Source organism: Oncorhynchus mykiss, chromosome 5 (assembly GCF_057628025.1).
Source record: "Oncorhynchus mykiss isolate SJ-2025 chromosome 5, ASM5762802v1, whole genome shotgun sequence".
NCBI classification, from domain to species: Eukaryota; Metazoa; Chordata; class Actinopteri; order Salmoniformes; family Salmonidae; genus Oncorhynchus; species Oncorhynchus mykiss.
The window spans coordinates 98,094,400-98,166,488 of NC_143026.1; the positions used below are offsets into that span (position 1 = coordinate 98,094,400).

The following is a 72,089-nucleotide window of genomic DNA, read 5'->3' on the forward strand; positions in this document are numbered from 1 at the left end:
CATGAATTTTAAATTACAAATAATTTGAAATAATAAAAAGAATAGTGACTAAAAAGAGACATACGGTGAATTTCATTTGAAGGTTTAGAAGATGGTTAGAGACAAAATGTTTGACAATCCAGCAGAGGGAATGTGTGTCATTCTAGTAGAAAAGTTTAACATAATGAGTAGTTCTCTGTTGCCACTATGGCTCAGGGCTGAGGGATGGCCAGGATAACTGAGGGAGGGAGGGGTTTGGTCATGGGGCAGATTGTGGGTATTAGATGAGGCCATCAGAGTCCAGTGGATTACTGTAAGCCTATCCAGCAGCCTACAGCAGCCTATCCACTAGCCTCTGTGTCCTGCTCAGTCACATCATATCACTCTACTCACACCAGTCCAGTCCGGGAGGAAGATGGGGGTCAATACTCGTTGTGTTGCTCTGCTGGTTCTGCTGCTGTTAGCTCAAGGTAAGATTAGTCTCCCTAACCCAGGTACCCTGTCAGCACTGTCGCTAACCTAACTCACCCTAACCCCCCTAACCCTAACTCACCCTAACCCCCCTAACCCTAACTCACCCTAACCCTAACTCACCCTAACCCCCCTAACTCAACCTAACTCACCCTAACCCCCCTTACCCTAACTCACCCTTACCTGAACTCACCCTAACCCTAACTCACCCTAACCCCCCTAACCCTAACTCACCCTAACCCTAACTCACCCTAACCCATATGTCCAGTTACCCAAATCAGCATGATTTCCCTGTGTTTTATATATATTTCCATACTGACGTTGGAATGATACTTAGACATTTAGAAAATTATTATAATGCCATTTTAGTGTAAGAGCTGTTTGAAAATGCAGCCTGCAATTGTCTGTTTTGGTGGGATGGAGTTTTAGCTTGCCTGGTGACATCACCTGGCGGTAAATTAGAAAGTTTCCCAAACCGCTCTGCCGATAACAGCTAGGTTTCAGTTTCTCTCCCCATTCAGACCCCTCCCAGAAAGTCCTAGCAAAAGTCTTGCTTGAGAAATTGCTGTTTGCTCAGAAGCAATTGTTGTTTATTTTTTACCATTTTAATTGAAAAAAAAATCACAGTAAGGTACATAATTGTTAGCCCGAAATTATTTGATATTGAGATCAAAACTGCTGCATTGGACCTTAACAATGACCCATGCCCAGTTTACTGAACCAGTGGTTTACTAACCATGACCCATGCCCAGTTTACTGAACCAGTGGTTTACTAACCATGACCAGTTCACTGAATCAGCAGTTTACTAACCATGACCCAGTTTACTGAACCAGCAGTTTACTAACCATGACCCAGTTCACTGAATCAGCAGTTTACTAACCATGACCCAGTTTACTGAACCAGTGGTTTACTAACCATGACCCAGTTTACTGAACCAGCGGTTTACTAACCATGACCCAGTTTACTGAATCAGCAGTTTACTAACCATGACCCATGACCCAGTTTACTGAACCAGTGGTTTACTAACCATGTCTGGAATAGACATCGCTAAACTCTGTTGGTATCTGCTTGTCTTCCTGCTGTCTGGTTGTTAGACTGGGTTAGACTGGGTGATGTCTCAGACTGGGTTAGACTGGGTGATGTCTCAGACTGGGTTAGACCGGGTAATGTCGGACTGGGTTAGACTGGGTAATGTCAGACTGGGTTAGACTGGGTAATGTCTCAGACTGGGTTAGACTGGGTGATGTCAGACTGGGTTAGACTGGTTAATGTCCGACTAGGTTAGACTGGGTAATGTCAGACTGGGTTAGACTGGGTAATGTCAGACTGGGTTAGACTGGGTAATGTCAGACTGGGTTAGACTGGGTAATGTCAGACTGGGTTAGACTGGGTAATGTCAGACTGGGTTAGACTGGGTAATGTCAGAGTGGGTTAGACTGGGTAATGTCAGAGTGGGTTAGACTGGGTAATGTCAGAGTGGGTTAGACTGGGTAATGTCAGACTGGGTTAGACTGGGTAATGTCAGACTGGGTTAGACTGGGTAATGTCAGAGTGGGTTAGACTGGGTAATGTCAGACTGCATTAGACTGGGTTAAACTGGTTTAGACTGGGTAATGTCAGACTGGGTTAGACTGGGTAATGTCAGACTTGGTTAAACTGGTTTAGAGTGGTGAATGACAGACTGGATTAATCTGGGTAATGTCAGACTGGGTTAAATTGGTTTAGACTGGGTAATGTCAGACTGGGTTAGACTGGGTAATGTCAGAGTGGGTTAGACTGGGTAATGTCAGAGTAGGTTAGACTGGGTAATGTCAGAGTGGGTTAGACTGGGTAATGTCAGACTTGGTTAAACTGGTTTAGAGTGGTGAACGACAGACTGGATTAATCTGGGTAATGTCAGACTGGGTTAAATTGGTTTAGACTGGGTAATGTCAGACTGCATTAGACTGGGTTAAACTGGTTTAGACTGGGTAATGTCAGAGTGGGTTAGACTGGGTAATGTCAGACTGGGTTAGACTGAGTAATGTCAGACTGGGTTAAACTGGTTTAGAGTGGGGAATGACAGACTGGATTAATCTGGGTAATGTCAGACTGAGTTAAATTGGTTTAGACTGGGTAATGTCAGAGTGGGTTAGACTGGGTAATGTCAGACTGGGTTAGACTGGGTAATATCAGAGTCAGTTACACTGGGTAATGTCAGACTGCATTAGACTGGGTAATGTCAGACTGGGTTAGACTGGGTAATGTCAGACTGGGTTAAATTAGTTTAGAGTGAGGAATGACAGACTGGATTAAACTGGGTAATGTCAGACTGGGTTAAACTGGGTTATACTGGGTAATGTCAGAATGGGTTAGACTGGGTAATGCCAGACTGGATTAAACTGGGTCAGACTGGGTTAAATTGGGTCAGACTGGGTTATGGAAGAACTGGACAGTAGTTTAGCAGTTAAATGTCTTAAAGGGATTCATACTAGATCAAATCTCTGAAATGCAGCTCTGAGTACCTAATGAGTCAAGAGTCTGTAGTAGTTGACTGGACCCTTAAACTCAGCTCATGGTGAGGTCATCGGTGGAATAATGTTAAATAGGCTCAGTCAGTCAGTCAAGAATGCCTGTAATTTACCTGACATTTTTTGCATTGTGTAAAATAACTCATATTAAAAATAGAGTTTCAGTTTTGCTGCTGGATTGTGGGGATTCTGGTTTACATAGCCTATATTAGGGATATCAGACAGGATGTTGGGGGATATTAGACCATATGTTGTGGGCTGGTTGAACTAATTTACTCTAGTAGAATGATATGTGATTGGGCTGTTTAGAACTCAAGTTACTCTAGTACAGTGAGATTGGATTGGGCTGTTTAGAATATAGTTATTCTAATAAATTGAGATTGGATTGGGCTGGTTAGATAATAGTTACTTTAGTAAAGTGAGATGGGATTGGGCTGTTAGAACTCTAGTTACTCTGGTACATTGACATGGGATTGGACTGGTTGTAATGGGTTGGTTTTGAGATGTATTGGGCTGGTTAAATCTCTAGTTACACTAGCACAGTGAGATGGGCTTGTGCTGGTTAGAACTCAAGATACTTTAATACATTGAGATTGGACCTTTTAAAACTCTCGTTACTCTTGTACATTGAGATGTGATTGGGCTGGTTTTTGAGATGTGATTGGGCTGGATAAAACTCTAGTTGTAATAGAACATTAAGATGGGATTGGGCTGGTTTTGAGATGCGATTGGGCTGGATAAAACTCTAGTTGCTATAGAACATTAAGATGCATTCGACTGGGTATATCAGACCATATGTTGGAGATATCTAACCATATGTTGGAGATATCAGACCATATGTTGGAGATATCAGACCATATGCTGGAGATATCAGACCATATGTTTGAGATATCCGACCATATGTTGGAGATATCAGACCATATGTCGGGGATATCAGACCATATGTTGGGGATATCAGACAAAATGTTGGAGATATCAGACCATATGTTGGAGATATCAGACCATATGTTGGGGATATCAGACCATATGTTGGAGATATCAGACCAGGGATATAAGACAAAGTAGTTTATTTTGTCTCTATATTTCTGTATTTTTTTCACTGTATTTTCCTCCTTATGTCTGTCTTTTTTCTCTTTCTTTCTCTGCTGCCTGTCTGTCGGTGCTGCAGTCCTAAGCGGTGTTCACTCTCAGGAGGTAGGTACTCTAATACATTGAAATGGGATTGGGCTGGTTAGCACTCTAGTTATTTTAGTATAGTGAGATGGGTTTGGGCTGGTTAGAACTCTAGTTACTCTAATACTTTGAGATGGGATTGGGCTAGTTAGAACTCTAGTTACACTAGTACATTGAGATGGGATTGGGCTGGTTATTGAGATTGGATTGGGCTGTATAAAACTATAGTTACTCTAGAACATTGAGATTGGATTGGGCTGGTTAGAACTCTAGTTGTTTTCGTACATTGAAATGGGATTGGGGTGGTTTGAATCTAGTTACTCAAATAAATTGAGATGGGATTGGGCTGTTCGAACTCTAATACATTGGGATTGGGCTGGTTAGAACTCTAGTTACTCTAGTACAGTGAGATTGGATTGGGCTGGTTAGAACTAGTTACTCTAAAACATTGAGATGGGATTGGGCTGGTTAGAACTCAAATTACTCTAGTATATTGAGATGGGATTTGGCTGGTTATAAATCTATTTATTTTAGCTAAGGGATATTGGGCTGGGCTGATTGGGCTGGTTGAACTAATTTACTCTAGTAGAATGATATGTGATTGGGCTGTTTAGAACTCAAGTTACTCTAGTACAGTGAGATTGGACTGGGCTGTTTAGAATATAGTTATTCTAATAAATTGAGATGGGATTGGGCTGGTTAGATAATAGTTACTTTAGTAAAGTGAGATGGGATTGGGCTGTTAGCACTCTAGTTACTCTGGTACATTGACATGGGATTGGACTGGTTGTAATGGGTTGGTTTTTGAGATGTATTGGGCTGGTTAAATCTCTAGTTACACTAGCACAGTGAGATGGGCTTGTGCTGGTTAGAACTCAAGATACTTTAATACATTGAGATTGGACCTTTTAAAACTCTCGTTACTCTAGTACATTGAGATGTGATTGGACTGGTTTTTGAGATTGGGCTGGATAAAACTCTAGTTGTAATAGAACATTAAGATGGGATTGGGCTAATTAGAACTGTAGTTATTATTGTACTGTGAGATGGGAATGGGCTGGTTAGAATTGAGTTACTCTGGTACATTGAGATGGTGCTGGTTATTGAGATGAGATTGGGCTGGTTAGAACTCTAGTTACTTTAGTACAGTGAGATGGGATTGGGATGGTTAGAATGTAGTTACTCTGGTACATTGAGATGGGATTGGGCTGGTTAGAATCTAGTTACTTTAGTACATTGAGATGGGAATGGGCTGGTTAGATCTAGTTACTCTAGTGCATTGAGATGGTGCTGGTTATTGAGATGGGATTGAGCTGGTTAGAACTTTAGTTACTTTAGTGCAGTGATATTGGATTGGGGTGGTTAGAATTTAGTTACTCTGGTATATTGAGATAGGATTGGGCAGGTCAGAATCTTGCTACTCTAGTGCATTGAGATGGCGCTGGTTATTGAGATGGGATTGGGCTGGTTAGAACTCTAGTTACTCCAGTCCCTTGAGATATGCCTGGGCTGGTAATATACCCTAGTTACGTTACTCTAATGCACATAGATGGGATTGGGCAGGATAGAATGTCGTTACTCTAGTACATTGATATGGGATTGGGATGGTTAAACTCTAATTACTTTAGTACTGTGAGATTGGATTGGGCTGGTCAGAACTCTCGGACATTGATATGGGATTGGGATGGTTAGAACTCTAGTTACTTTAGTACTGTGAGATTGGATTGGGCTGGTCAGAACTCTAGTTTCTCTAGTACACACAGACGTAATTGGGCTGGTTAGGACTCTAGTTACTTCAGTACATTGAGATGGGATTGGGTTTTTTATAATATAATTAATACACTGAGATGGGATTGACTGGTTAGAACTCTAGTTACTTTAGTACATGGAGATGGGATTGGGCTGTTTAGAACACTAGTTACTTTATTACGGTGAGATTGGATTGGGCTGGTCAGTACTTTAGTTACACTAATACATTGAGATGGGATTGGGCTGTTAGAACTCTAGTTTCTTTACTACACTGAGATGGAATTGGGATGGTTAGAACTCTAGTTACTGTAGTACATTGAGATGGGATTTGGTTGTTAAGAATTAATTTAGTCTATACAGCAAGATTGGATTGGGCTGGTTAGAACTCTAGTTTCTCTAGTACATTGAGATGGGTATTACGTTGGTTAGAACTCGAGGTACTTTAGTACTGTGAGTTGGGATTGGGATGTTATAACAAGTTATTTTTTTAGATGGTATTGGGCTGAATAAATCTCTAGTTACACTAGCACATTGAGATGGGATAGGGCTGGTTAGAACTCTAATTACTCTACTACATTGAGATTGGACTGAGCTGGTTAGAACTCTAGTTACTCTAGTATATTGATATGGAATTGGCTGGTTATTGAGATGTGATTGGGCTGGTTAACACTAGTTAATATTGTACATTGAGATGGGATTAGGATGGTTAGGACTAATGTAGTCTATTACAGCAAAATGGGATTGGGCTGGTTAGAACTATAGTTTCTCTAGTACAGTGAGATGGGATTGGGTTGGTTAGATCTCTAGTTACTTTAGTACATTGAGATGGGATTGGGCTGGTTAGAACTCTAGTTACTTTATTAAAATGAGATTGGATTGGGCTGGTTAGAACTCTAGTTATTTCAGTACAGTGAAATGAGATTGGGCTGGTGAGAACCGAGTTACTCTTGTACAATGGGATTGGGTTGGTTAGAACTCTAGTCACTCTAGTACAATGAGATGGGATTGGGCTTTTTAGAATCTAATTAATCTAACACATTGAGATGGGATTGGGCTGGTTAGAATCTAGTTACACTAGTACAGTGAGATTGGATTGGGCTGGTCAAAACTCTAGTATCTCTAGTGCATTGTGATGGTGCTGGTTATTGAGATGGGATTGGGCTGGTTAAATTCTACTTACTCTAGTACGTAGAGATGGTATCGGGCAGGTATAGATTCTAGTTACTTTAGTACAGTGAGATTGGATTGGGCTGGTTAGAACTGAAGTTACTCTAGTGTACATTGAGAAGGGAATGGCTGGTTAGAACTCTATTTATTTTAGTACAGGGAGATGGGATTGGGCTGGTTGGAACTATAGTTACTCTAGTACATTGAGATGGGATTGGGATGGTTAGAACTTTAATTTCTCGACTACATTGAAATTGGATTGGGCAGGTTAGAACTCTAGTTACCGTAAAACAATGAGATGGGATTGGGCTGGTAAGAACTCTATATACTTTAGTAAAATGAAAGGGGAATGGGCTGGTTAGAGCTAATTTAGTGTAGTACAGCAAGATGGGATTGGGCTGGTTAGGACTATAGTTTCTCAAGTACTGTGAGATGGGATTGGGCTAGTTAGAACTCTAGTACAATGAGATGGGATTGGGATGGTTAGAACTCTTGTTACTCTAGTACATGGAGATTGGAATGGGCTGGTTAGAACTCTATATACTCTAGTATTGAGTTTGGATTGGCTTTATTTAGAGATGGGATTGGGCTGGTGAACGTTAGTTACTCTAGTACATCGAGATGGAATTGGGATGTTTATAATTGTAATGGTTTTCCTCCTCTTCGTCTGAAGAGGAGGTGTAGCATGGATCGGACCAAGATGCGGCGTGGTAAGTGTTCATGATTTTTATTTTAAAGACAAACTGAACACTAAAATTCAGAAACAATAAACGTAACGTGAATAACTAAAAGCGAAAACAGTACCGTGTGGTGAACAAACACAGACACGGAAACAAACACCCACCAACAAACAGTGAAACCCAAGCTACATAAATATGATTCTCAATCAGAGACAACTAATGACACCTGCCTCTGATTGAGAACCATACTAGGCCGAAACATAGAAATCCCAAAATCCCAAAATCATAGAAAAACAAACATGCCCACCCCAACTCATGCCCTGACCATACTAAATAACGACAAAACAAAGGAAATACATTTCAGAACGTGACAATAATCTAGTGACTCTAGTACATTGAGATAGGATTGGGCTGGTTAGATCTCTAGTTACTTTCGTAAAGTGAGATGGATATGGATGTGCTTTTTACTCTAATTACTCTACTGCATTGAGATTGGATTGGGCTGGGTAGAACTCTAATACATTAAAATGAGATTGGGCTTGTTAGAACTCTCGTTACTGTCGTACATGGAGATGGGATTGGGCTGGTTAGAACTCTCGTTACTGTCGTACATGGAGATGGGATTGGGCTGGTTAGAACTCTAGTTACTCTAGTACATGGAGATGGGATTGGGCTGGTTAGATCTCTTGTTACTGTCGTACATGGAGATGGGATTGGGCTGGTTAGAAATCTAGTTACTTTGGTACAGTGAGATGGGATTGGGCTGCTTAGAACTCTAGGTACTCTAGGTACATTGAGATGGGATCGGGCTGGTTAGAACTCTAGTAACACTAGTTTATTGAGATGGGTTTGGGGTGGTTAGAATCTAGTTACTCTAATATGGTGAGATGCGATTGGGCTGCTTAGAACTCTAGGTACTCTAGTACATTGAGAAGGGATTGGGCTGGTTAGAACTCTAGTAACACTAGTTTATTGAGATGGGTTTGGGGTGGTTAGAATCTAGTTACTATAATACAGTGAGATGGGATTGGGCTTGTTAAAATATAGTTTCTCTAATACAGTGAGATGGGATTAGGCTGGTTAGAACTCTAGTACCACTAGTATATTGACATGGGTTTGGGGTGGTTAGAATCTAGTTACTCTAATACATTGAGATGGGATTGGGCTGGTTAGAACTCTAGTTACTCTAGTACATTGAGATGGAATTGGACTTGTTAGAACTCTAGTTACTTTCATACATTGAGATGGGATTGGGCTGGTTTTAATCTAGTTACTCTAGTACATTTAGATGGGATTGGGCTGTTAGAACTCTAGTTACTCTAGTATATTGAGATAGGATTGTGATGGTTAGAATTGTAGTTACTTTAGTACAGTGAGATGGGATTGCGCTGGTCAGAACTCGAGTTACACAAGCACATTGAGATGGGATTGGGCTGGTTTGAATTCTAGTTACTCTAGTATATTGAGTTTGGATTGGCTGGAGATGGGATTGGGCTGGTTAACGCTAGTTACTCTACTACATTGAGATGGGTATGGCTGTTTATAATCTAGTGACTCTAGTACATTGAGATAGGATTGGGCTGGTTACATTTTTGGATTCCAAGATGGCATAGCAGTTCAGACGTCTTTTGTCTTGTCGTGTCCCGTATATATATATATATATATTTACAACTTTTTTCACATACATTTTTATATATATTTTTTTACATTTTCCATAAACTCATCTTTAAAACACTCTCCTGCAACCCGCCTCACCAATTTATATTTATAAAAAAAGTATTATTTACCTCAAATCTGTAATCCTCCAAGAAGCTAGCCAGAAACTAGCCAGAAGCTAGCCAGGAGCTAGTCCAGAAGCTAATCAGAAGCTAATCAGAAGCTAATCAGAAGCTAGTTAGTTTCTTTACTGGCTTGTCGTTAGTATTCAGCTAACCACAGTTTGTGGTCATCAGCTATCCTTTAGCTCGAAAATCTATCGCCAGTTTTGTACGGCGCAGCGCGGCTCGGAACAGAACATACCGGACCAATTTTTCTCTCCGTGTCCCTGGATTTCAACCGCTAACTGTGGACATTCATACCTGGATCTCACAGCTAGCTAGCTGCTATCCGTGTGACTATCGGCTTTCGTCGATTCTGGAGCAAACATCAATTATTCCGGAGCTAGCCAGCTGAAGAGTTCCATCAATTACTCCTGGGCTACAATCACCTATCCGGACCTGTTTTGCTGCCTACGCGGGGCCTTCACAACTGGACTGCCGACGTTATCTACCCGAAGGAGTTGTCCGGCTGCTATCGGCTGCTATCTGAATAGACAATCGGACAATTTTATTTTTATTTTTTATTATTTTTTATTTTTTTTCTTCTTGGGCCTCTATAACTATATCTATTGTTTTTTTTTGTTGTTGTGTGATTTGGATTAATCCCCTCTACCACACGGAACCCCACTAATCTACTGACGGAACGCAAGAGGTGGCTAATAACAGACCTCCATCCTATGCTAGCTTGCTACCGATGGCCTGGCTAGCTGTCTAAATTGCCGTGACCCCCAACCAACCTCTCTACTCACTGGACCCTTTTGATCACTCGACTAAGCATGCCTCTCCTTAATGTCAATATGCCTTGTCCATTGCTGTTCTGGTTAGTGTTTATTGGTTTATTTCACTGTAGAGCCTCTAGTCCTGCTCACTATACCTTATCCAACCTATTAGTTCCACCACCCACACATGCAATGACATCTCCTGGTTTCAATGATGTTTCTAGAGACAATATCTCTCTCTTCATCACTCAATACCTAGGTTTACCTCCACTGTATTCACATCCTACCATACCTTTGTCTGTACATTATACCTTGATGCTATTTTATCGCCCCCAGAAACCTCCTTTTACTCTCTGTTCCAGACGTTCTAGACGACCAATTCTTATTGCTTTTAGCCGTACCCTTATTCTACTCCTCCTCTGTTCCTCTGGCGATGTAGAGGTGAATCCAGGCCCTGCAGTGCCTAGCTCCACTCCTATTCCCCAGACGCTCTCTTTTGACGACTTCTGTAACCGTAATAGCCTTGTTTTTTAAAATGTATTTTATTTAACCTTTATTTAACCAAGTAGGCTAGTTGAGAACAAGTTCTCATTTGCAACTGCGACCTGGCCAAGATAAAGCATAGCAGTGTGAACAGACCACACAGAGTTACACATGGAGTAAAAAATTAACAAGTCAATAACACAGTAGAAAAAAGGAGAGTCTATATACATTGTGTACAAAAGGCATGAGGAGGTAGGCGAATAATTACAATTTTGCAGATTAACAATGGAGTGATAAATGATCAGATGGTCATGTACAGGTAGAGATATTGGTGTGCAAAAGAGCAGAAAAGTAAATAAATAAAAACAGTATGGGGATGAGGTAGGTAAAAATGGGTGGGCTATTTACCGATAGACTTTGTACAGCTGCAGCGATCGGTTAGCTGCTCAGATAGCAGATGTTTGAAGTTGGTGAGGGAGATAAAAGTCTCCAACTTCTTTACCTAGCATGGACTTGTAGATGACCTGGAGCCAGTGGGTCTGGCGACGAATATGAAGCGAGGGCCAGCCGACTAGAGCATACAGGTCGCAGTGGTGGGTGGTATAAGGTGCTTTAGTGACAAAACAGATGGCACTGTGATAAACTGCATCCAGTTTGCTGAGTAGAGTGTTGGAAGCAATTTTGTAGATGACATCGCCGAAGTCGAGAATCGGTAGGATAGTCAGTTTTACTAGGGTAAGTTTGGCGGCGTGAGTGAAGGAGGCTTTGTTGCGGAATAGAAAGCCGACTCTAGATTTGATTTTCGATTGGAGATGTTTGATATGAGTCTGGAAGGAGAGTTTACAGTCTAGCCAGACACCTAGGTACTTATAGATGTCCACATATTCAAGGTCGGAACCATCCAGGGTGGTGATGCTAGTCAGGCGATTCATGCATGTTAACATTAGAAGCCTCCTCCCTAAGTTTGTTCTATTCACTGCTTTAGCACACTCTGCCAACCCGGATGTTCTAGCTGTGTCTGAATCCTGGCTTAGGAAGACCACCAAAAAAAAAATCTGAAATTTGAATCCAAAACTACAACATTTTCAGACAAGATAGAACTGCCAAAGGGGGCGGTGTTGCAATGTACTGCAAAGATAGCCTGCAGAGTTCTGTCTTACTATCCAGGTCTGTACCCAAACAATTTGAACTTTTAAAAATCCACCTCTCTAAAAACAAGTCTCTCACCGTTGCCGCCTGCTATAGACCACCCTCTGCACCGAGCTGTGCTCTGGACACCATATGTGAACTGATTGCCCCCCATCTATCTTCAGAGCTCGTGCTGCTAGGCGACCTAAACTGGAACATGCTTAACACCCCAGCCATCCTACAATCTAAACTTGATGCCCTCAATCTCACACAAATTATCAATGAACCTACCAGGTACCTCCCCAAAGCCTTAAACACGGGCACCCTCATAGATATCATCCTAACCAACTTGCCCTCTAAATACACCTCTGCTGTCTTCAACCAAGATCTCAGCGATCACTGCCTCATTGCCTGCATCCGTAATGGGTCAGCGGTCAAACGACCTCCACTCATCACTGTCAAACGCTCCCTGAAACACTTCAGCGAGCAGGCCTTTCTAATCGACCTGGCCGAGGTATCCTGGAAGGATATTGATCTCATCCCGTCAGTAGAGGATGCCTGGATATTTTTTTTAAATGCCTTCCTAACCATCTTAAATAAACATTCAAGAAATTTAGAACCAGGAACAGATATAGCCCTTGGTTCTCCCCAGACCTGACTGCCCTTAACCAACACAAAAACATCATATGGCGTTCTGCATTAGCATCGAACAGCCCCCGTGATATGCAGCGGTTCAGGGAAGCTAGAAACCATTATACACAGGCAGTTAGAAAAGCCAAGGCTAGTTTTTTCAAGCAGAAATTTGCTTCCTGCAACACTAACTCAAAAAAGTTCTGGGACACTGTAAAGTCCATGGAGAATAAGAACACCTCCTCCCAGCTGCCCACTGCACTGAAGATAGGAAACACTGTCACCACTGATAAATCCACCATAATTGAGAATTTCAATAAGCATTTTTCTACGGCTGGCCATGCTTTCCACCTGGCTACTCCTACCCCGGTCAACAGCACTGCACCCCCCACAGCAACTCGCCCAAGCCTTCCCCATTTCTCCTTCTCCCAAATCCGTTCAGCTGATGTTCTGAAAGAGCTGCAAAATCTGGACCCCTACAAATCAGCCGGGCTAGACAATCTGGACCCTTTCTTTCTAAAATGATCTGCCAAAATTGTTGCCACCCCTATTACTAGCCAGTTCAACCTCTCTTTCGTGTCGTCTGAGATTCCCAAAGATTGGAAAGCAGCTGCGGTCATCCCCCTCTTCAAAGGGGGGGACACTCTTGACCCAAACTGCTACAGACCTATATCTATCCTACCATGCCTTTCTAAGGTCTTCGAAAGCCAAGTCAACAAACAGATTACCGACCATTTTGAATCTCACCATACCTTCTCTGCTATGCAATCTGGTTTCAGAGCTGGTCATGGGTGCACCTCAGCCACATTCAAGGTCCTAAATGATATCTTAACCGCCATCGATAAGAAACATTACTGTGCAGCCGTATTCATTGATCTGGTCAAGGCTTTCGACTCTGTCAATCACCACATCCTCATCGGCAGACTCGACAGCCTTGGTTTCTCAAATGATTGCCTCGCCTGGTTCACCAACTACTTCTCTGATAGAGTTCAGTGTGTCAAATTGGAGGGTCTACTGTCCGGACCTCTGGCAGTCTCTATGGGGGTGCCACAGGGTTCAATTCTTGGACCGACTCTCTTCTCTGTATACATCAATGAGGTCGCTCTTGCTGCTGGTGAGTCTCTGATCCACCTCTACGCAGACGACACCATTCTGTATACTTCTGGCCCTTCTTTGGACACTGTGTTAACAACCCTCCAGGCAAGCTTCAATGCCATACAACTCTCCTTCCGTGGCCTCCAATTGCTCTTAAATACAAGTAAAACTAAATGCATGCTCTTCAACCGATCGCTACCTGCACCTGCCCGCCTGTCCAACATCACTACTCTGGCTCTGACTTAGAATACGTGGACAGCTACAAATACTTAGGTGTCTGGTTAGACTGTAAACTCTCCTTCCAGACCCATATCAAACATCTCCAATCCAAAGTTAAATCTAGAATTGGCTTCCTATTTCGCAACAAAGCATCCTTCACTCATGCTGCCAAACATACCCTTGTAAAACTGACCATCCTACCAATCCTCGACTTTGGCGATGTCATTTACAAAATAGCCTCCAATACCCTACTCAACCAAATTGGATGCAGTCTATCACAGTGCAATCCGTTTTGTCACCAAAGCCCCATACACTACCCACCATTGCGACCTGTACGCTCTCGTTGGCTGGCCCTCGCTTAATACTCGTCGTCAAACCCACTGGCTCCATGTCATCTACAAGACCCTGCTAGGTAAAGTCCCCCCTTATCTCAGCTCGCTGGTCACCATAGCATCTCCCACCTGTAGCACACGCTCCAGCAGGTATATCTCTCTAGTCACCCCCAAGACCAATTCTTTCTTTGGCCGCCTCTCCTTCCAGTTCTCTGCTGCCAACGACTGGAACAAACTACAAAAATCTCTGAAACTGGAAACACTTATCTCCCTCACTAGCTTTAAGCACCAACTGTCAGAGCAGCTCACAGATTACTGCACCTGTACATAGCCCATCTATAATTTAGCCCAAACAACTACCCCTACTGTATTTAATGTATTTATTTATTTTGCTCCTTTGCACCCCATTATTTTTATTTCTACTTTGCACATTCTTCCATTGCAAATCTACCATTCCAGTGTTTTACTTGCTATATTGTATTTACTTTGCCACCATGGCCTTTTTTTGGCATTTACCTCCCTTATCTCACCTCATTTGCTCACATCGTATATAGACTTGTTTATACTGTATTATTGACTGTATGTTTGTTTTACTCCATGTGTAACTCGTCGTTGTATGTGTGTCGTTGTATGTGTCGAACTGCTTTGCTTTATCTTGGCCAGGTCGCAATTGTAAATGAGAACTTGTTCTCAACTTGCCTACCTGGTTAAATAAAGGTGAAATAAAATACATTTAAAAAATCTCTAGTTACTTTAGTAAAGTGAGATGGATATGGGGGTGCTTTTTACTGTAGTTACTCTACTGCATTGTGATTGGATTGGGCTGGTTAGAACTCTAGTTTTTATAGTACAGTGAGATAGGACTGGGCTGGTCAGAACTCTTGTTACTCGAGTACATTGAGATGGGATTGGGCTGGTTATTGAGATTGGATTGGGCTGGATATAATTTAGGTACACTAATACATTGAGATGGGATTGGGCTTGTTAGAATTCTAGTTACTCTAACACATTAAAATGGGATTTGGATGATTAGAACTCTAGGTACTCTACTACATTGAGTTGATTTGGGCTGGTTAGAACTCTAGTTGCTCTAGAACATTGAGATGGGATTGGGCTGGTTATTGAGCTGAGAGTGTGCTGGTTAAAACTTGTTATTCTAGTACATTGCGATTGGATTGGGCTGGTTAGAACTCTAGTTACTCTAGTACATTGCGATTGGATTGGGCTGGTTAAACTCTAGTTTCTCTGGTACAGTGTGTTTTGATTTGGTTGGTTTGAACGATAGTAGGCTAAAATAGGATTGTAACCATTTCTGGACCTGTATTCCAGGAGGAAGAGGAGGTCCAGGAGGAGCAGGAGGAGGAGGTGCAACCAGAAGAGGAGGTGCAGGAGGAGGAGCAGCAGCAGGAGGAAGAGGTCCTAGAAACATGGACAGGGACAGGGAAAGCCTGCACATGTGACTGTGAAGGGGGGGAGTCTGCGACAGGTACCCCCACTATGACATCACCTGTCCTGGCCACATCGCCTCCTCAGAGCCGCCCACTAGACTGCATGCCAGGTGAGGATAGGATTCCGCCCAGGTCACCTGACCTTGCGGTGGTGAACGACTCTATCTGTGGTCACCTACTGTACCTGTGGTCACCTAGCTATAGTCACCTACTGTACTTGTGGTCACCTAGCTATGGTCAACTACTGTACCTGTGGTCACCTAACTGTAGTCTCCTACTGTACCTGTGGTCACCTAACTGTAGTCTCCTACTGTACCTGTGGTCACCAAGCTATAGTCACCTAGCTATAGTCACATAGCTATAGTCACCTACTGTACCTGTGGTCACCTAGCTATGGTCACCTACTGTACCTGTGGTCACCTAACTGTAGTCTCCTACTGTACCTGTGGTCACCAAGCTATAGTCACCTAGCTATAGTCACATAGCTATAGTCACCTACTGTACCTGTGGTCACCTAGCTATAGTCTCCTACTGTACCTGTCGTCACCTAGCTATTGTAAATCAAATTCAATTTTATTTGTCACATACACATGGTTAGCAGATGTTAATGCGAGTGTAGCGAAATGCTTGTGCTTCTGGTTCCGACAATGCAGTACTATCCAACGAGTAATCTAACCTAACAATTTCACAACAATTACTTTATACACACAAGTGTAAAGGAATTAATAAGAATATGTACATAAACAAATATATATGAATGAGTGATGGTATAGAACGGCATAGGCAAGATACAGTGGATGGTATAGAGTACAGTATATACATATGAGATGAGTAATGTAGGGTATGTAAACATTATATGAAGTGGCATTGTTTAAAGTGACTAGTGATTCATTTATTACATACATTTTTTCATTATTAAAGTGGCTGTAGTTGAGTCAGTATGTTGGCAGCAGCAACTCAATGTTAGTGATGGCTGCTTAACAGTCTGATGGCCTTGAGAAGCTGTTTTTCAGTCTCTCTGTCCCTGCTTTGATGTACCTGTACTGACCTCGCCTTCTGGATGATAGCGGGGTGAACAGGCAGTGGCTCGGGTGGTTGTTTTCCTTGATTATCTTTTTGGCCTTCCTGTGACATCGGGTGCTGTAGGTGTCCTGGAGGGCAGGTAGTTTGCACCCGGTGATGCGTTGTGCAGACCTCACTACCCTCTGGAGAATCTTACTGTTATGGGCGGAGCAGTTGCCATACCAGGCGGTGATACAGCCCGACAGGATGCTCTCGATTGTGCATCTGTAAAAGTTTGTGAGTGTTTTTGGTGACAAGCCGAATTTCTTCAGCCTCCTGAGGCTGAAGAGGCGCTGCTGCTGCTACTGTCCCATCAATGTGGATAGGGGGCTGCTCCCTCTGCTGTTTCCTGAAGTCCACGATCATCTCCTTTGTTTTGTTGACGTTGAGTGTGAGGTTATTTTCCTGACACCACACTCCAAGGGCCCTCACCTCCTCCCTGTAGGCCGTCTCGTCGTTGTTGGTAATCAAGCCTACCACTGTAGTGTTGTCTGCAAACTTGATGATTGAGTTGGAGGCGTGCATGGCCACGCAGTCGTGGGTGAACAGGGAGTACAGGAGAGGGCTGAGAACGCACCCTTGTGGGGCCCCAGTGTTGAGGATCAGCAGGGTGGAGATGTTGTTACCTACCCTCACCACCTGGGTGCGGCCCGTCAGGAACTCCAGGACCCAGTTGCACAGGGCGGGGTCCAGACCCAGGGTCTCGAGCTTGATGACGAGTTTGGAGGGTACTATGGTGTTAAATGCTGAGTTGTAGTCGATGAACAGCATTCTCACATAGGTATTCCTCTTGTCCAGATGGGTTAGGGCAGTGTGATTGCGATTGCGTCGTCTGTGGACCTATTGGGGCGGTAAGCAAATTGGAGTGGGTCTAGGGTGTCCGGTAGGGTGGAGGTGATATGGTCCTTGACTAGTCTCTCAAAGCACTTCATGATGACAGAAGTGAGTGCTATGGGGCGGTAGTCATTTAGCTCAGTTACCTTAGCTTTCTTGGGAACATGAACATTGGTGGCCCTCTTGAAGCATGTGGGACAGCAGACTGGGATAAGGATTGATTGAATATGTCCGTAAACACACCAGCCAGCTGGTCTGCGCATGCTCTGAGGACGCGGCAGGGGATGCTGTCTGGACCTGCAGGCTTGCAAGGGTTGGCACGTTTAAACGTTTTGCTCATGTCGGCTGCAGTGAAGGAGAGTCCGCAGGTTTTGGTAGCGGGCTGTGTCAGTGGCACTGTATTGTCCTCAAAGCGAGCAAAGAAGTTGTTTCTGAGCCGTTGAATTGCGACTCTACTTTGTCTCTATACTGACGCTTAGCTTGTTTGATTGCCTTTTGGAGGGAATAGCTACACTGTTTGTATTCGGTCATGTTTCCGGTCACCTTGCCCTGATTAAAAGCAGTGTTTCGCACTTTCAGTTTTGCGCGAATGCTGCCATCAGTTTCTGGTTTGGGAATGTTTTAATAGATGCTGTGGGTATGACATCGCCGATGCAGTTGCAAATAAACCCGCTCACCGACTCAGTGTATTCGTCAATGTTGTTGTTCGCCACAATGCGGAACATATCCCAGTCCAATCGAAGCAATCTTGAAGTGTGGAATCCGATTGGTTGGACCAGCGTTGAACAGACCTGAGTGCGGGAGCTTTCTGTTTTAGTTTCTGTCTATAGGCTGGAAGCAACAAAATGGAGTTGTGGTCAGCTTTTCAGAAAGGAGGGCTGGGGAGGGCCTTATATGCGTTGCGGAAGTTAGAATAGCAATGATCTAGGGTTTTGCCGGCCCTGGTTGCGCAATCGATATGCTGCTAGAATTTAGGAAGCCTTGTTTTCAGATTAGCCTTGTTAAAATCCCCAGCTACAATAAATACAGCCTCAGGATATGTGGTTTCCAGTTTACAGGTGAACAGAAGGACTTGAGTTCCTTTATGTTGTTATGATCACACCACGTCTCGTTAATCATAAGGCATACACCCCCGCCCTTCATCTTACCAGAAAGATGCTTGTTTCTGTCGGTGCGATGCGTGAAGAAACCAGCTGGCTGTACCGACTCCGATAGCATGTCTCGAGTGAGCCATGTTTCCGTAAAACAAAGAACGTTACAGTCTCTGATGTCTCTCTGGAAGGGTAGCCTTCCAGAGAGATGTGCCTGATCCTCTGTTTTGCCCGTGCACGATGTGCCCGTCTACGGAGCCTGACCAGAAGACCGCTCCGTCCACCCCTTCTACGGCGTCGTTGTTTTGGGTCGCCGGCTGGGATCTGATCCATTGTCCTGGGTGGGGGGCAAAACAGAGGATCCGCTTCGGGAAAGTCGTATTCCTGGTTGTAATGTTGGTGAGTTGACGTTGCTCTTATATCCAATAGTTACTCCCGACTGTATGTAATAAAACCTAAGATTACCTGGGGTAACAATGTAAGAAATAAAACTACATAATTTCATAGAAACGCGAAGAGAGGCGGCCATCTCTGTCGGTGCCGGAAGTAAACACCTACTGTACCTGTGGTCACCTAGCTATAGTGTAGCTATAGTCACCTACTGTACCTGTGGTCACCTAGCTATAGTCACCTACTGTACCTGTGGTCACCTAGCTAGAGTCTCCTACTGTACCTGTGGTCACCTACTGTACCTGTGGTCAACTAGCTATAGTCTCCTACTGTGCCTGTGGTCACTTACTGTACCTGTGGTCACCTAGCTATAGTCTAGCTATAGTCACCTACTGTACCTGTGGTCAACTAGCTAGAGTCTCCTACTATACCTGTGGTCACCTAGCTACAGTCTCCTACTGTATCTGTGGTCACCTAGATATTGGCTATTGACTATAGCTAGGTACAGTACCTGTGGTCACCTAGCTATGGTCACCGACTGTATCTGTGGTTACCTAGCTATAGTCACCTAGCTATAGTCACCTAGCTATAGTCTCCTACTGTATCTGTGGTCACCTAGCTATAGTCACCTAGCTATGGTCACCTGCTGTGTCTGTGGTCACCTAGCTATAGTCACCTAGCTATGGTCACCTGCTGTACCTGTGGTCACTTAGCTATAGTCACCTACTGTACCTGTGGTCACTTAGCTGGGTTAAGTTAGTACTATTGGGTTAGGGTTGGTACTATTGGGTTAGGTTTAGTACTGTTGTGTCGGCGTTAGTACTGTTGGGTTGGGGTTAGTACTGTTGGGTTGGGGTTAGTACTGTTGGGTTAGGGTTGGTACTGTTGGGTTGAGGTTGGTACTGTTGGGTTGGGGTTAGTACTGTTGGGTTGGGGTTAGTACTGTTGGGTTAGTACTGTTGGGTTAGGGTTAGTATTGTTGGGTTCGGTTAGTACTGTTGGGTTGGGGTTAGTACTGTTGGGTTATGGTTAGTACTGTTGGGTTAAGGTTAGTACTGTTGGTTTAGGTTTAGTACTGTTGGGTTGGGGTTAGTACTGTTGGGTTGGGGTTAGTACTGTTGGGTTAGGATTAGGGTTAGTACTGTTGGGTTAGGGTTAGTACTGTTGGGTCGGGGTTAGTACTGTTGGGTTAGCTTTAGGGTTAGTACTGTTGGGTTAGGGTTAGTACTGTTGGGTTAGCTTTAGGGTTAGTACTGTTGGGTTAGGGCTAGTACTGTTGGGTTGGGATTAGTACTGTTGGGTTAGCTTTAGGGTTTGTACTGTTGGGTTAGCTTTAGGGTTAGTACTGTTGGGTTAGCTTTAGGGTTAGTACTGTTGGGTTAGCTTTAGGGTTAGTACTGTTGGGTTAGGTCTAACCTTAACCCTAACCCAGTGGCACCATTGTAAAGGTTGTCACACTCCCTGCTTAGCGAGTACTGCTTCCCCCTGATTCAACTCATATGGAGACTCAGGTCGACTACCTCGAAAACACAAGTGACCGCCCCCCTGAAGCACTTCAACCCATCATGCTAATAAAAAAGGCCTTCTTCAATTGCACAAGTCAACATGCCCTTGAGCAAGTCACTTAACCCTAGTTGCTCCTTTAAATCACTCTGGATAACTGTGTTTGCTAAATGACAAAAACAATCAAATAAATTACATTTTATTTTAAAACTTAATGCAATATTCATTCAACTCAGTTTCAAATCACGAAATACAAGTAAAATTGATGAATTCAATGATTCAATTTGTGCATCACAAATTCCAAAATATTACATTCAAATTCAATATCCTAATACAAATTCAAATACAATTTCTGTTGGCACTGAAATCGCTCCATAGGAGAGTCAGTTAGGAAGAGAAGAAAGAAGGAGAGATAGCATATGTTGGATGCCATTAGATGATCTCATTACTGTAGTGGCAATGTGATGAACAGATTACGTCCCTAAATAAGCCTGTCACTCAAAAGCCCTACTGCTCCCTGATACTGTGCCCAGGAGCACACGTGATGGAGGGCAGCCTGTGGACTTTGGAGCTGGCAACCATAGTTGATCCAGCATAGTGGATTAGAAGCTGCCTTTTACATAAACGGCTGGTGGGATGAAGCACCACTTTAGGGGACGACTGACCATCTGCTCCCAGCAGCCTCCCTCTCAGTCTCCCTGCATGGGGTCAGAGAACCCAGTAGCCTCCCTCTCAGTCTCCCTGCATGGGGTCAGAGCACCCAGTAGCCTCCCTCTCAGTCTCCCTTTATGGGGTCAGAGCCTGTCCTGGATGTTGAGCTCCCAGCAGCCTCCCACTCAGCCTCCCAGCATGGGGTCAGAAGAACTGGCAGCCTCCCTCTCAGCCTCCCAGCATGGGGTCAGAGAACCCAGCAGCCCCCTAGCATGGGGTCAGAGTCTGTCCTGGATGTTGAGCTCCCAGCAGCCTTCCTCTCAGCCTCCAAGCATGGGGTCAGAGCCTGTCCTGGATGTTGAGCTCCCAGCAGCCTCCCTCTCAGCCTCCAAGCATGGGGTCAGAGCACCCAGCAGCCTCTCTCTCAGCCTCCCAGCATGGGGTCAGAGCACCCAGCAGCCTCCCTCTCAGCCTCCCAGCATGGGGTCAGAGCACCCAGCCACCTCCCTCTCAGCCTCCCAGCATGGGATCAGAGCCTGTCCTGGATGTTGAGCTTCCAGCAGCCTCCCTCTCAGCCTCCCAGCATTGGGTCAGAACCCGTCTTGTATGTTGAGCCCCCAGCAGCCTCCCTTTCAGCCTCCCAGCATGGGGTCAGATCATGTACAGAATGTTGAGCTCCCAGCCACCTCCCTCTCAGCCTCCCAGCATGGGATCAGAGCCTGTCCTGGATGTTGAGCTTCCAGCAGCCTCCCTCTCAGCCTCCCAGCATTGGGTCAGAACCCGTCTTGTATGTTGAGCCCCCAGCAGCCTCCCTTTCAGCCTCCCAGCATGGGGTCAGATCATGTACAGAATGTTGAGCTCCCAGCCACCTCCCTCTCAGCCTCCCAGCATGGGGTCAGAGCCTGTCCTGGATGTTGAGCCCCCAGCAGCCTCCCTCTCAGCCTCAGAGCCTGTCCTGGATGTTGAGCTCCCAGTAGCCTCCCTCTCAGCCACCCAGCATGGGGTCAGAGCCTGCTTGTGTTCCCAGCTCCAACAGTGCAGTAATATTTAACTAAATGCTTGTGTTCCTAGCTCCAACAGTGCAGTAATATCTAACTAAATGCTTGTGTTCCTAGCTCCAACAGTGCAGTAATATCTAACTAAATGCTTGTGTTCCTAGCTCCAACAGTGCAGTAGTATCTAACAATTCACAACAATACACACAAATCTAAAAGTAAAAGAATGGAATTAAGAAATATATAAATATTAGGATGAGCAATGTCAGAGTGGCATTGACTAAAATACTGTCGTGACGTTGTATTAGTTAATGTGACGACTGTTGCTCATCGAATGATTAAAGGTTTCTAATTGTGTGATTAAATGAATCAAGCAATTATTAACTCATTAACCTGGGGCACCATGGGAAAATTAGTTTTATTGAGTTTCTATTTCCCAAATTAACTCAAAGAATATCAGAATATCGATTTTACAACAGTCGCTAATTAATCAGTTTCCTCTACAGTCTCGTTCTGAACGTCGTATAATCTGGGAATCTGCACGGACCCGGGTCCCACCAATGAGTTCGGACCCGGGTCTCACCAATCTTAGTTGAGTATTTATTTACTAGAAAGCTAAAATGATGATAAAATATACACATACACAAAAACAGTCTAGGCTATTGATTAGAACTTAGTATAACGGGCCAACACACTAAGGCGCGTGTTACCCAAAATGGGGATTTAAAAGAGAGAGAAAAAGAGAAAGTACACGAGAGAAATATACATTTGGGTGCAAATGTCAGCTATGCTTATTTTAACCCTTGCCCCAAACTGCCGCTCTTATGGGTCAGAATATAATGATGTAATTACGTGTGGGAGGTCTCAGATGGGAAGCTCCTCGTGGACCGTTTAGGCTTCTCAATGATGCACTTCTCCAGCGCAACTCTCTGGTTGTCCTCACGATGTCAGGGTCCTTTTGGCTTAGTGGTCTGTTCCCTCGCCCTTGTTCTGGAAGGGGTCTTCTGAGGACAGACAGCTCTGTAGCTCAGAGCTCACAGCGTAGGAATGAAACAGTGTAGATACCACGATTCGATGGAGAGTGGAGGCTAGGTGGTCCAGCTTGAATTCACCCGCTTAGACACAACTACTCATCCGTAGCTTGGGTAGAAAAAACCTTGTGTTGCGTTTCGGGTTCGTTGACTTTTTAGACCATGGCTGCAGCTTGGGTCACTTAGTCTATGTTAATTCTTAACTCACATGTCTTATACCCTCGGGTCAGAAGTGGGAGTAACTGGGCGTACCAAGTTAAGAGGCAATGTCTAGATTTTACTCAAATCCAATTTTAGACAACTAACTTCACATTTCATCTTTACCAAAACATTCTCTTTGATTTGGACATTTTCCACACAACGTACAATGTATAAATATCAAGCATATGCTAGGAAAACTCTTAAAGTTACAATGTTTTCGTAATAATGTCATCTATTAACCTTTAATAACAAAACAAAAATGACATACATTTTCATATTCCATCTATCGTCATGACCACCATTGTGGCTGACGGAAACCATTGTTCCAAAGTCCCTTTATTTCATGTTTAATGTTCTGAGGCTGGTTCTCCATAGTGAGAAGACAAAGGAATGTTGTCTGTGGCCTAAGATTTACCATGGGCGTGAGGGGTCATAAAACCCCCACATCTTCAGACCCCTAGATCTCTCCTCCTCTGTTGGGGGTGAGAGATAATCTGTAAGGTTGTGGTCTCCTGTAACCTGACCTGATCAAGACAGTCATGACAATACAGTAGAATAGAATACAGTATATACATATGAGATGAGTAAAGCAGTATGTAAACATTATTAAAGTGACCAGTGATTCCACGTTTATGTATATAGGACAGCAGCATTTAAGTTGCAGGGTTGAGTAACCGGGTGGTACCCTGATAGTGATGGCTATTTAACAGTCTGATTGTAACGCGGGGCGAAGCAAGTGAACCCAAGTGCAGACTCAGACGGGGAGACAGGGATAAGGTAACTAAGGTATTTATTGAAAAGCGGGGGGAGATGGGGTGCAGGCCAGGGGGAGCTGGGGCGGGCAGCAGGGAACCAGGAACTGGGGCTGAGGCTGGGGCAAGTGGAGAAAGGGCAGGCTAAGCAGGTCCGGAGCGGAATCCAATGAAGCAGTAGAGCAGGGTTCCAGGGCAGAGAAGCAGGATTGACGTAACGAGGTATTGGACACAGGAACCAGTCAGAGCGGACAGAACTGTAGAAGAGAGAAAAGCAGCGTAGGGCTAGGGAAAAACAGGCACAACAAGATAACAAGATCTATGCGGGAACAAACAGCTGACTGAACAGGGGCTACGAACTGGCAGCGTGGAAGTGGCAGGGTTGAGTATTTGTAGATGCTTTGATTATGGAACAGGTTGCAACTGCCACCACTCACACAATCAAATCAAATCAAATGTATTTATATAGCCCTTCGTACATCAGCTGATATCTCAAAGTGCTGTACAGAAACCCAGCCTAAAACCCCAAACAGCAAGCAATGCAGGTGTAGAAGCACGGTGGCTAGGAAAAACTCCCTAGAAAGGCCAAAACCTAGGAAGAAACCTAGAGAGGAACCAGGCTATGTGGGGTGGCCAGTCCTCTTCTGGCTGTGCCGGGTGGAGATTATAACAGAACATGGCCAAGATGTTCAAATGTTCATAAATGACCAGCATGGTCGAATAATAATAAGGCAGAACAGTTGAAACTGGAGCAGCAGCACGGTCAGGTGGACTGGGGACAGCAAGGAGTCATCATGTCAGGTAGTCCTGGGTCATGGTCCTAGGGCTCAGGTCAGTTGAAACTGGAGCAGCAGCACGGCCAGGTGGACTGGGGACAGCAAGGAGTCATCATGTCAGGTAGTCCTGGGGCATGGTCCTAGGGCTCAGGTCCTCCGAGAGAGAGAAAGAAAGAGAGAAGGAGAGAATTAGAGAACGCACACTTAGATTCACACAGGACACCGAATAGGACAGGAGAAGTACTCCAGATATAACAAACTGACCCTAGCCCCCCCGACACATAAACTACTGCAGCATAAATACTGGAGGCTGAGACAGGAGGGGTCAGGAGACACTGTGGCCCCATCCGAGGACACCCCCGGACAGGGCCAAACAGGAAGGATATAACCCCACCCACTTTGCCAAAGCACAGCCCCCACACCACTAGAGGGATATCTTCAACCGCCAACTTACCATCCTGAGACAAGGCTGAGTATAGCCCGCAAAGACCTCCGCCACGGCACAACCCAAGGGGGGGGGGGGCAACCCAGACAGGATGACCACATCAGTGAATCAACCCACTCAGGTGACGCACCCTCTCCAGGGACGGCATGAGAGAGCCCCAGTAAGCCAGTGACTCAGCCCCTGTAATAGGGTTAGAGGCACAGAATCCCAGTGGAAAGAGGGGAACCGGCCAGGCAGAGACAGCAAGGGTGGTTCGTTGCTCCAGAGCCTTTTTCGTTCACCTTCCCACTCCTGGGCCAGACTACACTCAATCATATGACCCACTGAAGAGATGAGTCTTCAGTAAAGACTTAAAGGTTGAGACCGAGTTTGCGTCTCTGACATGGGTAGGCAGACCGTTCCATAAAAATGGAGCTCTATAGGAGAAAGCCCTGCCTCCAGCTGTTTGCTTAGAAATTCTAGGGACAATTAGGAGGCCTGCGTCTTGTGACCGTAGCGTACGTGTAGGTATGTACGGCAGGACCAAATCAGAGAGATAGGTAGGAGCAAGCCCATGTAATGCTTTGTAGGTTAGCAGTAAAACCTTGAAATCAGCCCTTGCTTTGACAGGAAGTCAGTGTAGACAGGCTAACACTGGAGTAATATGATAAATTTTTTAGGTTCTAGTCAGGACTCTAGCAGCTGTATTTAGCACTAACTGAAGTTTATTTAGTGCTTTATCCGGGTAGCCGGAAAGTAGAGCATTGCAGTAGTCTAACCTAGAAGTGACAAAAGCATGGATTAATTTTTCTGCATCATTTTTGGACAGAAAGTTTCTGAGTTTTGCAATGTTACGTAGATGGAAAAAAGCTGTCCTTGAAATGGTCTTGATATGTTCTTCAAAAGAGAGATCAGGGTCCAGAGTAACGCCAAGGTCCTTCACAGTTTTATTTGAGACGACTGTACAACCATTAAGATTAATTGTCAGATTCAACAGAAGATCTCTTTGTTTCTTGGGACCTAGAACAAGCATCTCTGTTTTGTTCGAGTTTAAAAGTAGAAAGTTTGTAGCCATTCACTTCCTTATGTCTGAAACACATGCTTCTAGCGAGGGCAATTTTGGGGCTTCACCATGTTTCATTGAAATGTACAGCTGTGTGTCATCCGCATAGCAGTGAAAGTTAACATTATGTTTTCGAATGACATCCCCAAGAGTTAAAATATATAGTGAAAACAATAGTGGTCCTAAAACGGAACCTTGAGGAACACCAACATGATTTGTCAGGAGGAGACGGAGGACAAACCATTCACAGAGACAAACTGATATCTTTCCGACAGATAAGATCTAAACCAGGCCAGAACTTGTCCTTGTAGACCAATTTGGGTTTCCAATCTCTCCAAAAGAATGTGGTGATCGATGGTACCAAAAGCAGCACTAAGGTCTAGGAGCACGAGGACAGATGCAGAGCCTCGGTCCGATGCCATTAAAATGTCATTTACCACCTTCACAAGTGCCGTCTCAGTGCTATGATGGGGTCTAAAACCAGACTGAAGCATTTTGTATACATTGTTTGTCTTCAGGAAGGCAGTGAGTTGCTACGCAACAGCCTTTTCTAAAATTTTTGAGAGGAATGGAAGATTCGATATAGGCCGATAGTTTTTTATATTTTCTGGGTCAAGGTTTGACTTTTAGTGAGTGAGTTTGGTGAGTGAGTTTGGTACACATCCGGTGGATAGAGAGCCATTTATTATGTTCAACATAGGAGGGCCAAGCACAGGAAGCAGCTCTTTCAGTAGTTTAGTTGGAATAGGGTCCAGTATGCAGCTTGAAGGTTTAGAGGCCATGATTATTTTCATCATTGTGTCAAGAGATATAGTACTAAAACACTTGAGCGTGTCTCTTGATCCTAGGTCCTGGCAGAGTTGTGCAGACTCAGGACAACTGAGCTTTGAAGGAATACGCAGATTTAAAGAGGAGTCCGTAATTTGCTTTCTAATAATCATAATCTTTTCCTCAAAGAAGTTCATGAATTTATCACTGCTAAAGTGAAAGTCATCCTCACTTGGGGAATGCTGCTTTTTAGTTAGCTTTGCGACAGTATCAAAAAGGAATTTCGGATTGTTCTTATTTTCCTCAAATAAGTTAGAAAAATAGGATGATCGAGCAGCAGTAAGGGCTCTTCGGTACTGCACAGTACTGTCTTTCCAAGCTAGTCGGAAGACTTCCAGTTTGGTGTGGCGCCATTTCCGTTCCAATTTTCTGGAAGCTTGCTTCAGAGCTCGGGTATTTTCTGTGTACCAGGAGCTAGTTTCTTATGAGAAATGTTTTTAATTTTTAGGGGTGCAACTGCATCTAGGGTATTGCGCAAGGTTAAATTGAGTTCCTCAGTTAGGTGGTTAACTGATTTTTGTCCTCTGGCGTCCTTGGGTAGACAGAGGGAATCTGGAAGGACATCAAGGAATCTTTGTGTTGTCTGAATTTATAGCACAACTTTTGATGTTCCTTGGTTGGGGTCTGAGCAGATTATTTGTTGCAATTGCAAACGTAATAAAATGGTGGTCCGATAGTCCAGGATTATGAGGAAAAACATTAACATCCACAACATTTATTCCATGGGACAAAACTAGGTCCAGCGTATGACTGTGGCAGTGAGTGGGTCCAGAGACATGTTGGACAAAACCCACTGAGTCGATGACGGCTCCGAAAGCCTTTTGGAGTGGGTCTGTGGACTTTTCCATGTGAATATTAAAGTCACCAAAGATTAGAATATTATCTGCTATGACTACAAGGTCCGATAGGAATTCAGGGAACTCAGTGAGGAACGCTGTATATGGCCCAGGAGGCCTGTAAACAGTAGCTATTAAAAGTGATTGAGTAGGCTGCATAGATTTCATGACTAGAAGCTCAAAAGACGAAAATGTCATTTTGTTTTTTGTAAATTGAAATTTGCTATCGTAAATGTTAGCAACACCTCCGCCTTTGCGGGATGCACGGGGGATATGGTCACTAGTGTAGCCAGGAGGTGAGGCCTCATTTAACACAGTAAATTCATCAGGCTTAAGCCATGTTTCAGTCAGGCCAATCACATCAAGATTATGATCAGTGATTAGTTCATTGACTATAATTGCCTTTGAAGTAAGGGATCTAACATTAAGTAGCCCTATTTTGAGATGTGAGGTATCATGATCTCTTTCAATAATGACAGGAATGGAGGTGGTCTTTATCCTAGTGAGATTGCTAAGGTGAACACCGCCATGTTTAGTTTTGCCCAACCTAGGTCGAGGCACAGACACGGTCTCAATGGTGATAGCTGAGCTGACTACACTGACTGTGCTAGTGGCAGACTCCACTATGCTGTCAGGCTGGCTAACAGCCTGCTTCCTGGCCTGCATCCATTTCATTGTGGAGCTAGAGGAGTTAGAGCCCTGTCTATGTTGGTAGATAAGATGAGAGCACCCCTCCAGCTAGGATGGAGTCCGTCACTCCTCAGCAGGTCAGGCTTGGTCCTGTTTGTGGGTGAGTCCCAGAAAGAGGGCCAATAATCTACAAATTCTATCTTTTGGAGGGGCAGAAAACAGTTTTCAGTTGTTTTCAACAATCACACACACACACACACAGAGGTCTAATGTCCATTGCTCATGTTTCTTGGCCCAAGCAAGTCTCTTCGTCTTATTGGTGTCCTTTAGTATTGGTTTCTTTGCAGCAATTCGACCTGGTTCACGCAGTCTCCTCTGAACAGTTGATGTTGACATGTGTCTGTTACTTGAACTCTGTGAAGCAGAGGGGAGGTATGTGAGGTGACGTTGGCTCCCTCTGCTGGGATTACAGGAGCTGGGCAACCCCCGACACGGACAGATCTAAGTGGAGGTAATTAGAGGAAAGTGCCAACCAGCCATGGAGGCTAAATAAAAGGAGCACGATGGCACACCACGGGAGAGAAGGGAGATAGACGGACACCAGTCAAGAGAGAGAAGGGAGAGAGAGAAGGGAGAGAGACGGACACCAGTTAAGAGAGAGAAGGGAGAGAGACGGACACCAGTCATGAGAGAGAAGGGAGAGAGACGGACACCAGTCAAGAGAGAGAAGGGAGAGAGACGGACACCAGTCAAGAGAGAGAAGGGAGAGAGAGAAGGGAGAGAGACGGACACCAGTTAAGAGAGAGAAGGGAGAGAGACGGACACCAGTCATGAGAGAGAAGGGAGAGAGACGGACACCAGTCAAGAGAGAGAAGGGAGAGAGACGGACACCAGTCAAGAGAGAGAAGGGAGAGAGAGAAGGGAGAGAGACGGACACCAGTTAAGAGAGAGAAGGGAGAGAGACGGACACCAGTCATGAGAGAGAAGGGAGAGAGACGGACACCAGTCAAGAGAGAGAAGGGAGAGAGACGGACACCAGTCAAGAGAGAGAAGGGAGAGAGACGGACACCAGTCGGGAGAGAGATGGACACCAGTCAAGAGAGAGAAGGGAGAGAGACGGACACCAGTCAAGAGAGAGAAGGGAGAGAGACGGACACCAGTCAAGAGAGAGAAGGGAGAGAGAGAAGGGAGAGAGACGGACACCAGTCAAGAGAGAGAAGTGAGAGAGACGGACACCAGTCAAGAGAGAGAAGGGAGAGAGACGGACACCAGTCAAGAGAGAGAAGGGAGAGAGAGAAGGGAGAGAGACGGACACCAGTCAAGAGAGAGAAGGGAGAGAGACGGACACCAGTCAAGAGAGAGAAGGGAGAGAGACGGACACCAGTCAAGAGATAGAAGGGAGAGAGACGGACACCAGTCGGGAGAGAGATGGACACCAGTCAAGAGAGAGAAGGGAGAGAGACGTACACCAGTCAAGAGAGAGAAGGGAGAGAGAGAAGGGAGAGAGACGGACACCAGTCAAGAGAGAGAAGGGAGAGAGACGGACACTAGTCAAGAGAGAGAAGGGAGAGAGAGAAGGGAGAGAGACGGACACCAGTTAAGAGAGAGAAGGAAGAGAGATGGACACCAGTCAAGAGAGAGAAGGGAGAGAGACGGATACCAGTGAAGAGAGAGAAGGGAGAGAGACGGACACCAGTCAAGAGAGAGAAGGGAGAGAGACGGACACCAGTCGGGAGAGAGATGGACACCAGTCAAGAGAGAGAAGGGAGAGAGACGGACACCAGTCAAGAGAGAGAAGAGAGAGAGATAAGGGAGAGAGACGGACACCAGTCAAGAGAGAGAAGGGAGAGAGACGGACACCAGTCAAGAGAGAGAAGGGAGAGAGACGGACACCAGTCAAGAGAGAGAAGGGAGAGAGACGGACACCAGTCGGGAGAGAGACGGACACCAGTCAAGAGAGAGAAGGGAGAGAGACTGACACCAGTCAAGAGAGAGAAGGGAGAGAGAGAAGGGAGAGAGACGGACACCAGTCAAGAGAGAGAAGGGAGAGAGACGGACACCAGTCAAGAGAGAGAAGGGAGAGAGACGGACACCAGTCAAGAGAGAGAAGGGAGAGAGACGGACACCAGTCAAGAGAGAGAAGGGAGAGAGACGGACACCAGTCGGGAGAGAGAAGGGAGAGAGACGGACACCAGTCAAGAGAGAGAAGGGAGAGAGACGGACACCAGTCGGGAGAGAGATGGACTCCAGTCAAGAGAGAGAAGGGAGAGAGACGGACACCAGTCGGGAGAGAGAAGGGAGAGAGAGAAGGGAGAGAGACGGACACCAGTCGGGAGAGAGAAGGGAGAGAGACGGACACTAGTCAAGAGAGAGAAGGGAGAGAGACGGACACCAGTCAAGAGAGAGAAGGGAGAGAGACGGACACCAGTCAAGAGAGAGAAGGGAGAGAGACGGACACCAGTCGGGAGAGAGATGGACTCCAGTCAAGAGAGAGAAGGGAGAGAGACGGACACCAGTCGGGAGAGAGAAGGGAGAGAGAGAAGGGAGAGAGACGGACACCAGTCGGGAGAGAGAAGGGAGAGAGACGGACACCAGTCGGGAGAGAGAAGGGAGACAGAGCAAAACCTAAGTTATTTCTTTGATATATTTATTTTCTGTCTTAGTAAAGTTGTTTTTCGGACTAAAGCCTCCCTGTCTCTGTGTCAATCTCTGGAGGCTCAACCCAACACCCCACAGTTTACCACATTATCCTCTGCAGCAGAGAACTCTGGGTCTTCCTTTCCTGTGGCTGTCCTCATGACAGCCAGTGACTGTGACTGCACTTGAAGAAACTTTAAAAGTTCTTGAAATGTCTGGGTTGACTGACCTTCATGTCTTAAAACAATGATGGACTCTCTTTGCTTAATGGAGCTGTTCTTGCCATAATATGGACTTGGTGTTTTACCAAATAGGGCTATCTCCTATATACCAACCCTACTTTGTCACAACAAAACTGATTGGCTCAATTAAGAAGGAAAGAAATTCCACAAATGTACTTTTAACAAGACTCACCTGTTAATTGAATTGCATTCCAGGCGACTACCTCATGAAGCTGGTTGAGAGAATGCCAAGAGTGTGCAAAGCTGTCATCAAGGCAAAGGGTGGCTACTTTGAATAATCTCAAATATAACATATTTTGATTTGTTAAACACTTTTTTGGTTACTACATGATTCCATATGTGTTATTTCATAGTGTTGATGTCTTCACTATCATTCAACAATGTAGAAAATAGTAAAAATAAAGAAAAACAATTGCAAGAGTAGGTGTGTCCAAACTTTTGACTGGTACTGTATGTATATATAAAATATATAAGGGAGATTGGAAATGATGCAGACATTGATAGAAGCCACAATCTATGTGCAATATTAAATCTGATCTACACCCTAAAAAAACAAAATCACTCATATTACACTGAGCTCAGTGGTATGAAGGACCCTTACATGGTGAAGGTGACAATGTGGCAATGTGTCCTGTAGTTGAAGAACGACCACTGTGCATTCAGCTAAATGTACCAGATTGATGTCCAGCCAACATATACATGCACAGAGAGCATGATGTGAGCCACAATACTTTACATCCAACAGGAACAGACTGGCAGACTGGCAGAGACAAACCCCAGGAGGAGATTTACACAGAATCTCAAACATCTGTAAATCTCTGTAAACATTTGCCGTTGATCAACTTCCCAGATTGTCTCTCTGTGTCACGCTAGGATAGCATCAGGGGTTTGATGGAGTGTTACGCAACACTAGGAGCCCTGACATTTTAACGTTTCATAACCAGATTACAATTTAGATACCGTGCTCTGATTTGTACCACTCCAACTGTGAGAACACAAATGAGATTGTGAAAAATGTTATGTTGAAAATAGACTCTTCTGCAATGTGCCATAGCACTTTGGGACTTGATAGATGAGTTGTTAAACAGTGTGCCTGTGCTCCACAGAGTGTCTCTATCACAAGCCCCTGGGGTTCGAGGCTGGTTCAGTGGCACCGGACCAGATTAGCTGTTCTAACCAGGAAGAGTACAGCGGCTGGTATTCGTCCTGGACCTCCAACAGGGCACGACTCAACAGCCAGGGCTTCGGGTCAGTGCTGCTGTCTATACTCATGTCCTATCTGTCTGTATTATAATGTGTATGTTGGTCTCCTGTCCTAAATCAGGTGTATGCATCACAGTGTGTATGACCCTCTCTCCTCTACAGGGGTGTAAACTACAAGCAGGATCAATGTGTATGACCCTCTCTCCTCTCCAGGGGCGTAAACTACAAGCAGGATCAATGTGTATGACCCTCTCTCCTCTCCAGGGGCGTAAACTACAAGCAGGATCAATGTGTATGACCCTCTCTCCTCTCCAGTGTGGTAAACTACAAGCAGGATCAATGTGTATGACCCTCTCTCCTCTCCAGGGGCGTAAACTACAAGCAGCATCAATGTGTATGACCCTCTCTCTTCTCCAGGGGCGTAAACTACAAGCAGGATCAATGAGGTAGCCAGCTAACTTGTCTAAATATCTATATTATATACGTATATCTGTATTAGAAAGACCAGCTTAAAATGGGCATGGTCTAATGGACTCAACAACCAAAACCAAAAAACAACCAAAAAGTTAGCTCGCTATTTCATTGATCCTGCTTTATAGTATACACCCCAGGTTGTATATTAGAACTAGGGTTGTCAATAGATTTAAATAATTCATCTAGATAAATCATATGATTAATCTTGATTAACTTCAGAAAATCATACGATTATCTGAAGTTATTCAAGATTAATTGTATGATTTTCTGTAGTTAATAAAGATTAATAAATAAATAAATAATTATTCAAATTTGACCCTAATTTAAGAGGTTTCAATTTAAAAAACATCATATTGGGTTGTAGTTATAATTTATTTGATTATATTCGGGAAGAAAACCCTATTCCAAGACAACTCTATTCCAAGACAAAAACAACATTTCAGCAAGGTCAGAATTCATGTCAAATTTAATGCAGCTAGGATACTGATCCGTGTTCTACATCATGTTAAATATCATACAGCTATTAGATCTAGTCTAGGATACTGATCTGTGTTCTACATCTTGTTAAATATAATACAGCTATTAGATCTAGTCTAGGATACTGATCCGTGTTCTACATCTTGTTAAATATAATACAGCTGTTAGTTCTAGGATACTGATCCGTGTTCTACATCATGTTAAATATCATACAGCTATTAGATCTAGTCTGGGATACTGATCCATGTTCTACATCATGTTAAATATAAAACAGCTATTAGATCTAGTCTGGGATACTGATCCGTGTTCTACATCTTGTTAAATATAATACAGCTGTTAGTTCTAGGATACTGATCCGTGTTCTACATCATGTTAAATATCATACAGCTATTAGATCTAGTCTAGGATACTGATCCATGTTCTACATCTTGTTAAATATAATACAGCTGTTAGTTCTAGGATACTGATCCGTGTTCTACATCATGTTAAATATCATACAGCTATTAGATCTAGTCTGGGATACTGATCCATGTTCTACATCATGTTAAATATTATACAGCTGTTAGTTCTAGGATACTGATCCGTGTTCTACATCATGTTAAATATCATACAGCTATTATATCTAGTCTAGGATACTGGTCCATGTTCTACAACATGTTAAATATCATACAGCTGTTAGGGGTAGGGGGATCTTGAGCTGAAATAAAATGTCCCAGAAATTTTCCCAAAAATATATTTCTCTCAAATGTTGTGCACAAATTTGTTTACATCCCTGTTAGTGAGCATTTCTCCTTTGCCAAGATAATCCATCCATGTGTAATATCAAGAAGCTGATTGAACAGCATGATCATTATACAAGTGCACCTTGTGCTGGAGACAATAAATGGCCACTAAAATGTGCAGTTTTGTCACACAACACAAAGCCATAGATGTCTCAAGTTTTGAGGGACTGCAATTGGCATGCTGACAGTGCGAATGTCCACCAGAGCTGTTGCCAGAGAATTTAATGTTCTTTTCTCTACCTTAAGCCAACTTCAATGTCGTTTTAGAGAATTTTGCAGTACGTCTAACAGGCATCACAAACGCAGACCACGTGTAACCATGCCAGCCCAGGACCTCCACATCTGGCTTCTTCGCCTGCAGGATGGTCTGAGATGAGCCACCCAGACAGTTGATGAAACTGTGGGATTTAACAACCAAATAATTTCTGCACTAACGGTCAGAAAAAGTATCCGGGAAGCACACCTGCATGCTCATCGTCCTCACCAGGGTCTTGACCTGACTGCAGTTTGGCATCGTAACTGACTTCAGTGGGCAAATGCTCACCTTTGATGGCCACTGGCATGCTGGAGAAGTGTGCTCTTCACTGATGAATCCCGGTTTCAAATGTACCGGACAGATGGCAGACAGTATTGCATTATGTGTCTGAGTGCACCTTGGTGGCGGTGGGGTTATGGTATGGGCAGGCATAAGCTATGGACAACGAACCCGATTGCTTTTTATTGATGGCAATTTCAATGCACAGAGATACCGTGACGAGATCCTGAGGCCATTTGATGTTCCATTCTTCTGCCGCCATCACCTCATGTTTCAGCATGATAATGTACAGTGCCTTGCGAAAGTATTCGGCCCCCTTGAAATTTGCGACCTTTTGCCACATTTCAGGCTTCAAACATAAAGATATAAAACTGTATTTTTTTGTGAAGAATCAACAACAAGTGGGACACAATCATGAAGTGGAACGACATTTATTGGATATTTAAAACTTTTTTAACAAATCAAAAACTGAAAAATTGGGCGTGCAAAATTATTCAGCCCCTTTACTTTCAGTGCAGCAAACTCTCTCCAGAAGTTCAGTGAGGATCTCTGAATGATCCAATGTTGACCTAAATGACTAATGATGATAAATACAATCCACCTGTGTGTAATCAAGTCTCTGTATAAATGCACCTGCACTGTGATAGTCTCAGAGGTCCGTTAAAAGCGCAGAGAGATTCATGAAGAACAAGGAACACACCAGGCAGGTCCGAGATACTGTTGTGAAGAAGTTTAAAGCCGGATTTGGATGCAAAAAGATTTCCCAAGCTTTAAACATCCCAAGGAGCACTGTGCAAGCGATAATATTGAAATGGAAGTAGTATCAGACCACTGCAAATCTACCAAGACCTGGCCGTCCCTCTAAACTTTCAGCTCATACAAGGAGAAGACTGATCAGAGATGCAGCCAAGAGGCCCATGATCACTCTGCAGCGATCTACAGCTGAGGTGGGAGACTCTGTCCATAGGACAACAATCAGTCATATATTGCACAAATCTGGCCTTTATGGAAGAGTGGCAAGAAGAAAGCCATTTCTTAAAGATATCCATAAAAAGTGTTGTTTAAAGTTTGCCACAAGCCACCTGGGAGACACACCAAACATGTGGAAGAAGGTGCTCTGGTCAGATGAAACCAAAATTGAACTTTTTGGCAACAATGCAAAACGTTATGTTTGGCGTAAAAGCAACACAGCTGAACACACCAGCCCCACTGTCAAACATGGTGGTGGCAGCATCATGGTTTGGGCCTGCTTTTCTTCAGCAGGGACAGGGAATATGGTTAAAATTGATGGGAAGATGGATGGAGCCAAATACAGGACCATTCTGGAAGAAAACCTGATGGAGTCTGCAAAAGACCTGAGACTGGGACGGAGATTTGTCTTCCAACAAGACAATGATCCAAAACATAAAGCAAAATCTACAATGGAATTGTTCAAAAATAAACATATCCAGGTGTTAGAATGGCCAAGTCAAAGTCCAGACCTGAATCCAATCGAGAATCTGTGGAAAGAACTGAAAACTGCTGTTCACAAATGCTCTCCATCCAACCTCACTGAGCTCGAGCTGTTTTGCAAGGAGGAATGGGAAAAAATGTCAGTGTCTCGATGTGCAAAACTGATAGAGACATACCCCAAGCAACTTACAGCTGTAATCGCAGCAAAAGGTGGTGCTACAAAGTATTAACTTAAGGGGGCTGAATAATTTTGCACGCCCAATTTTTCAGTTTTTGATTTGTTAAAAAAGTTTTAAATATCCAATAAATGTCGTTCCACTTCATGATTGTGTCCCACTTGTTGTTGATTCTTCACAAAAAAATACAGTTTTATATCTTTATGTTTGAAGCCTGAAATGTGGCAAAAGGTTGCAAAGTTCAAGGGGGGCGAATACTTTCGCAAGGCACTGTATAGCCCCATGTAGCAAGCATCTGTACACAATTCCTGGAAGCTGAAAATGTCCCAGTTCTTCCATGGCCTGCATACAGACATGAGCACGTTTGAGTTGCTTTCGATCAACTTGTACGACAGTGTGTTCCAGTTCCAGCCAATATCCAGCAACTTCGCAGCCATTGAAGAGGAGTGGGACAGCATTCCACAGGCCACAATCAACAGCCAAATCAACTCCATGCTAAGGATAGAGGGCTAGGGTGACTACGATGATGAGGCAAATCGTGCACGATGCATGAGGCAAATCGTGGTCACACCAGATACTGACTGGTTTTCTGATTCACACCCCTACAGATAAAAGGTATCTGTGACCAACAATGCATATCTGTATTTCCAGACATGGGAAATCCATAGATTAGGGCTAGCTACTAGTCACAAGTTGCTACTCCTAGAATTTGGATAATTTGCTTAGCTAAATCTTTTGACCTGAGAACTAAAATGAAAACAATATCTACGGTACATGGAATGGAAAATCTGTCCTGATTAAAATCCTTGTGGAAACGTAGAGTTGAATCTACAGTAGAGGCATTCGGTCATGGCATGCTAGCTCAACATTTTCACATGGTTAACAGCTCCTCAGCTGAACATTTTTTTTTTTTACAACATTGTGAAAATGTTGCTGTAAGGTTGTGAAAATGATCTCAAAAACAATGTTTAGGTTTTTTGTAGTGTACCAATAACGTTCTACAAACGTTACAGTCAGGAACATTTCAGAAACATTGCAAAACGTTCCTGGGACATTTCAAAATTGTCACGGTTTACTTCTGTTGAAGGAAAGGCGGACCAAAACGAGGCGTGGTTTGTGTTCATCTTGTTATTTAATTAAAGAAAGTACTGAACACTGAATAAAAAAACAATAAACGACCGTGAAGCTAAATGAGAACTGTGATGACACAAGCAATCAACATAGACAATCACCCACCAACAAACAGTGCAACCCAGGCTACCTAAGTATGATTCTCAATCAGAGACAACTAATGACACCTGCCTCTGATTGAGAACCATACTAGGCCGAAACATACAAATCCCCAAATCATAGAAAAACAAACATAGACTGCCCACCCAACTGACGCCCTGACCATACTAAATAAATACAAAACAAAGGAAATAAAGGTCAGAACGTGACAAAAATGTTTGAGATGTTCCAAAGCCTTTCAGGAACGTTCCCAATGTGCTCCAAAATGTTGCAGGAATCCTACAAAACATTTTGAAAACGCTTCAAAACATTCCACGTTTCAATTAAATGATTGAGTTAAAAACAACTCATGTGAATAAGTGTCACCAAAATGTATTGGATGAAATCATTGTACATTTGTGATCTTCTCTCTGATCCATACTGTAGGCCCCTGAAACAAAGTAACAATATTCAATTGGAGATTTCACTGTGGTTGCTAATGACAGTTGCAAGATAACTGGTCTGCATAATATAAGTAATTCGGTAGTAATAAAACAAGGACATTCTCCAAACACCCGACATGGCAAACATCCCCGTTATTTGCAAGAGGAGGAGACGCAGGTATAGAGGACACAGAGCTGGATGCCTCGTGAGGACCCGCAGAAGGCGAGTGGGAAATCTGCCGTTACTGTCAATATTATTCGCCAACGTGCAATCATTGGACAATAACCTGGACGAGGTACAATCACGAATATCCTACCAACGGGACATCAAAAACTGTACCTTATGTTTCACGGAATCGTGGCTGAATAATAACATGGATATTCAGCTAGCGGGATATACGCTGCACTGGCAAGATAGTACAGCACACTCCGGTAAGACGAGGGGGGACGGTCTGTGCATATTTGTAAACAACAGCTGGTGTACGAAATCTAGGAAGTCTCTAGATTTTACTTGGCTGAAGTAGAGTATATTGTGATAAACTGCAGGCCACACTACTTGCCTAGAGAGTTTTCAGCTATACTTTTCGTGGCTGTTTATTTACCACCACAGACAGATGCCGGCACTAAGACCGCACTCAGTCAGCTGTATAAAGAAATAAGCAAACAGGAAAACACTCACCCAGAGGCGGCACTCCTAGTGGCCTGAGACTTTAATGCAGGGAAACTTAAATCAGTTCTACCAAATTTCTATCAACATGTTAAATGGGCAACCAGAGGGAAAACAATTCTAGATCACCTGTACTCCACACACAGACAAGTGTACAAAGCTCTAACTCGCCCTCCATTTGGTAAAACTGACCACAACTCTATCCTCCTGATTCCTGCTTACAAGCAAAAATGAAAGCAGGAAGCACCAATGACTCAGTCTATATAAAAGTGGTCAGATGAAACAGATGCTAAACTACAGGACTGTTTTGCTATCACAGACTGGAACATGTTCCGGGATTCTTCCGATGGCATTGAGGAAGGAGTACACCACATAAGTCACTGGCTTTATCAATAAGTGCATTGAGGATGTCATCCCCACAGTGACTGTAAATACATGCCCTGCGACGAATCATTCTACACCGGCTCCGAAGCTCGTCTTATGTGGCCGGGCTTGCAAACTATTACAGACTACAAAGGGAAGCACAGCCGCGAGCTTCCCAGTGACACGAGCCTACCAGATGAGCAAAACCACTTCTATGCTCGCTTCGAGGCAAGTTGCACTGAGGCATGCATGAGAGCATCAGCTGTTCCGGACGACAGTGCGATCACGCTCTCCGTAGCCGACGTGAGTAAGACCTTGAAACATGTCAAAATGCACAAGGCTGCTGGGCCAGACGGATTACCAGGACGTGTGCTCCGGGCATGTGCTGACCAACTGGCAGGTGTCTTTACTGACATTTTCAACATGTCCATGATTGAGTCTGTAATACCAACATGTTTCAAGCAGACACGATAGTCCCTGTGCCCAAGACCACTAAGGCAACCTTCCTAAATGACTACAGACCCGTAGCATTCACGTATGTAGCCATGAAGTGCTTTGAGAGGCTGGTAATGGCTCACATCAACACCATTATCCCAGAAAACCTAGACCACTCCAATTTGCATACCAGTCAAACAGATCCACAGATGCAATCTCTATTACACTCCACACTGCCCTTTCCCACCTGGACAAACGGAACACCTATGTGAGAATGCTGCTCATTGACTACAGCTCAGCGTTCAACACCATATTACCCTCAAAGCTCATCACTAAGCTAAGGATCCTGGGACTAAACACCTCCATCTGCAACTGGATCCTGGACTTCCTTACGGGCCACCCCCAGGTGGTGAGATTAGGTAGCAACACATCTGCCACACTGATCCTCAACACTGGAACCACCCAGGGGTACGTGCTCAGTCCCCTCTTTTAGTCCCTGTTCACTCACGACTGCACGACCAGGCATGACTCATACACCATCATTAAGTTTGCAGATGACACAACAGTGGTAGGCCTGATCACCGACAACGACGAGACAGCCTATAGGGAGGAGGTCAGAGACCTGGCCAGGTGGTGCCAGAATAACAAGCTCTCATCAAATTTCAAATCAAATGTATTTATAAATTCCTACTTACATCAGCTGATATCTCAAAGTGCTGTACAGAAACCCAGCTTAAAATCCCAAACAGCAAGCAATGCAGGTGAAGAAGCACGGTGGCTGGGAATAACTCCTTAGAAAGGCCAGAACCTAGGAAGAAACCTAGAGAGGAACCAGGCTATGAGGGGTGGCCAGCCCTCTTCTGGCTGTGCCGGGTGGAGATTATAACAGAACATGACCAAGTTGTTCAAATGTTCATAGATGACAATCAGGGTCAAATAATAATAACCACAGTGGTTGTCGAGGGTGCAGCAGGTGCAGCAAGTCAGCACCTCAGGAGTAAATGTCGGTTGGCTTTTCATAGCCAATCATTCAGAGTATCTCTACCGCTCCTGCTGTCTCTAGAGAGTTGAAAACAGCAGGTCTGGGACAGTTGGCACGTCTGGTGAACAGGTCAGGGTTCCATAGCCGCAGGCAGAACAGTTGAAACTGGAGCAGCAGCACGGCCAGGTGGACTGGGGACATCAAGGAGTCATCAGGCCGTGTAGTCCTGAGGCATGGTCCTAGGGCTCAGGTCCTCTGAGAGAGAGAGAGAATTAGAGAGAGCATACTTAAATTGACACAGGACACCGGATAAGACAGGAGAAATACTCCAGATAAAACAGACTCTTCCTAGCCCCCCGACACATCAACTACTGCAGCATAAATACTGGAGGATGAGACAGGAGGGGTCGGGAGCCACTGTGGCTCCATCCGATGATACCCCCGGACAGTGCCAAACAGGCAGGAATTAACCCCATCCCCTTTGCCAAAGCACAGCCCCCACACCACTAGAGGGATACCTTCAACCACCAACTTACTATCCTGAGACATGGTCGGGTATAGCCCATGAAGATCTCCCCCATGGCACAACCTGAGGGGGGGGCGCCAACCCGGACAGGAAGATCACGTCAGTGACTCAACCCACTCAAGTGGCGCACCCCTCCTAGGGATGGCATGGAAGAGCACCTGTAAGCCAGAGACTCAGCCCCCCGTAATATGGTTTGAGGCAGAGAATCTCAGTGGAGAGAGGGAAACCGGCCAGGCAGAGACAGCAAGGGCGGTTCGTTGCTCCAGTGCCTTTCCGTTCACCTTCACACTCCTGGGCCAGACTACACTCAGTCATAGGACCTACTGAAGAGATGAGTCTTCAATAAAGACTTTAAAGGTTGAGACCAAGTCTGCGTCTCTCACATGGATAGGCAGACCATATAAATGGAGCGCTATAGGAGAAAGCCCTGCCTCCAGCTGTTTGCTTAGAAATTATAGGGACAGTTAGACAGTTAGACAGGGACAGGGACAGTTGCATCTTGTGACCGTAGTGTTGGTGTAGGTATGTACGGCAGGACCAAATCGGAAAGATAGGTAAGAGCAAGCCAATGTAATGCTTTGTAGGTTAGCAGTAAAGCCTTGAAATCGGTCTGATGCCATTAAAAGGTATGGAAGATTCGATATAGGCCGATAGTTTTTTATATTTTCTGGGTCAAGGTTTGGCTTTTTCAAGAGAGGCTTTATTACTGCCACTTTTAGTGAGTTGGGTACACATCCGGTGGATAGAGAGCCGTTTATTATTTTCAACATAGGAGGGCCAAGCACAGGAAGCAGCTCTTTCAGTAGTTTAGTTGGAATAGGGTCCAGTATGCAGCTTGAAGGTTTAGAGGCCATGATCATTGTTTTCATCATTGTGTCAAGAGATATAGTACTAAAACACTTTAGCGTCTCTCTTGATCTTAGGTCCTGGCAGAGTTGTGCAGACTCAGGACAACTGAGCTTTGAAGGAATACGCAGATTTAAAGAGGAGTCCGTAATTTGCTTTCTAATAATCATGATATTTTCCTCAAAGAAGTTCATTAATTTATTACTGCTAAAGTGAAAGCCATCCTCTCTTGGGGAATGCTGCTTTTTAGTTAGCTTTGCGACAGTATCAAAAAGGAATTTCGGATTGTTCTTATTTTTTTTTTAAATAGGATGATCGAGCAGCAGTAAGGGCTCTTCGGTACTGCACGGTACTGTCTTTCCAAGCTAGTCGGAAGACTTCCAGTTTGGTGTGGCGCCATTTCCATTCCAATTTTCTGGAAGCTTGCTTCAGAGCTCGGGTATTTTCTGTGTACCAGGGAGCTAGTTTCTTATGAGAAATGTTTTTAGGGGTGCAACTGCATCTAGGGTATTGTGCAAGGTTAAATTGAGTTCCTCAGTTAGGTGGTTAACTGATTTTTGTCCTCTTACGTCCTTGGGTAGGCAGAGGGAGTCTGGAAGGGCATCAAGGAATCTTTGTGATGTCTGGGAACTTATAGCACAACTTTTGATGCTCCTTGGTTGGGGTCTGAGCAGATTATTTGTTGCAATTGCAAACGTAATAAAATGGTGGTCTGATAGTCCAGGATTATGAGAAAAAACATTAAGATCCACAACATTTATTCCATGGGACAAAACTAGGTCCAGAGTATGACTGTGACAGTGAGTGGGTCCAGAGACATGTTGGACAAAACCCACTGAGTCGATGATGGCTCCGAAAGCCTTTTGGAGTGGGTCTGTGGACTTTTCCATTTGAATATTAAAGTCACCAAAGATTAGAATATTATCTGCTATGACTACAAGGTCCGATAGGAATTCAGGGAACTCAATGAGGAACGCTGTATATGGCCCAGGAGGCCTGTAAACAGTAGCTAATAGATTTCATGACGAGAAGCTCAAAAGACGAAAACGTCATTGTTTTTTGTAAATTGAAATTTGCTATCGGAAATGTTAGCAACACCTCCGCCTTTGCGGGATGCACGGGGGATCTGGTCACTAGTGTAGCCAGGAGGTGAGGCCTCATTTACAGCCTGGGCTGAAGGGAAACCACAGGACTCTCAACCGACGTGGAACCACAGAGGACAGGAAAGCAGGCCCTCCAGCATTCGGGTGGTCAGTCCGTGATTTTAATCCTTGACCATGAGATGGTGGAGTTATGGCGTTGAAGCCAAGGGAGGTTGAGGATGTTATTGTGAGCTGGTTTTTGAGGTGATGTTAAGAGAGGAGGCAAGGGTCTGGTCTATAAAGTTCCCCGTGGCACCGGAATCCACTAACGCTGTAGATACATGAGGGACAGTCAACTAGTGTGATCGACACCAAAAAGGGTTTGGCAGAAAGTGATGAAGAGGGGATACTCACACCCTCTTGCTCTCCTGGATCCCGAGTTGGGACGTACCGGACACTGCTAGAGATGGTGCCCTCCTTGACCACAATAGAGACAGAGCCCAAGCTGTTTCCTTCTGCTTCACTCAGCCGCTGGGAAGCTTGTGGCCGTCATATTTATCAAGGAGGGACAAACGGGAATCGCTGACCTGAGTGGGTTGCTGAATGGGCTGATGTGCTGGCTCTCTGGATAGACTGGTGGTAGACTATCCTCTGCTGAAGGCAACACCTCTTGGGTATGTTTGAGACATTGAGCACTGCAAAGAACCTCTTCCATAGCCGTCCCCAGTTGCACCAGCTGGTCGTGGTGTTGACGAAGTAGGTATCTCTGCTCGTCGACCGTCTGGGAGATGTTCTGATTTCCTGTTGCTTCCATTTGTTGAGGCAGTACTCTGTAACGTAGACGCTGGGAGTCGAGAAGCAGGTGCAGGTGATAAGTTTAATACAACATAGGAGTAGCTTCTTGACATGAAACACAGAAACAATACTGCCTGGGGAATTAACCTAAGGGAGTGCCAGAGAAAGGGGAGGTAATGAGTGAGGTAATGGAGTCCAGGTGTGCCTCATGATGAAGCAAAGGTGCGCGTAATGATTGCTGCTAGGTGTGCATAATGATGGTTGCCAGGACCGGTGGTTAGTTAACCGGCGACATCAAATGCCGGAAGGGAGGAGCAGGAGAAGACGTGACATCATGTTTACTAATACCTGTTACGTTTGGGTACTGTCTAATTATTTCTGCAGGCGGTTCAATTGCTAGTGCAAACAGGAGGGGGAGAGGGAACATCCCTGTCTTGTGCCCCTTTTTTTAGATAATATATTATTTGTGTATATTTTAGCTTTAGGACATGTATAGTTGAAGTCGAAGCACGTCAAGCACGTTGTTCTCTACAGTTGAAGTTGGAAGTTTACATACACTTAGGTTGGAGTCATTAAAACTCATTTTTCAACCACTTCACAAATTTCTTGTTAACAAACTACAGTTTTGGCAAGACGGTTAGGACATCTACTTTGTTCATGACACAAGTAATTGTTCCAACAATTGTTTACAGACAGATTATTTCACTTATAATTCACAGTCAGAATTTGACATACACAAAGTTGACTGTGCCTTTAAACAGCTTGGAAAACTCCAGAAAATTATGTCATGGCTTTAGAAGCTTCTGATAGGTTAATTGACATGATTTGAGTCAATTGGAGGTGTACCTGTGGATGTATTTCAAGGCCTACCTTCAAACACAGTGCCTCTTTGCTTGAGATCATGGGAAAATCAAAAGAAATCAGCCAAGACCTCAGACGAAACATTGTAGACCTCCACAAGTCTGGTTCATCCTTGGGAGCAATTTCCAAATGCCTGAAGGTACCACGTTCATCTGTACAAACAGTAGTACGCAAGTATAAACACCATGGGACCACGCAGCCATCATACCGCTCAGGAAGGAGATGCGTTCTGTCTCCTAGAGATGAACGTACTTTGGTGCAAAAAGTACAAATCAATCCCAGAACAACAACAAAGGACCTTGTGAAGATGCTGGAAGCAACAGGTACAAAAGTATCTATATCCACAGTAAAACAAGTCCTATATCGACATAACCTGAAAGGGCGCTCAGCAAGGAAGAAGCCACTGCTCCAAAACATTTGTGGGCAGAACTGAAAAAAATGTGTGCGAGCAAGGAGTCCTACAAACCTGACTCAGTTACACCAGCTCTGTCAGGAGGAATGGGCCAATATTCACCCAACTTATTGTGGAAGGCTACCCAATACGTTTGACACAAGTTAAACAATATAAAGGTAATGCTACCAAATACTAATTGAGTGCATATAAACTTCTGACCCACTGAAAATGTGATGAAATAAATTCAATCTGAAATAAATAATTATCTCTACTATTATCCTGACATTTCACATTCTTGAAATAAAGTGGTGATCCTAACTGACCTAAGAAAGGATTTTCTTTGTAGGACTAAATGTCAGGAATTGTGAAACTGAGTTTAAATGTATTTGGCTAAGGTGTATGTTAACTGAGTTTAAATGTATTTGGCTAAGGTGTATGTTAACTGAGTTTAAATGTATTTGGCTAAGGTGTATGTAAACTGAGTTTAAATGTATTTGGCTAAGGTGTATGTAAACTGAGTTTAAATGTATTTGGCTAAGGTGTATGTAAACTGAGTTTAAATGTATTTGGCTAAGGTGTATGTTAACTGAGTTTAAATGTATTTGGCTAAGGTGTATGTAAACTGAGTTTAAATGTATTTGGCTAAGGTGTATGTTAACTGAGTTTAAATGTATTTGGCTAAGGTGTATGTTAACTGAGTTTAAATGTATTTGGCTAAGGTGTATGTAAACTGAGTTTAAATGTATTTGGCTAAGGTGTATGTTAACTGAGTTTAAATGTATTTGGCTAAGGTGTATGTAAACTGAGTTTAAATGTATTTGGCTAAGGTGTATGTTAACTGAGTTTAAATGTATTTGGCTAAGGTGTATGTTAACTGAGTTTAAATGTATTTGGCTAAGGTGTATGTTAACTGAGTTTAAATGTATTTGGCTAAGGTGTATGTTAACTTCCAACTTCAACTGTATATAATATGTTTTATTAAATGTATTATTTCAGCTGGAAAGTTGAAAGCTTCCAAATAGAAAACACCATTCATGACGGTCATAAGTATTTTCGGCATGAATAGCCATTATTGATCAATCTATATATTTTGTTTTTTGCATATTGATATTAAACTAAAATATGTTATTGTATTTGTTTGTAAGTAATTAATAAACCCTGTTTGAATGATACTGTATGTATCAAGTCTTAATGATTTTGCCATTCTATTACATATGAGCTTTGTTATTATTTTGTTTTCACAATTTATTAAACTAATGGGTCCGTAATCAGCAGGGACTCTCCAGATTTACCTGGTTTTAATAGAACTGAAAAAATAGTTTGACACATGGAACTGAAACTGAAATCTAATTACAATGTTGCAGAACGTTGAAGTAAACATTTTGTGAGAAATATTGTAAACTGTAATTCAAACGTTGAGTTTCCCTAAATGAAAATCGTTGAGACAATTGTTGACACAATGTTTTATCTATCGCAGGGATATTCAACTTTTACACTACGGGTTCCAGAGCCTGCTGGTTCTCTGTTCTACCTGATAATGAATTTCACCCACCTGATGAACCAGGTCTAAATCAGTCCCTGATTAAAGGGGAACAATGAAAGAATGCAGTGGAACTAGATAAGAGGACCAGAGTTTAGTTTGAGGGTTCTATCATACAACCTAATACAATGGAGATGTGAAAAAATGTTTCAAAATAAATGAACAGCGTTAACTTTGACAGCCCTAATTAACATGTATGTTCCTCCTCCTTTCCAGGTGTGCATGGCTGTCTAAGTTCCAGGACAACAGCCAGTGGATCCAGATTGACCTGCAGGATGTGGGTGTGGTCTCAGGTATCCTGACCCAGGGTCGCTGTGATGCTGATGAGTGGCTGACTAAGTACAGCGTCCAGTACCGCACCGATCAGAACCTAAACTGGATCTACTACAAGGACCAGACTGGCAACAACAGGGTCAGTATACAGTAGGACCAGACTGGCAACAACAGGGTCAGTATAGAGTAGGACCAACAACAGGGTCAGTATACAGTAGGACAAACAACAGGGTCAGTGTGCAGTAGGACCAACAATAGGGTCAGTATGCAGTAGGACCAACAAACATGGTCATTATGCAGTAGGACTAATAACAGGGTCAGTGTGCAGTAGGACCAACAACAGGGTCAGTGTGCAGTAGGACCAACAACAGGGTCAGTGTGCAGTAAGACCAACAACAGGGTCAGTATGCAGGCTAGGCATTCTGGATTATGCTACTAGTAATACTACTAAATCACAAGGGGACAATTGTCAGTTCCTCTTAGGCTCTGTGTTCTAAATGGCACTCTATTTCCTATCTAATGGAGTAGTTTTGACCAGAGCTCTATGGGCTCTGGAAAAGTGGTGCACTACATTGGGTGCCATTTGGGATTCAGCCCATCTCGCTTGCATATCCTTCTCAATAGTCTATAGGCTGTTAGTCAGCTGATTGGTTGATGTCAGATGGGCATGTTATCGACTGGCCAATGTCGTGTCTCTGTTCCCGCAGGTGTTCTATGGGAACTCGGACCGCTCGTCGTCCGTTCAGAACCTGCTGCGTCCTCCTATTGTGGCCCGCTATGTTAGGCTCCTCCCTCTGGGTTGGCACACCCGCATTGCCCTGCGCATGGAGCTGCTGATGTGCATGAGCAAGTGTACCTAAAACCTATGACCCTAATAACCCTAACCCCTAACCTCTAACCCTGTCTATCCTACTGGGCACAGATGTCAGTTCAACGTCTTGTTTTGATTTATATTTGGTTAAGTTGTAAACGTAAATTCAACGTGAAATCAAGAAACAAATTCACCATGTCATGTGATTTAGGCTAAAAGTTAGGTGAAAATATGAGGAAATGCTCTCAAGTTGATTTGTTTTCCACATTTATTTAACGCTATCAAATTTATTTTTTGTGTTGAAATGACATGGAAACCACATTGATGGACCCAGTTTTTGCCCAGTGAGGTCAGTGTCCATCTTGCCCTTCCATCTTAACTCCCAGACGTTTGCCAAAGGGCGACATTATTTAAGCATTTCATTGTACACTTGGCTGTATGGCGTCCATATGACAAACTAAACTTTGATTTGTCACTGGTCCGGTAACCCTGTCAAGACACAGTACCGAGCTAGTAGCAATAGAATGATGTCTTGATCTCTTTCCCTGTTTGTCTTCTAGGGGCTGTGGCTGTCAGTGTGTTTTATTGGCAGAGACCATTGTGTGTTTACCTTTTTTAACTATAGTAAATAATACAGTATTTAATTTGCATGTACCCTGCCCATTCCCCTCCCCATATTCCAATTTGTGCCACCCACAAGTTGAAAACTACATGCCAAGTACACTATATGACCAAAAGTATGTGGACACCTGCTTGTCGAACATCTCATTACTAAATCATGGGCATTAATATGGAGTTGGTCCCCCCTTTGCTGCTATAACAGCCTCAACAATTCTGGGAAGGCTTTCCACTAGATGTTGGAACATTGCTGCTTTAACAGCCTCCACTCTTCAGGGAAGGCTTTCCACGAGATGTTGGAACATTGCTGCGAGAATTTACTTCCATTCAGCCACAAGAGCATTAGTGATGTTGGGCATTGATGTTGGGCCCAACACAAGTTGCATTCTTTCAGAGACAGAAAAAACTGTGTCTGCTTGTATATTTAGCAATGAATCCGAAAGACTCTATGGAACAAGGACAACCATATCTACACCCACAAAAATGTGAATTGCAATCAATATAACATAGAGCCATCGTGAAATGCCACTAAGCAGGACTTCATTTATTTTTAGATCTCGCCCCCATCAATACACCTGAAGCCGTCATAGGGTGTATCGTTCAGCGCGCAACGCCCTGCCCTGCTTTCCTCCTGGGCTATTATGTGTGAAACACATCTCACTGTCCTAGAAATGCCTCAGACATGATGAAACCAAACCCAGATTCCCCCAGGGTGAAATTCCCCTTTAACTATTAAGTTGTTAATATTCTTAGCTTTATCCTTTGAAAATAGACAAGTGGAAAAATTCTGGGGATGAGCATGTGTATCTTCAATATGTACACATTGTTCCGCTTTAGTGCATATGTCGCAAGTAAAAGCCTTTGGTGGCGAGTCACTACAATACAAGGTTAAAACCCCCCTCAGACTCAGGAAGGTTAAAACCACCTTCAGACTCAGGAAGGTTAAAACCACCCTCAGACTCAGGAAGGTTAAAACCACCCTCAGACTCAGGAAGGTTAAAACCACCCTCAGACTTGAAGATGTAAAACTTTCCTTTTATTTGCCCATTTAACATCTATGCCATTCTGAAGAGGTTTATTCTGCCTGTGAGATTTATGGGAAGATTGTTTCCATTTAATTAGATCTGCTTTCATATTTTTGAGTAATGGAATAATGTTAACTTCATATATTTGTTGTCACTTGTTAAGCATCCCAAGTATTTCATATTTTTTTGTGGTCCACATAAAGGATTGCTGTAGATCGTGAGTTATTATTTTTCTTATTACCATCATTTTTTCCCACGATAATTATATCCTGAGATTTTTGAGCATTCTGAGTTTTCGATATTGGTCAGCCATATCAGGAGATAATTTGCAAATAAGTTTAGTTTATATTCATGTTCACCAATACTGATACCTGTTACATTTGGGTTCTGTATAATTCTTTCTGCAAGCGTTTCAATTGCTATTGCAAACAGGAGGTTAGAGAGGGGACATTCCTGTCTTGTGCCCCTTTTTTAATGCAATTTTATCAGATAATGTATTATTTTTGTATGTTTTAGCTTTAAGACATTTATATAATATTTCTTATTAAATTGATTATTTCAGCTGGATGTGGCTGAAATAGCTGAATCCACCAATTTGAAGGGGTGTCCTCATACTTTGTATATATAGTGTATATACCATATATTGTGTACCAGGTTATAGAATAAATAGAGCAGAAGCTCTGAACTAGCCAGTCAGACCCCAGTCCTACCTACCTACCTACAGGTTATGGAAATGTGCTCTTTTACTATTTCTCCAATTGGTTTCCTGAAGGTGATATCCTCCACTTCTATGTCAAAGATAATACAACTAAAACACTATAATAAATACTACAGTGATGTTCTCCAAAACACTACAGAAATACTACAGGATACTACAGTCCGCAAAACACTACATTAATTACTATAGTTTATACTACAGTTTATTTTACTACAAAATGTATACTATTAGTTAGCTGTGAATACTACACTATACTACAGCACACACATACGTATACTAAACACTACATTGAATACTACAATATTTATACCATAGTATACTATAGTATTTTTTTCATGTGAGTGAGAACAAGGAGCTGTAAACATGATCATTGGGGGCTGGTTTACTGGACACAGATTAAGCCTGGTCCTGATTCTCCATTGAGCATGCTTTTTAGTCCAGGACGAGGCGTAATCTGTGTCCGGGGAACTAGCCCCTAATGATCTAACGCCCAGAGTCAGATGAGATGTGGACATGTTGTTGAATGTCCTGTAAACTAAAGTACTGTACTGTCTGTGTCTATCTGTTTGAATGTGACTTTTATTGTGATGTGTAACAGTAAGGTATAGTGTTGCTGTATTTCAGTGGTGTCTCCAATGTCCTGTTCTGTTGAATCACATTAGATTGTATATTCAGGGTTAGGTTTAGGGCCAATACACCCCTCAATAAAGTGACAGCATTGAAAGCAAAGGAAACTAGTTGTATACATTATTTCAGATGGTACTCAGATACTGTATCCTTACTGACATACAGTACATTTGGAAAGTATTCAGACCCATTTACTTTTTGCACATTTTGTTACGTTACAGCCTTATACTAAAATATATATATGTTTTTTTTTTACTCAATCTACACGCAATACCCCATAATTATAAAGTAAATCAGGTTTACATACATTTTTCCAAATGTATTAAAAATGTCAAAAACTATCACATTTGTATAAGTATTCAGACCCTTAACTTCTTATGGAAGCAGGGGCATTATTGAGTAGAGAAACTGGAGCTCTGTCAGAGTGACCATCAGGTTCTTGGTCACCTCCCTGACCAAGGCCCTTCTCCCCAGGCTGCTCAGTTTGGACGGGCGGCCAGCTCTAGGAAGAGTCTTGGTGGTTCCAAACTTCTTCCATTTAAGAATGATGGAGGTCAATGTGTTCTTGGCGATTTTCAATGCTGCAGGTATATTTTGGTACCCTTCCCCAGATCTGTACCCTGGACACAATCCTGTCTCGGAGCACTACGGACAATTCATTCGACCTCATCGCTTGGTTTTTGCTATGACATGCATTGTCAACTGTGGGACCTTATATAGACAGGTGTGTGCCTTTCCTAATACTGTCCAATCAATTTAATTTACCACAGATGGACTACAATCAAGTTGTAGAAATACCTCAAAGATTATCCATGGAAACAGGATGCACCTGAGCTCAATTTCGAGTCTCATAGCAAAGGGTCTGAATACTTATGTAAATAAGGTATTTCTGTTTTAATACATTTGCCAAAATGTCTAAAAACCTTTTTTTCCTTTGTCATTATGGTGTATTTTGTGTATTTTTATTTAATACATTTTAGAATAAGGCTGTAACGTAACAAAATGTGGAAAAAGTCAAGGGGTCTGAATACTGGAAACATATTAGGAAACATTCTCCAGACAGGAAGTTGCTTGTTTACAAGCAGAGAACAATAGAAGTGATGGTGTTCTTTGTGTTTAATAAACCCTGCATTAAGGTTAACCCTAGATAGCTGTGTCCTATAAGGTTAATAATAGCAGTGTTTTTAGGGTTAATGAACTCTGTATTATACAGTAATTAACCTTATTACTGCAGTGGGCTAACAGAGTGTTTCTTGGTAATCTTAAACAAAACTACTTTGAAACGAAAGTATACACCGCACACACATGATTATGGGCTTAAAAAAAGAAGACGCCTGTACCATGTCAGATATAGAATTGAAGTGTGTTCAATTGAGTTTGCATCCCAATATTACACTTTATATACATCACAGAAGACTGAAAAAAAAACTGTTTACATAGAAAAAAACGTTTCTTCATTTGAAATTAGAAAAAAAATGAATAACATTCCACCCATAAGGCCACTAGGTAATTTCACTGCAGGAAAGGGATTTATTGACCACCATGTGGCTATGAACACAAAGAGAAGAGGACTGTCGAGTTGGTATCTGACCATGTCTGCTAAAGTGCACTGTTCAAAAAATAACATTTGAGATCACTTGAGCCAGCATTGTAGCATAGTAAATCTGTTTGTATAAACAGCTATTCAACAGAATTGTAGCATTGTAAATCTGTTTGCATAAACTAGAGGTCAACCGATGAATCGGAATGGCCGATTAATTAGGGCCGATTTCAAGTTTTCATAACAATCAGAAATCGGTATGTTTGGACGCTGATTTGGACGATTTTTAAAATTTATTTTACACCTTTATTTAACTAGGCAAGTCAGTTAAGAACACATTCTTATTTTCAATGACGGCCTAGGAACGGTGGGTTAACTGCCTTGTTCAGGGGCAGAACAACAGATTTTTACCTTGTCAGCTCAGGGATTCAATCTTGCAACCTTACGGTTAACTAGTCCAACGCTCTAACCACCTGCCTCACGAGGAGCCCACCTGTTACGCAAATGCAGTAAGAAGCCAAGGTAAGTTGCTAGCTAGCATTAAACTTAATAAATCATAATCACTAGTGCGCATTTGCGAAAAAGGACGTACCTAACCATAAACAGCAATGCCTTTCTTAAAATCAATACACAGAAGTATATATTTTTAAACCTGCATATTTAGCTAAAAGAAATCCAGGTTAGCAGGCAATATTAACCAGGTGAAATTGTGTCACTTCTCTTGCGTTCATTGCACGCAGAGTCAGGGTATATGCAACAGTTTGGGTCATTGCGAACTGATTTGCCAGAATTGTACATAATTACGTAATTATGACATAACATTGAAGGTTGTGCAATGTAACAGGAGTATTTAGACTGATGGATGCCACCCGTTAGATAAATACGGAACGCATCCGTATTTCACTGAAAGAATAAACGTCTTGTTTTCGAGATGATAGTTTCTGGATTTGACCATATTAATGACCTAAGGCTCGTATTTCTGTGTGTTATTATATTATAATTAAGTCTATGATTTGATAGAGCAGTCTGACTGAGCGATGGTAGGCACCAGCAGGCTCATAAGCATTCATTCAAACAGCACTTTTGTGCGTTTTGCCAGCAGCTCTGCTGTTTATGACCTCAAGCCTATCAACTCCCGAGATTAGGCTGGTGTAATGATGTGATGTGAAATGGCTAGCTAGTTAGCGGGGTGCGCGCTAATAGCGTTTCAAACGTCACTCGCTCTGAGACTTGGAGTAGTTGTTCCCCTTGCTCTGCATGGGTACCGCTGCTTCGAGGGTGGTTGTTGTCGTTGTGTTCCTAGTTCGAGCCCAGGTAGGAGTGAGGATAGGTACGGAAGCTATACTGTTACACTGGCAATACTAAAGGGCCTATAAGAACATCCAATAGTCAAAGGTATATGAAATACAAATGGTATAGAGAGAAATAGTCCTATAATTCCTATAATTAACTACAACTTAAAACTTCTTACCTGGGAATATTGAAGACTCATGTTAAAAGGAACCACCAGCTTTCATATGTTCTCATGTTCTGAGCAAGGAACTTTAACGTTAGCTTTCTTACATGGCACATATTGCACTTTTACTATCTTCTCATTCAGTATTGTTGTAATTGTCATTATTACAAATACATTTTTAAAATCGGCCGATTAATCGGTATCGGCTTTTTTTGTCCTCCAATAATCGGTATCGGTTTTGGTGTTGAAAAATCATAATCGGTCGACCTCTAGTATAAACAGCTATTTGCCAGAATTGTAGCATAGTAAATTTGTTTGTATAAACAGCTATTCAGCAGCATTGTAGCATAGTAAATATATATCGTATAAATAGCTATTCACCTGCATTGTAAATCTACTTGTATAAATAGCAGCATTAGTTGTAAGCTTTTGGCCAAACAACATTATGTGATTTTAAATTCTCCTCCTAGTATCATATAATATTGTAACGACGTTCGTCTGTAGGAGGAGAAGCGGACCAAAAAGCAGCGTGGTGGTTATTCATGTTCTTTAATGGAAAACTGACCGATACATGAAATAACTCAAATCTACAAAACAACAAACGGAACGTGAAAACCTATACAGCCTATCCTGTGACAACAAACACAGTGACAGAATCACCCACCAACCAAGGACCAAGCGGCGTGGTAGAAAACAGCGACGACAGCAGCAGCAGCAGCAGCAGCAACAACAGCGGCCGGTATCACAGGACTCCTGGACATGGGAGGAGATACTGAACGGAGAGGGACCCTGGGCACAGGCTGGGGAATATCGCCGCCCCAAAGCAGAGCTGGAGGCAGCGAAAGCTGAGCGGCGGCGATATGAGGAGGCAGCACGGCAGTGCGACAGGTACGAGAGACAGCCCCAAACATTTTTTTGGGGGGGGCACACGAGGGGTGGAGCTAAGCCAGGTAGCAGACCTGCGCTCACTCCTCGTGCTTATTATAAGCAGCGAGATACTGGGCAGGCACCGTGTTATGCGGTTAAGCGCACGGTGTCGCCAGTACGTGCCCATAGCCCGGTGCGCTATGGGACAGCCCCCCGAGAGTGTCATGCGAGTGCGGGCATCGAGCCAGGGCGTATGGTGCCTGCTCAGCGGGTCTGGTCGCCGGTACGCAGTTTTGGCCCAGGGTATCCTGCGCCGGCTCTGTGTGCTGTGTCTCCGGGGCGCTGGGAGGGTGCAGTGCGTCCTCTGCCTGCGCTCCGCTCGTGCCGGGCGAATGTGGGAATGGAGCCGAAGGGAGAGGTGCGTGTAGTAAGCACTAGATCTCCCGTGCTTACCCACAGCCCGGTTCAACCTGTGCCTGCACTCTGGACGGTCCGGGCTAGAGTGGTTATCCAGCCTGGGGAAGTGGTGCCAAGGTTGCGCACCAGAGCTCCAGTGCTCCGCCACAGCCCGGTCTTTCAGGTGCCTCCTCTTAACCCCAAGCCTCCTGAAGGTCTTCCCAGCCTGGTGGTTCCTGTGGCAGCCCCACGCACCAGGCTGTCTCTCTGTCTCCTCCCTGCAGGTGGTCCTGTCTGTCCGGCGCAGCTGCCGGAGTCTCCCGCCTGTCCGGCGCCTCTGCCGGAGCCTCCCGCCTGTCCGGCGCCTCTGCCGGAGCCTCCCGCCTGTCCGGCGCCTCTGCCGGAGCCTCCCGCCTGTCCGGCGCCGCTGCCGGAGCCTCCCGCCTGTCCGGCGCCTCTGCCGGAGCCTCCCGCCTGTCCGGCGCCTCTGCCGGAGCCTCCCGCCTGTCCGGCGCCTCTGCCGGAGCCTCCCGCCTGTCCGGCGCCTCTGCCGGAGCCTCCCGCCTGTCCGGCGCCTCTGCCGGAGCCTCCCGCCTGCCCGGCGCCGCTGCCGGAGCCCCTCTGCCCAGAGCAGCTGCCCCTCTGTCCCGAGCAGCTGTCCCTCTGTCCCGAGCTGTCCCTCTGTCCAGTGGGGTCATTGAGAGGGGTGGTCATGCTGAGAAAGCCACGGAGGCGGACAATAAGGCGGACTAAGACAATGATGAGGTGGGGTCCGCGTCCCGCGCCAGAGCCGCCACCGCGGACAGACGCCCACCCAGACCCTCCCCTATAGGTCAAGGTTTTGCGGCCGGAGTCCGCACCTTTGGGGGGGGGGGTACTGTCACGTTCTGACCTTTATTTCCGTTGTTTTGTATTTATTTAGTATGGTCAGGGCGTGAGTTGGGTGGGCAGTCTATGTTTGTTTTTCTATGTTTTGGGGCATTTCTATGTTTTCGGCCTAGTATGGTTCTCAATCAGAGGCAGGTGTCATTAGTTGTCTCTGATTGAGAATCATACTTAGGTAGCCTGGGTTGCACTGTTTGTTTGTGGGTGATTGTCTATGTTGATGGCTTGTTTCAGCACAGGTCTCATTTTGTAGTTTTACGGTCGAATTTGGTTTATTGTTTTTGTTACTCGTTTGTATAGTGTTCAGTCTTTCTTGATTAAAGATTTGCCATGGACACTTACCACGCCGCGTATTGGTCCTCAGATCCATCTCGTCTCTCCTCTTCAGATGAAGAGGAGGACGGCCGTGACAAATATACAGACATGTTCAAATGTGTTGGTACCCTTACATCTCATTGAAATAATGCTTCATTCCTCCTGAAAAGTGATGAAATTAAAAACTATTTTATAATGTATGCCTTTGGTATGTCATAGAATAATGCAAAGAAGCTGTAAAAAGAGATTAATTATTGCTTAAAGATATTCTAAAATGGCCTGTACACAATTGTTGGTATATATATAAAATATAATAAATAATTGGATTAGTGATATTTCAAACTAATTAGTTTATTTAATTAGTATCACACATCTCCAATCTTGTAATCAGTCATTCAGCCTATTTAAATGGGGGAAAAGTAGTCACTGTGCTGTTTGGTATCATTGTGTACACCACACTGAACATGGACCAGAGAAAGCTGAGGAGAGATTTGTCTGAGGAGATCAGAAAGACAATTATAGACAAGTGTGGTAAAGGCTACAAGACCACTTCCAAGCAGCTTGATGTTCCTGTGACAACAGTTGCAAATATTAAGAAGTTTAAGTTCCATGGAACTGTAGCCAACCTCCCTTGGCGCGGCCGCAAGAGGAACATCGACCCCAGATTGAACAGAAGGATAGCGCGAAAGGTAGAAAAAGAACAATGGATAACTGCCAAAGAGATACAAGCTGAACTCCAAGGTGAAGGTACGTCAGTTTCTGAAGGCACCATCTGTCGCTTTTTGAGCTAAAATGGGCTCCATGGAAGAAGACACATCAGAACTCCACTTTTGAAAGAAAAACATAAAAAGACAGACTACATATTGACAAGCCACAACCCTTCTGGGAGAATGTCCTGTGGACAGATGAACCAAAACTGGAGCTTTTTGGCAATTCACATCAGCTATATGTTCACAGATGAAAAAATGATGTTTTCCAAGGAAAGAACACCACTCCTGCAGTGAAACATGGAGGGGGCTGGGTTATGTTTTGGTTCTGCGCCTGGCACAGGGTGCCTTAAATCTGTGCAGAGCACAATGAAATCTCAAGACTATCAAGGCATTCTGGAGCAAAACATGCTGCCTAGTGTCAGAAAGATCTGTCTCAGTCGCAGGTCATGGGTCCTTTGTCGTGGAAATGTCCTGTATTTACCAAATCATGAGAGCAAACCACACACAAGTCAGAGTTTATCACAAAGTCCATCTTTAATTATATGAGCTCCATCACAACCCTGTGACTCTCAGATCAATTCAGTGTCTATAAATGACTTATCTGAGAGTCCCTTACACATTGCAACTGAGATCCTTTATAGCAAAGACACACATAGCCAGACAGCATTGGCCATCATTTATCGTTCAGCTTTGTCTCCTAAACTATGTTATTTTCTCAAACTCAGAACCTAAACAAATCCTCATATCAACAGGCATATATCAAATCCACCCTATCTTGACAAGATCACAGAGACACATTGACTGGCACACATACATTGTGGTGACAAGAGATACACGCTTGACCTCTCCCCTCTCTCCGGCCCAAATCTTAGTCTTGACAGAGAACAGATGACTGCAACCCCGCCACAGTATTAAACAAAAATAAACATTCTGATCAGAAGTAACTTACAAACATATGATGAATATAAATCAAATTTTCAAATCAAATTGATTTATATAGCCCTTCGTACATCAGCTGATATCTCAAAGTGCTGTACAGAAACCCAGCCTAAAACCCCAAACAGCAAGCAATGCAGGTGTAGAAGCACGGTGGCTAGGAAAAACTCCCTAGAAAGGCCAAAACCTAGGAAGAAACCTAGAGAGGAACCAGGCTATGTGGGGTGGCCAGTCCTCTTCTGGCTGTGCCGGGTGGAGATTATAACAGAACATGGCCAAGATGTTCAAATGTTCATAAATGACCAGCATGGTCGAATAATAATAAGGCAGAACAGTTGAAACTGGAGCAGCAGCACAGTCAGGTGGACTGGGGACAGCAAGGAGTCATCATGTCAGGTATTCTTGGGGCATGATCCTAGGGCTCAGGTCCTCCGAGAGAGAGAAAGAAAGAGAGAATTAGAGAGAGCATATGTGGGATGGCCAGTCCTCTTCTGGCTGTGCCGGGTGGAGATTATAACAGAACATGGCCAAGATGTTCAAATGTTCATAAATGACCAGCATGGTCGAATAATAATAAGGCAGAACAGTTGAAACTGGAGCAGCAGCACAGCCAGGTGGACTGGGGACAGCAACGAGTCATCATGTCAGGTAGTCCTGGGGCATGGTCCTAGGGCTCAGGTCCTCCGAGAGAGAGAAAGAAAGAGAGAAGGAGAGAATTAGAGAACGCACACTTAGATTCACACAGGACACCGAATAGGACAGGAGAAGTACTCCAGATATAACAAACTGACCCTAGCCCCCCGACACATAAACTACTGCAGCATAAATACTGGAGGCTGAGACAGGATGGGTCAGGAGACACTGTGGCCCCATCCGAGGACACCCCCGGACAGGGCCAAACAGGAAGGATATAACCCCACCCACTTTGCCAAAGCACAGCCCCCACACCACTAGAGGGATGTCTTCAACCACCAACTTACCATCCTGAGACAAGGCTGAGTATAGCCCACAAAGACCTCCGCCACGGCACAACCCAAAAACAACCCTAAAACATCTTACCTATGTTACCAACTAATTCTGATTATTCCCCAACACCTTCAACAGGATAATGACCCAAAACACACAGTTAAAAGCACCCAAGAATGGATAAGATCAAAACATTGGACTATTCTGAAGTGGCCTTCATGAGTCCTGATCTGAATCCTATCGAACATCTATGGAAAGAGCTGAAACTTGCAGTCTGGAGAAGGCACCCATCAAACCTGAGACAGCTGGAGCAGTTTGCTCAGGAAGAGTGGGCCAAACTACCTGTTAATAGGTGCAGAAGTCTCACTGAGAGCTACAGAAAACGTTTGATTGCAGTGATTGCCTTTAAAAGGTTGTGCACCAAAATTTTAGGTTATGGGTTCCATCATTTTTGTCCATGCCATTTACAATTTTATGTTGAACAAAAAAATCTAAAGCAAAGTCTGATTTATATTAAATATGGAATAAAAAATGGTGGATGCCAATTACTTTGGTCAGTTTCAGTTATTTCAGAGAAAATTGTGCATTCTTAATTTTTTTGTGGAGGAGTACCAACAAATTTGAGCACTTCTGTATGTATATATACTATTCATTTAGAAGTTTACATCACAAAACCCTTACATTGAAATTGATAATTTACTTGTACTAGTCTATAATACAGATCCTAATATCTTAACCTGAATGTGATGAAGCCAGATCATTATACACCATCTATACAAAAATGATGTGTACACCCCTTTAAATTAGTGTATTTGGCTATTTCATGAGGCAGTTGACATTGCTCAGGAGAGGGTTTAGGGCAGGGTGAGGGGTCAGAGGTTCCACCATTGGGGTACCAGGACAGAAAAGAGCTTGGACTGGGCTGAGTGGGAGCAGGGCTGTTTTCCGTGCATCAGCAGGATACAACAGCTACGTCCGGTAAGACGAGGGGTGGGGTGTGTGTCTATTTGTCAATAACAGCTGGTGCGTGATGTCTAATATTAAAGAAGTCTCAAGGTATTGCTCACCTTAGGTAGAGTACCTAATGATAAGCTGTAGAACACACGATCTACCAAGAGAGTTTTCATCTATGTTTTTTGTAGCCGTCCATTTACCTTCACAAGCCGACGCTGGCACTAAGACCGCACTCAATGAGTGGAATAAGACCATAAGCAAACAAGAAAAAGGTCATCCAGAAGCGGCACTAGTGGCTGGGGACTTTAATGCAGGCAAACTGAAATCTGTTTTCCCTAATTTCTACCAGCATGTCAAAAAACTAGACCACCTTTCACACAGAGACATGTACAAAGCTCTCCCTCACTCTCCATTTGGAAAATCTGACCATAATTCTATCCTCCTGATTCCCGCTTACAAGCAAAAACTAAAGAATGAAGTACCAATGACTCGCTCAATACGGAATTGGTCAGATGACGTGGATGCTATGCTACAGGTCTGTTTTGCTAGACAGACTGGAATATGTTCCAGGATTCATCGAATGGTATTTAGGAGTATACCACCTCAGTCACCGGCTACATCAATAAGTACATAGACGACGTACCCACAGTGACTGTACGTACATATCCCAACCAGAAGCCATGGATCACAGGCAACATCCGCACGGAGCTAAAGGTTAGAGCTGCTGCTTTCAAGGAGCGGGACACAAAATCCTCTTATGCCCTCAGACGAAACATCAAACAGGCAAAGCATCAATACAGGACTAAGATTGAATCCTACTACACCGGCTCTGATGCTAGTCAGATGTAGCAGGGCTTGCAAACTATTACAGACTACAAAGGGAGATGCATCCGCGAGCTGCCCAGTGACGCGAGACTACCAGACGGGCGAAATGCCTTTGATGCTCACTTCGAGGCAAGCAACACTGAAGCATGCATGAGAGCACCAGCTGTTCTGGTCGACTGTGTGATCACACTCTCCATAGCCGATGTGAGCAAGACCTTTAAACACGTCAACATTCACAAGGCCGCGGTGCCAGATGAATTACCAGGACGTGTACTCAGAGCATACGCGGACCAACTGGCAAGTGTCAGTTGCCATGAAGTGCTTTGAAAGGCTGGTCATGGCTCATATCAACACCATTATCCCAGAAACCCTGGACCCAGTCCAATTCACATACTGCCCCAGCAGATCCACAGATGACGCAATCTCATTCACACTCCACACTGCCCAACTGGAAAAAGGAACACCTATGTGAGAATGCTGTTCATTGACCACAGCTCAGCGTTCAACACCATAGTGCCCTCAAAGCTCTGGGGCCCATCAGTGGTGTGTGCTTAGTCTCCTCCTGTACTCCCTGTTCACCCACGACTGCGTGTCCAAGCACGACTCCAACACCATCATTAAGACAAGGAAGATGATCGTCCTCAAAAAGTTCTACAGCAGCACCATCAAGAACATCCTGACCTGTTGCATCACCGCCTGGTATGCTCTGCATCCAACTGTAAGGCACTACAGAGGGATGCCCAGTACATCATTGGGGCATCCAGGACCCTATGCCAGGCGGTGTCAGAGGAAGGCCCTAAAAACGTTTTTGGTGACTACATAATTCCATATGTGTTATTTCATAGTTTTGATGTCTTCACTATTCTACAATGGTGAAAATAGTAAAAATAAAGAAAAACCCTTGCATGAGTAGGTGTGTCCAACTGGTACTGTATTTGTTTTGATTTTGTCAGGAAGTAATTTCATTGCAAGTTAAAGCATACTGTTATCTAGCTAGCAGGCTCGCTAGCTTTTGTTACGTGTATGATCTATATAGTATTAACATTATATTATTCCTATCTCAGAGCCATTTGCTAATGTTTAAACAAAATCAATCAATCAATAAATGTATTTACAAAGCCCTTCTTACATCAGCTGATGTCACAAAGTGCTGTGCAGAAATTCAGCCTAAAACCTCAAACAGCAAGCAATGCAGGTGTAGAAGCACGGGGCTAGGAAAAACTCCCATAGAAAGGCCAGAACCTAGGAAGAAACCTAGAGAGTAACCAGGCTCTGAGGGGGGTGGCCAGTCCTCTTCTGGCTGTGCCGGGTGGAGATTATAGCAGAACATGGCCGGGTGGAGATTATAACAGAACATGGCCGGGTGGAGATTCTGGAGATTATAACAGAACATGGCCGGGTGGAGATTATAACAGAACATGGCCGGGTGGAGATTATAACAGAACATGGCCGGGTGGAGATTATAACAGAACATGGCCAAATGTTCATAGATGACCTGCAGGGTCAGATAATAATAATCACAGTGGTTGTCGAGGGTGCAACAGGTCAGCACCTCAGGAGTAGATGTCAGTTGGCTTTTCATAGCCGATCATTCAGAGTATCTCTACTGCACCTGCTGTCTCTAGAGAGTTAAAAACAGCAGGTCTGGGACAAGGTAGCACATCCGGTGAAAAGGTCAGGGTTCCATAGCCACAGGCAGAACAGTTGAAACTGGAGCAGCAGCACTACCAGGTGGACTGGGGACACCAAGGAGTCATCAAGCCACGTAGTCCTGAGGCATGGTCCTACGGCTCAGGTCCTCCGAGAGAAAGAGAGAGAATCAGAGAGAGCATACTTAAATTTACACACTTAAATTCACACACTTAAATTCACACAGGACACCGATAAATACTCCAGATATAACAAACTGACCCTAGCCCCCCGACGCATACACTATTGCAGCATAAATACTGGAGGCTGAGACAGGCGGGGTCAGGAGACACTGTGGCCCTGTCCGATGATACCCCCGGACGGGGCCAAACATGCAGGATATTACCCCACCCACTTTGCCAAAGCCCCCACACCACTAGAGGGATATCTTCAAACCACCAACTTACCATCCTGAGTTGGTGAGTAGGAAGGCCGAGTATAGCCCACGAAGATCTCCCCCATGGCACGAAACTGAGGGGGGGGGCGCCAACTCGGACAGGAAGATCACGTCATTGACTCAACCCACTCAAGTGACGCACCCCTCCTAGGGATGGCATGGAAGAGCACCAGTAAGCCAGTGACTCAGCCCCCGTAATAGGGTTAGAGGCAGAGAATCCCAGTGGAGAGAGGGAAACCGGCCAGGCAGAGACAGCAAGGGCGGATCGTTGCTCCAGTGCCTTTCCATTCACTTTCACACTCCTGGGCCAGACTACACTCAATCATAGGACCTACTGAAGTCTTCAATAAAGACTTAAAGGTTGAGACCGAGTCTGCATCTCTCACATGGATAGGCAGACCATTCCATAAAAATGGCGCTATCCACTATGCAAGTAACCATTTCACTGTACAGTTTACACCTTCTGTATCCTGTGCATGTGACAAATCAACTTTTATTTAATTTGATTTAGTTTGTGTTTACCAGAGACGGTAATGTGAAGAACAACATGACCTGCACTAAAGTCAAGTTAGTCATTTAACGTTATCCAAGTTGTCACACACAACTGTAAGCTATTTTTTGTAATTAGCTTGCCATTAACTTGAAAATAATGGGTTTATTTTCCTGTAATAATGAATACAAATTAGCTACATTTAAGACGTTGTCAGTTATATGATATGGTCATCATTTGAACCGGCTAGCCAGCTAACTTAACGTTAGCTAGCTAGTTAACAAGCTAGAAACGAACCAAAACATTGTTTAGAAAGTTGCTTTTAGTTGCCTGGTTTATAGATTGACATACAGTATACTAAATTCATTTTTAAATGGATGGGTTTATTGGTGTTAAAATACACCAGGTAGGCTATGTTGGACCACCAGGCTGCTGATGTCATGCAGGCTGTAGTTTTTGTGTTCATACTTTTTCTTAACTACAATGACAAGTTTGATGTCGGACGACAACAGAATGTTTATGATGTCACTGCGACAACTGAATACAGACATTTCAATTGTCAACGGTGGGTGTAGCTGGTTCATGGAAGTCAGGTGCAGGAGAGCAGAGATGAGGGAATACGAAGCATTTTACTGAGGCAAATAGTAAGACCAGAACTCAACAGCGTCACCAACACCAAACGCCCAAAACAAGTAAGGCAGCACAAAGTACCACAAACAAAGTACAAAGTACTGGCTGCCACAAAACATAGGTATACGTACATAAAACCTGGCGCTAACCAGCCAGAAGCGTGCCAACCTCGACAATAAACACAGACATGTGTACCCACACAGACATGGAGGGAACAGAGGGCTAAATACACAGAGTAATTATGAGGAGATGTAAACCAGGTGTGCAGGAAAACAAGACAAACCAAATGGAAAATGAAAGGTGGAGCGGCGATGGCTAGAAGACTGGTGACGTCGACCGCCGAACACCGCCCGAACAAAGAGAGGGACCGACTTCGGCGGAAGTCGTGACATCAATAGATGTAGTATAAACTATCCTTTAGTCTTGAAATATTTGGTTGTTTAGTACACTACCTTACTCACTCTGTTTAGCACATGGCCTCACATGTGAATCCTTAAAGAGATGGGTGGGGCTCAGGCTTAAGAAGGTGTAAACGATGTTGAATTGGTGTAGACAAAGAAGAGCTCTCTAGTGGGTGTACCAAAACATTCAAAGGCCAGTCTCTCAAAAGTGGGGTTACAAGTTTATCAACTTTCAAAGCAGAATTACTTTCCCATTGTTCCTCAACTGTAGTGTATGATATACCATTTTCTAGTCTCTACTTTTATCTAACGCAAAAAACACCATTTAAAATGTTGCTACATAAGACCGAATGGAGCCGGTCGGTCACATATGTATTAGTTAATATGTCATACATATGTACAGTATCTCTACACTTCGCTTAAGTCTATCTATCTCAGTGTTTCCTTATTTGTCCTCTGCTACCTTACATATCTTGTATGCTACCATGACAAAGAAACCTCATCCTGTATACAGTGCTTTCAGAAAGTATTCACACCACTCGACTCTTTACACATTTTGTTGTGTTACAGCTTGCATTTAAAATGGGTTCCATTTAGATTGTGTGTCACTGGCCTAAACACAATACCCCATAATGTCAATGTGGAATTATGTTTTTAGAAATGTTTACTAAATCATTTACGATTTCAACTTGAAATGCCCTGAGTCAATAAGTGTCACGTTCTGACCTCTATTTCCGTTGTTTTGTATTTATTTAGTATGGTCAGGGCGTGAGTTGGGTGGGCAGTCTATGTTTGTTTTTTCTATGTTTTGGGGCATTTCTATGTTTTTCGGCCTAGTATGGTTCTCAATCAGAGGCAGGTGTCATTAGTTGTCTCTGATTGAGAATCATACTTAGGTAGCCTGGGTTTCACTGTGTGTTTGTGGGTGATTGTTTCTGTCACTGTGTTTGTTGTCACAGGATAGGCTGTATAGGTTTTCACGGTCCGTTTGTTGTTTTGTAGATTTAAGTTATTTCATGTATCGTTCATTTTCCATTAAAGAACATGAGTAACCACCACGCTGCTTTTTGGTCCGCTTCTCCTTCTACAGACGAACGTCGTTACAATAAGTGTTCAACCCCTTTGTAATGGCAAGGCTAAACAAGTTTAATAGTAAAAAAGACCAGGGATGTTTCCCAATGCCTCACAAAGAAGGGCAGCTATTGGTAGATGGGTAAAATAAATCAAAAACAGCCACTGAATTTTGGTGTATCAATGATGGTGTATCAATACACCCAGTCACTACAGAGATACAGGTGGCCTTGCTAATTCAGTTACTGGAGAAGGAAACCACTCAAGCATTTCACCATGAGGCCAATGGTGACTTTAAAACAGTTACATAGTTTAATGGTTGTGATAGGAGAAAACTGAGGATGGATCAACAACATTGTAGTTTACTCTCCTTCTTCGTGGCCGACGTGAGTAAGACATTTAAACATGTTAACCCTCGCAGGGCTAACGGTCCAGACGGCATCCCTAGCCGCGTCAAGATGGCCACCATTGTTCCTGTACCCAAGAATGCAAAGCTAACTGAACTAAATGACTATCTCCCTGAAGCACTCACTTCTGTCATGAAGTGCTTTGAGAGGCTAGTTAAGGATCATATAACCTCCACCTTACCTGTCACCCTAGACCCACTTCCATTTGCTGGCTGCCCCAATAGGTTCACAGACGATGCAATCGCCATCACACTGCACACTGCCCTATCCCATCTGGACAAGAGGAATGTCTATGTAAGAATGCTGTTCATTGACTATAGCTCAGCATTCAACACCAAAGTACCCTCCAATCTCATTAAGCTTGAGGCCCTCGGTCTCAAAAAAAAACACCATTTAAAATGTTGCTACATAAGACCGAATGGAGCCGGTCGGTCACATATGTATTAGTTAATATGTCATACATATGTACAGTATCTCTACACTTCGCTTAAGTCTATCTATCTCAGTGTTTCCTTATTTGTCCTCTGCTACCTTACATATCTTGTATGCTACCATGACAAAGAAACCTCATCCTGTATACAGTGCTTTCAGAAAGTATTCACACCACTCGACTCTTTACACATTTTGTTGTGTTACAGCTTGCATTTAAAATGGGTTCCATTTAGATTGTGTGTCACTGGCCTAAACACAATACCCCATAATGTCAATGTGGAATTATGTTTTTAGAAATGTTTACTAAATCATTTACGATTTCAACTTGAAATGCCCTGAGTCAATAAGTGTCACGTTCTGACCTCTATTTCCGTTGTTTTGTATTTATTTAGTATGGTCAGGGCGTGAGTTGGGTGGGCAGTCTATGTTTGTTTTTTCTATGTTTTGGGGCATTTCTATGTTTTTCGGCCTAGTATGGTTCTCAATCAGAGGCAGGTGTCATTAGTTGTCTCTGATTGAGAATCATACTTAGGTAGCCTGGGTTTCACTGTGTGTTTGTGGGTGATTGTTTCTGTCACTGTGTTTGTTGTCACAGGATAGGCTGTATAGGTTTTCACGGTCCGTTTGTTGTTTTGTAGATTTAAGTTATTTCATGTATCGTTCATTTTCCATTAAAGAACATGAGTAACCACCACGCTGCTTTTTGGTCCGCTTCTCCTTCTACAGACGAACGTCGTTACAATAAGTGTTCAACCCCTTTGTAATGGCAAGGCTAAACAAGTTTAATAGTAAAAAAGACCAGGGATGTTTCCCAATGCCTCACAAAGAAGGGCAGCTATTGGTAGATGGGTAAAATAAATCAAAAACAGCCACTGAATTTTGGTGTATCAATGATGGTGTATCAATACACCCAGTCACTACAGAGATACAGGTGGCCTTGCTAATTCAGTTACTGGAGAAGGAAACCACTCAAGCATTTCACCATGAGGCCAATGGTGACTTTAAAACAGTTACATAGTTTAATGGTTGTGATAGGAGAAAACTGAGGATGGATCAACAACATTGTAGTTTACTCTCCTTCTTCGTGGCCGACGTGAGTAAGACATTTAAACATGTTAACCCTCGCAGGGCTAACGGTCCAGACGGCATCCCTAGCCGCGTCAAGATGGCCACCATTGTTCCTGTACCCAAGAATGCAAAGCTAACTGAACTAAATGACTATCTCCCTGAAGCACTCACTTCTGTCATGAAGTGCTTTGAGAGGCTAGTTAAGGATCATATAACCTCCACCTTACCTGTCACCCTAGACCCACTTCCATTTGCTGGCTGCCCCAATAGGTTCACAGACGATGCAATCGCCATCACACTGCACACTGCCCTATCCCATCTGGACAAGAGGAATGTCTATGTAAGAATGCTGTTCATTGACTATAGCTCAGCATTCAACACCAAAGTACCCTCCAATCTCATTAAGCTTGAGGCCCTCGGTCTCAACCCCGCCCTGTGCAATTGGGTCCTGGACTTCCTCGCGGGCCACCCCCAGGTGGTGAAAGTAGGAAATAACATCTCCACTTCGCTGATCCTCAACACTGGGACCCCACAAGGGTTCGTGCTCAGCCACCTCCTGTACTCCCTGTTCACCCATGACTGCGTGGCCATGCATGGCTCCAACTCAATCATCAAGTTTGCAGGCGACACAACAGTAGTAGGCTTGATTACCAACAACGACGAGACAGCCTACAGGGAGGAGGTGAGGGCTCTCGGAGGGTGGTGTCAGGAAAATAACCTCTCACTTAAAGTCAACAAAACAAAGGAGATGATCGTGGACATCAGGAAACAGCAGAGGGAGCAACCCATGATCCACATCGATGGGACAGCAGTGAAGGTGGAAAGTTTGAAGTTCCTCAGCATACACATCACTGACACACTGAAATGGTCCACCGACACAGACAGTGTGGTGAAGAAGGTGCAACAGTGCCTCTTCAACCTCAGGAGGCTGAAGAAATTTGGCCTGTCACCTAAAACCCTGATTTTTTACCGAATATCTACATAGACGTACAAAGGCCCATTATCAGCAACCATCACTCCTGTATATGTTGTGAATGTTTCAGTACATATGCTGCAATTATTTATTTCAGAAGGAACCAGCAAGACTAGTGCACCCTATATGTGCTCTGGGTCATTAGACACCATTAGACATGCACCTGTCTGGGGGTTGGACATGACTGGTTATTCCTGTAACTGTGTTATGGCCAACTATGTACTGTTGCTATGGTTACACCTATTGGGTCTTTTCCAGAACAGGGGTGTCCCTTTCAGAGGAGTTAGCAGGATGACATGTATGGTTATTTCTGTAAAGTGCCAAGGTCTGTTACTATGGTTCTACATGAATGAAGCTGGCTTAAGGCAAGTGCAGGTCTATTTCTGTCTATTTCTGTGGCTCTACGGGTTCCATGCCCTAATATGAAGGCAATATGATAACGTGGCTAAATGCCAGAGTGGATGAGCCATTAAGAGGAGTTACTATGAGTGTGACGTAAGGAGGACAAATGTATAAAACGTGTGTGCCAAGACTGGAAGGCAGTTGTATCCATGAACCAGCTCAGATTTTGTAATGAAGTAATAAAAAGTCTATTTGAACTCACATGCTCCGGTATTTGTGAAATATGATTGACTGAATATTTCCACGACATGTTCCAATGGCACGTTGTGTTAGCTAATCCAAGTTGATCATTTTAAAAGGCTAGTTGATCATTAGAAAACCCTTTTGCAATTATGTTAGCACAGCTGAAAACTGTTGTTCTGATTAAAGAAGCAATAAAACTGGCCTTCTTTAGACTAGTTGAGTATCTGGAGCATCAGCATTTGTGGGTTCGGTTACAGGCTCAAAATGCCAAGAAACAAAGTACTTTCTTCTGAAACTCGCCAGTCTATTCTTGCTCTGAGAAATGAAGGCTATTCCATGCAAGAAATTGCCAAGAAACTGAAGATCTGGTACAACGCTGTGTACTACTCCCTTCACAGAACAGCGCAAAAAAACAGCTCTAACCAGAATAGAAAGAGGAGTGAGAGGCCCCAATGCACAACTGAGCAAGAGGACAAGTACATTAGTGTCTAGTTTGAGAAACAGATGTTTCACAAGTCCTCAACTGGCAGCTTCATTAAATAGTACCCACAAAACACCAGTCTCAACGTTACATTTGAACCTCGAATCCAATCAATGATTCGAGATTGGAGATATTGGTTAGAGCTGCCCTGTCCTATAAAAAACTCTCAAGTTCACAAAAGAGCACCTGGATGTTCTACAGCGCTTCTGGCAAAATATTCTGTGGACAGATTAATCTACATTTTAGTTGTTTGGAAGGAACACACAACACTATGTGTGGAGAGAAAAAAGGCACAGCACACCAACATCAAAACCTCATCCCAACAATAAAGTATGGTGGATGGAGCATCATGGTTTGGAGGCCTCAGGGCCTGGATAGCTTGCTGTCATTGACGGAAAAATGATCTCCCAAGTTTATCAAGACATTTTGCAGGAGAATGTTAGGCTATCTGTCCACCAACAGAAGTTGGGTGATGCGACAGGACAACAGCCCAAAACACATTAGTAAATCCACAACAGAATAGCTTCAACAGAAGAAAATACACCGGCTGGAGTGGCCCAGTCTGAGTCCTGACCTCAACCTGATATAAAATGCTGTGGCATGACCACGAGAGTGGTTCACACCAGACATTCTAAGAATATTGCTGAACTGAAACAGTTTTGTAAAGATGAATGGTCCAAAATTCCTCCTGACCATTGCGCCTGTCTGATCCGCAACTACAGAAAATGTTTGGTTGAGGTTATTGCTGCCAAAGGATACTTTTTCCAACCTGCACTGCAAATGTTTACACAGGTTGTTCAATAAAGACATGAAAACGTATAATTATTTGTGTTTTATTAGTTTAAGCAGACTGTGTTGGTCTATTGTTGTGACTTAGATGAAGATCAGATCAAATTTTATGACCAATTTAAGGCAGAAATCCATGTAATTCCAAATGGTTCACATACTTTTTCTTGCCACTGTAGTCACTGTGGGAGCAACATCCCCTATACACTTCTTGATGAACTCAGTCACAGTGTCCGTGTAAGCGTCAATGTTATTCTCAGAGGCTACCCGGAACATATTCCAGTCCATGTGATCAAAACAATCTTGAAGCATGGATTCCGTTAGGTCAGACCAGCATTGAATAGACCTTAGCACGGGTACTTCCTGTTCGAGTTTCTGCCTATAGGAAGGGAGGAGCAAAATGGAGTCGTGATCTGATTTACCAAAAGGACGGCAGGGATGGCCATGTACGCATTTCTAAAAAAAGGCGAGTAGTAGGGATCTAGTGTTTTTCTTAGAGAATACTACAGTCAATGTGCTGATTGAACATCTGTAGCGTTTTCCTCAAATTTGCTTTGTTAAAATCCCCAGCTACAATAAATGTGGCCTCAGGCTATGTGGTTTCCAGTTTGCATAAAGCCCAGTGTAGTTCCTTGAGGGCCGTCATGGCATCGGCCTGAGGGGGAATATATACGGCTGTGACAATAACCCCCCCCAAAATTATTGGAAGGTAATACGGTCTGCATTTGATTGTGAGGTATTCTAGGTCTGGTGAACAAAAGGATTTGAGTTTCTGTATGTTATCACATTCACACCATGTGTAGTTAATCATGAAGCATACACCCAAGCCTTTCTTCTTCTTCCCAGAGAGTTCTTTATTCCTGTTTGCACGATGTACTGATAACCCAGCTGGCTGTATGGTCGGGGACAGTATATACAGAGAGAGCCATGATTCCGTGAAACAGAGTATGTTACAGTCCCTGATGTCTCTTTGGAAGGAGATCCTCGCCCTGAGCTCGTATACTTTATTGTCCAGGTACTGAAGATTAGCGAGTAATATACTCGGAAGCGGTGGATGGTGTAACCACCTCCTGAGTTGGACTAGAAGTCCACTCCGAATACCTCTACTCCGCCGGCAGCGACTTGGAGCAGCCTCTGGGGTAAGTTCAATTGCCTTGGGGGGTACGAACAAAGGATCCAATTTGTTAAGTCGTATTCCTGATTTCCAAAAGTTATTTCTGGATGTATGTAATAACACAACAAATGTTCTGGGCTAATAATGTAAGAAATAACACACAAAAAAACAAATGACTGCAAAGTTGCTTAGGAGCTGCCATGGTCTGTCGGCGCCATCTTAGTTGTAATGATTTGAATGAAATATAAAACTTTAGGGGCCTTCCGATTGACGCATCACAGTGTTTCGCCTTCACTACAGCCTGGGGTTCGATCCCTGTGTCATAACCGGCCGTGACCGGGAGTATAATGTTTCAGGTAAGACCCAAGTGCAGACTGTGTTTAAGTAACAATGTTTATTACAGCAACAGGGGCAGGTAAACGACAGGTCAAGGCAGCCAGAGGTCGATAATCCAGAGCAGTGGGGCAGAGGTACAGGACGGCAGGCAGGCTCAGGGTCAGGCAGAGTGGTCAGGCAGGCAGTCTCAGAGTCCGGACAGGCAAGGGTCAAAACCAGGAGGGCGAGAAAAAGTGAGACTGGGGAAAATCAGGAGCTGAGAAAATCGCTGGTTGAGTTGACCTATGCTTTCCCGCCTTGTAACTAGCTAAAGATATTTAGTTATCCACTTCTATGTGTTGTAACGTTAGCTAGCTAGCTTCTGCATTCTTGAGAAAAGTTTAGAAAAAATAATAGTTTGCGACCTGAACAGATGATTCAGATGACCATCCTACCCATGCTAGATTACGGATACATAATTTATAGATCGGCAGGTAAGGGTGCTCTCGAGAGGCTAGATGTTCTTTACCATTCGGCCA

General features: G+C 43.8%; 1 protein-coding gene and 1 long non-coding RNA gene across 4 annotated transcripts; both read left to right on the plus strand.

The window, feature by feature from the left end:
- Positions 1–281: 281 nt before the first annotated feature.
- LOC110523061 (retinoschisin-like) lies at positions 282–50,963 on the plus strand. Of its 3 annotated transcripts, none has more exons than XR_016496406.1 (7): positions 282–449; positions 4,130–4,155; positions 15,483–15,711; positions 32,654–32,795; positions 47,006–47,201; positions 47,770–49,203; positions 49,406–50,963. XR_016496406.1 is itself a non-coding variant. In XM_036979024.2 (6 exons), exons 1-6 carry the CDS (start codon positions 395–397, stop codon positions 47,920–47,922), a joined length of 801 nt encoding a protein of 266 aa, XP_036834919.1. In that variant the 5' UTR covers positions 282–394; the 3' UTR covers positions 47,923–50,963. The 3 variants fall into 3 exon arrangements, 1 of the variants encoding a protein (XP_036834919.1); XR_016496405.1 differs by having other exon boundaries at positions 47,770–48,715; positions 48,773–50,963; XM_036979024.2 differs by having other exon boundaries at positions 47,770–50,963.
- Positions 50,964–57,539: 6,576 nt separating this feature from the next.
- On the plus strand, positions 57,540–63,524 carry LOC149983636 (uncharacterized). Its single transcript, XR_016496407.1, has 2 exons — positions 57,540–59,959; positions 60,113–63,524. It is a non-coding gene; the product is annotated as an uncharacterized LOC149983636 (long non-coding RNA).
- The last annotated feature ends 8,565 nt before the right edge of the window (positions 63,525–72,089 follow it).

Bases quoted from the DNA above. Each gene is read 5' to 3' on its own strand.
- LOC110523061 (XM_036979024.2), top strand. From the start codon at position 395: ATGGGGGTCAATACTCGTTGTGTTGCTCTGCTGGTTCTGCTGCTGTTA. The intron at 15,712-32,653 runs GTGAGGATAGGA...TGTGCTCCACAG, and splicing joins CCCACTAGACTGCATGCCAG to AGTGTCTCTATCACAAGCCC. The intron at 32,796-47,005 runs GTCAGTGCTGCT...CCTCCTTTCCAG, and splicing joins CTCAACAGCCAGGGCTTCGG to GTGTGCATGGCTGTCTAAGT.